The sequence below is a fragment of the Gastrolobium bilobum genome, unplaced genomic scaffold, assembly GCF_033153095.1.
Source record: "Gastrolobium bilobum isolate Gb01-03AN ecotype WA unplaced genomic scaffold, APGP_CSIRO_Gbil_v1 utg762, whole genome shotgun sequence".
Taxonomy (NCBI): Eukaryota; Viridiplantae; Streptophyta; class Magnoliopsida; order Fabales; family Fabaceae; genus Gastrolobium; species Gastrolobium bilobum.
The window spans coordinates 792,741-864,829 of NW_026899802.1; the positions used below are offsets into that span (position 1 = coordinate 792,741).

Genomic DNA, 72,089 nt, shown 5'->3' on the forward strand with positions numbered 1-72,089 from the left:
TTTGGCGAGAAATGGACAGGCACATAGTCCATCAGCATTAATACAATCTAACACAGCTTTATGCTAGTTTAATATAGAGTAAACTCTTACTTGATACTGTAAAAATTAGTACATCATCAAGTTAATTTCGTAAAATTCTTATTATTAAATTACTCCTTCAAAAATTAAGTTATATTAGTCTTCTAAACATTTAGGATTAATATAATGACACTTAATTTAGGGAAAAAAAAGTTCTTTAAAAAAACTAATAAAACGACACCTTAATATTTAAATGACCAATTAGATGAATTTGGTTTACTCTGATATAATATCATCCAGCTCTAGCTAGACTGGTGAAGCACCCGATCCAAGAGCATTTATAGGTGTAGGAAAAAGAAGCTTTTGTTTTATCGTTTGAGCACCAAACGTGTCACCTAAACTGACAGGAATGAAGATTTAACAATCCAACTTCAGCTGGTATGAAGCTTCTTCAACCACTGTCTGGCAACGACGCAAGAGTTGCAGCAAGTTGGCCTGTCATCAATCAATCTCTAGCTGACAAATGAAGTTGTACTTACTTTGAACTAATAAAAAAATTTAAAAAATGTCAACTGAAGATAAGATTCAATCAAATGCTTCTTCAGTCACTTCGAATGCAAGAGTTACTGGCACATCAAAGCGAGCAATGTATAATTTGGAAAATCAAAGCGAATCATGCAGCTCCTACTCAACTAACTCATCTCTAGGCTGCTACTCCTGTCGAGTTACTCGCACATTCACTATACAAAAACTTTGTGGGAGTTAAGCAGTCTTCATGTATGATAAAAAGCGCAAACCGGTGAAAAGGCTCTCCAACTTTGTTAAGGACAGGGGTCAGATTAATTATTAACAATCTTACCTTTGCATTGCATTTTTATAATGAAACTAATTTTTGTACTTGAACTCGTGATCTTCTTATCATAAGGGTGCTCTTTAAAACTGAGAGCATATAAAAAACTTTCCTTGATAAGATTGAGGCTGAGAGGCTCTAATTCACACAGGATCTGATCTAAATGCGTTCATGGTTTTAGCCACTCTTGATCATTCATAACAACACCAAACTCCCAGCAAAGCTAAAAGAAACTGGCAAATTTCTAGAAAGCATTTTATTCAAATTAATCGTCCTTGAATATCATTGCAACCCTCATATCTATGCTGTCATACATGACCAAGTACATATTTATCATTTTAGCTCTGTTCAAGTACCATTTCATAACAATAATCATTTGTTAATTACTCAGTCATCAAACCAAAGTTAGTGCCACCAAACGGCATAAATATGTGAAAAAACCAAGTGAAACTATAAAACCAAACAGCATTCGGAATGACAGAAACTTACTAAGTATTTACTACTGATATTTTACAATGAAAGTTCCACCAATGTCACCATTGGCATGACTCATAAGCCACTAAAATAGGTCTGTACCTGCACATTTGCAAGTTTTAGCACTCTCATCTAACATCCGTAATCCAGACCAAACAAATCCATAGCCAAAAGAATTCCAATTCAACAAGACTGATCTCTAAGAGAATCAACTTAGCAACAGTATTAGCATTACATGCGGGAAGCAGGCAATTCATCCCCAAATGACAAGCTAGTTTAAACCAAAAACACAGCAAAACGAGTCCATTAGCACAATTTCAAATTAATAGGCAAAGGAACACTTTAGGATGCAAATGTTTTGAACTGAAAACATACAAGAAAATTAAAAAACCGTGCACAAACAAGTAACATCAACTTGAACTCTCAAGTCTCAATTGAAGAATGTACAATGAATAACCTAAAAGGCATACAATTGAATATGAAAGTGAAGCAAAATTACAAAGAAGAAAAAAAGAGGGACAATGATGCCTAGTTCTTCCCTAATCCCTAAATACAACTGTAAACCAGCAATCAATTATAAGCAACTTCAAACCGATACTCTGCAAAAAAATGGTGAATTAGTCACAAATAGGGGGAAGGGAAGGACATAAAAGAATCACCAAGCACTCCTCTTGTTAGACCCAGAATAAAATTCAAGGTACCACTTCACAAATTTCCTGAGCCCTGTCTCCAAATCAGTGGTAGGTCTGTAACCAAGGTCCTTGTGAGCCAAACTAATATTTGCATGGGTGAACTTAACATCTCCATTTCTCGGCATAGGAAGCATCTTCTTCTTCGCCTTGGTTTTCAGAAGCTTCTCCAATATGGTGACAAGCTCACTCACCGGCACCGGTGAAGTATTCCCCAAATTAAAAACCCTCAATTGCGCAGGACCCTTCTTCTTGCCACCACTACCAGTACTCTTCTTGGCCGTATCCAAAGCCCCCAAACAACCCTTAACAACATCATCAATGTAGGTAAAATCCCTAGCCACGGTTCCACCATCAGGTGCCTCAAAGATCGTAATCTGCTTCCCCTTCAGAATATCCTTCGTGAAGAAGAAATACGCCATGTCAGGTCTTCCCCACGGGCCATAAACCGTGAAGAATCTCAACCCAGTGATCGAAAGACCATAGATATGGTTATAGGTATGAGCGATTTCCTCACCAGCTTTTTTCGTCGCCGCGTACAGGCTCGCCGGTTGATCCGTTCGGTCTTTCTCCGAGAACGGCACCTTCGAATTGAGCCCGTAAACTGAGCTCGACGAAGCCCAAACAATGGCGGGTTGTGGGTTCGCCGATTTGCACGCTTCGAGAAGGCTCACGAACCCTGCGATGTTGCTGTGCACATAGGATCCAGGGTTCTGCATAGCGTAGCGGACCCCAGCCTGCGCCGCGAGGTGCATCACGTGGGTGAACGGCACCACGTCGAAGAGCTTCCGGAGGAGCGCGGCGTCGTTGATGTCGCCGTCGACGACGAAGACGCCGGCGCGTTCGAGGAGCTTCTGGCGAGCGCGCTTGAGGTTAGGGTCGTAGTACCTGTTGAAGTTGTCGAGGCCGAGGACGCCATCGCCGCGGCGCTTCAAGGCGAGGGAGACGTGCGTGCCGACGAATCCGGAGGCGCCGGTGACGAGGACGGTGAGTCCGGAGGCGGAGTTCCTCCGCGCCGATTTAGTGACGCGCTTTTCCCAATAAGAGCCGCCCCATGAGTCACCGAGGGCGCGGCGGGGAGAGGCGGAGGGGGCGGCGGTGGGAGGGGAAAGGATGAAAAAGAAGAGAATGATAGCGAGGAAGAGTGAGGACCAGAGAGTGAGCTTGGAGAGAGAAGAATGGACTCTGAAGCGATTGTGAATGTAGTGAGATTTTTCAGGCTTCAGCTTCCCTGGCGTTGAGGGTGTTTGGTCAATCATTTGTGACATTTCATTAACTGTTTCTGTGAGTATCAACAATTGAGTCTGAACCCTTCACTTCAACAATGGAGGGTGTAAAGGGGGTTTTTGATTGAAGAAGAGAGAAAGAAAAGGGTTTGATGAATCTTTTCTCTTCCTACCACCAAACTGTGAAGGTGGATGTGTTTTATTTATGGGAAAAGTATCTATGCTTTTGAAGGATGTAACACTACATCATTTTAAATAAAACGCAGCGTTTCGTTTGAAAAATCAATTTATTTCTTTGTTCCAAATGTATTGTCCCTTCTCATCTCTCTGCAACCAAGTGGTATTCTTTCCCCTCAAACTTGTTTTTCCCTCATTCTCTTTTCCATTCTCATAGTTGGTTTTTCTTCGATTTCGTTCTCACCTAAACACTTTGATAAAACCATCGATTCAGATTTATCTTGAAGGCGGAAAGAGATGCTGCGATAAACATCAAGCAAAGGAAACACAAAAATAGAAGATTAGCAAATACCACCAATGCAACCAATAGATGAAAAGGTAAAATCAAAAACCCTATTTCTATTTCATGACACTTGACGGACTTTCTTTTTTGGACTTTGATTCATGTTATGCGTATATCTGATTGTGCTTACTTCCCAATTTTTTTTTTCTCTTCTTCTTTTTTCCCCATTTTTAGAGCTGTGAAAATACTTGATGGAGGATATAGGAGTTGTGAGGCAAGTTGAGGTGTCTGAATTTTTACAGGTTTGATTTTTGTCCCTCTATTTAATTTTTTTTTTTTTGGGGGTCTTCCTTAGCTCCTATTTTGATAGCATTAAACTTTGCAGCTTTGGCATGGTTTTTTTCTATTTTTTATTTTCAGCTTCTCATTAATCAATTAACGCACCATGTTTAATTTGGCAAATGAAATAGAATTGTATATGTGTCTATGGTTTCCCCTTTGCTGCTGTATTAACATATTTTGATGGCTTTCAAGTTTGCAACTATTTCATGAGCTTGTTTTTAGTTTTCATATTACATCAACAAAACCCAAGTGCAATTATTTCAACTATGGGTGTGATATTTTTTTTAATCAAATATGACTCATTAATTAAATAATTCTTTTACTGATGATATCCTCTACATCAAATATGATTTATTTCAACTAAGGTGTTTTATTTTTTGGTCTTGTGAATATAGGTTGTGTGCAAAACTATCAATTTTATCTGATTTTACAAATGTCTAAGAAGTTTGAAAAGATATTAAGGCATCACATTAGAATTACTAGAGTGTTTCAGTGCATCAAAATTCAATTGAGAAAGACAATCATGAGTTTGTTATAATGGATCACTCCCAAATAATAACTATTGAAGACATTGACGTGAGTGGGAGTTTAGCACGTTATGATGATGTTGTTGATTTGGAGAAAGACACTGATGAGTTTGTTGATGATGATGAGTGTGAAATTATGGAAGATGAAGATGGTGATCATGTGCAAAATGTTGTACTTGAAATTGTGGGAGATGATATCAATGAATTTAGTGAGACTAGTTTTTTATGTAGGGTCTTTGGGACATCAGAAGAAGCTTATGTTTTTTATAATGATCATGCAAAAGGTAAGGGGTTTGGAATACGTAAGCAATTTTTTAACAAGAGTGCAAGAACACAGCAAATATATAGGTGGAGGTATGTGTGTTCGAAAGAAGGCATCAAGAAAGTGAATGATAAAGTAGTTAAAAGGCGAAGGGATACAAGGACTAATTGTTTGGCGATGTTACAAATAAAGTTGGTGGATGGAGTATGGAAAGTGGAGAAGTTCAATGATACACACAATCATTCATTGATTAACACTCCATCAAAGGTGAAGAAGTTTTCTTCTCAGAATGAATTACGACGCTCAAAGTTTACTAAATCTCTTGTTTCTATGCTTTCTGAGGAGGGTTTAACTTCTTCAAAAATCTCAAAGGTGGTGAATGCTATGGACAAAGAAGTTAATATTACTCCAGTGCAAATCTCCACTATTATATCAAGCCAACGAAAGAATAATGTGGGGCGAGAATGTCAAGGCATCATTAAACACTTTCAAAGGAAGTCTGTTCTTGATGGATCTTTTTATTTTGATATGCATTTAGCCGAAGATGGAACATTAAGAAGCGTATTCTGGGCGGATGGTAGGTCAAGAGCAGCATATGTTCAATTTGGTGATGTTCTTGTGTTTGATGTGACTTACCAAACAAATAAGTTCAAGTTTCCCTTTGCCCCTTTCGTTGGGGTTAATCACCATGGGCAATCAATTTTATTTGCAGCCGCTTTGTTAGAAGATGAAACAGAGGCAACATTTACATGGTTGTTTGAACAATTTCTGGAATGTATGTTTGATAAGTCTCCTATTGCTATTATCACTGATCAAGACAAAGCTATTGGAAAAGCAATTGCCAAAATATTTCCAAAAGCACGACATCGTTTTTGTGCGTGGCACATGAAAAAACATGTTATGGAACACACTCAAGCACTACGCTCACAATTTAAGGAGAGTTTTGATGTTGACTTTCGTGCATGGTATAAAAGTCGAAGCATTGATGAGTTTGAAGGCAGCTGGGAATCATTGAAGACTAAATATGATATTAAAGAAGGAACTTGGTTGGCTAACATGTATGTTTCACGTCATCATTGGGCAAAGGTATATTTGAAAGATACTTTTTGGGCTGGAATGACCACAAGTGGCCGAAGTGAGAGCATCAATGCTTTTTTTGATGGATACGTCAACTCCAACACAATGTTAAATGACTTTGTTACTCAATATGACAAAGCAATTAAGAGTAGGAGGGATGCTGAAGAAGATGAAGATTTTAAAACTAGAAATACAAAAGCAATTTTGGAGACTACTCATCAAATTGAAGCAATAGCTGGTGAGCGTTACACAAGAAAAATATTTAATATATTTAAAAAGGAGTGGATGGAAGCTGTTCTTCATTATGAGCATGAAAAGATTTTAATGAATGAAGATCTAATCAGGTACAATTAGGAGTATATGTTAAATTGATGCAAAAGATTTCAAATGGTTTTCTTTGATCTCCTTTTCTTTTAGGTACAAGGTGGGGTCTCACGAAGTTGATAAAGAGTGGTGGGCAATTGTTGACTATCATTTGACAGAAACCTTCACAGCTGATTGTTCTTGTGGAAAATTTCAGACTATGGGAATTTTGTGCAAACATATTCTATATATTATGAGGAGGAAAAAATTAAAAACCCTTCCTGAAAAATATATTTTGTCTAGATGGACCATGAATGCAAGCTATAAGGTTGAAAATCTTGTAGGTGATCATGCTGATACACCCACTAAGGAAGTTAGTGCATTGTTCTTGTGGTCGCTTCACTCCAAGTGCAATATGGCTATTTCCGAAGCAAGAGATTGTATGTCTGAAATTAGAAAGTTTGATGATTTTCTTGCTGACTTTATTAGACAGCAACTGGAAAGAAAGAGAAATATAATTGAAGATGAAGCAATTCCCCAAGTTGTTCCTTCACTAACTCCCGAAATTCTTTCACAAGTTTCACTCATTAACTATGTGCGTGATCCCATGCATCCAGTCAAAACTAAAGGGCGTCCAAAGGTTGCTTCACGATTGAAATCAAGCATTGAGTTGATTTCAAAACAACATAAGACTTGTAGTTATTGTGGAGGAAAGGGTCACAATAAAACCAGTTGTGAGAAGCGCAAGGTATTTCTTTATAGATGTGTTTTCAATCTTAAACTTGATAATGAGTTTATTCTAATTCATTTGTAGATGGATATTGCAAGAGAGAAGCAAAAGGAGTAGTTTTATTGCACATATATTAGCTATTGTATTTTGGTAAGCACCAATTTATTACGAACAGTTTTTAGATATTCTAATTTCAAATTATGAGTTCAAAGCTGCTTATATTTTTACTTATTGTGATTTTTCAGGTACAAAGATAACTATTTGTCAGGTTGGTGACATTTTTTGTAGAAGATTTTTGGATGGGATATTTTTTGTAATGTAGTTTTGTCTATAAATTAGTAGTGATCCTATAAATTAATAGTGATCCCCATTTTGTATAAGATTTTTGGATGGGATATTTTTTGTAGGATCACTTTTGTCTATAAATTAATACATTGATCCTATAAATTAATAGTGATCCCCATTTTGTAGAAGATTTTTCAGGGGATTTTTTTTGTAAAGTAGTACATTGATCCTATCAACCATGAAAATATCCTTTGTTGAGGAACCAATAGTTGCTGGAACTCAATCGATTATGGAGCCATGGTGTAGGAACCAATAGTATATAAGTCAAAAGAAAATGTCCCCAAGACAATAATTGTACTAAAATAAACCAAAGCAATATAAAGGAGGTAATCAAACTCGAGCAAATAGTATTTTTGCTGATAGTATATAACTCTGGTAATTCTAATGAAATGGTTTAAAGGAGTGATGCTTCAATAATGATACACACTCTTCACATTTAAGCGGAAAGGGGGATTAGGGATGGTTGATAGGAGAAGCAAAACCTATTGTCCACGTTTTGTGAGAAGATCAATTTGACTCTTGTAATCATTATCATCGTACCACACTATAACTTCAAATCTACCAAAAATAATCTGATATCAAGTTCAATATAGAATGACCATCAATTTTATATTTGAGGTGCAATTTCTCAGAACAAAGAGACATGGAATCTGTTTTTAATAATGGAGACTTATAATCTATATAAAAACGTATATTATATGATGCTAATTCAAATAAAGGGACAAAAATCAAATCTGTAAAAATTCAGACACCTCGACTTATCCTCCATCAAGTATTTTCACAGCTCTAAAAATGGGGAAAAAAGAAGAAGAGAAAAAATAAATTTGGGAAGTAAGCACAATCAGATATACGCATAACATGAATCAAAGTCCAAAAAACAAAAAAAAAGTTTGTCAAGTGTCATGAAATAGAAATAATGGAGTTCTAATCCAGAAAATCATTCAGAGTATCAATTTGAATATGTGGAAGTCCTATCTGATTTTGATGAAGATGTTGGCATTAAAGTTGCTTATGTTGGCAAAGTGAAAGGGTTTGTTAGTCTCTTTCTGCAAAATGTGCAGAATGGAGTTCGCTTATTTTGTGTTCCACCTAATGAGTTATATAGGTTCTCGCATCGGATTCCTTCATATAAGATGGCTGGTGATGAAAGGGAAGAAAAACCAACTATGAGAATGGAAAAGTGAATGAGGGAAAAGCAAGTTTGAGTGAGGGAAAAGAATACCGCTTGGTTGCAGAGAGATGAAAAGGGACAATAGATTTGGAACAAAGAAATGAACTGATTTTTCAAACGAAACGCTGCGTTTTATTTAAAATGATGTAGTGTTACATCCTTCAAAAGCATAGATACTTTTCCCTTTATTTATATCACGTTTCCTGTGGGCAAATTTGGATGCTTCTAAAATACGCACATGCCATAATTTTTTACTATGTGAGTCAAGATTTGAGTGATTCGCTTACTGTACATAAAAAGGCCAAAATCACAAACTACTCTCTGCCATTAAAATGTCCATTAGGTTAATGCTGTCATTTATCAAATCAATAAATATATTATTGCAAGTTCGTATTTGATTGTAATTCACATTAAATTAGCATTTCTTGCTAGTAATCAATGGATAATTACATTAACTGTTTTTAGCTGTAATTATTAATTCGGGAGCCCATGAGTAAAGTAACCAAATAATTTGTTGTTGGTATATCTCGTCAACAGCTAATGTACACAAAGTTCCACAGTAGCTTGACATAAAATGGCAATAACTTAATTTGGGTACGAAAATTGTGCACTGGCCTCTAAGATCTTGATGAATGATTCACTGTATTATGTAGCTGGTGCTGAAGTATGAACAAAACTTCTGAATTTTAAAATTCTCCTTGAGTTTAATTATGACGCTTTATTTTATTTTTTTTTATACATATGACGCTTTATTATTATTATTAATAATATTAATGTTGTATTGATAAGTTATTTAATAATTTTAACGATAGCAACTATAAAAATTTCTAAACGTGATAGTATTTTTTTTTAAAACACGTAACACATTAAAAATAATCTCTAAAAATAAAGAAAAATCTTTAACATTAGAAAGATTTGTTAAAATACCAAAAATAACATGATAACTTTTAAATAACTTAATAATCCTAAATAACATTACAATTTTATAAATCAACATGCTTTTCTACTCCTCATCTTTAGTATTGTAAACCTCAAAAATAAATAAATAAATAAAATATTTATTAGTATAACTATAAACACTACAAACTCCTAGAGAGTAGATAGCAAAAGTAGAAAGGTTGCAGACTAATTTTTGCTAATGAGTTATTAGACCTTCCAAGTTATTAACAGCATTGGAAAATAGTTAAGTCAGTCTTTATTTTATATGAGTCTAACAAGTTTTTAAAATGATATAGAATATCGTGCCTATATTTTTTTCATGTTTATTTTATTTCATTATTTTTAATACCGTTATATTATAATTTTAATAGAAAAAGTAAAAGTCAGTTGAAATTGTGATTTAACTGATGCACTCGAGCTGATTGACTTGAATTGAGCTCAAATTTGGATAGCCAACTCCAAACGGGTTTCTGAGTAAAACTCATCGCGTTACTATGAGCATCAACAACTTTGGACTTTTTTTCCATAATTTAGGACTTTTCAATAATTGTTAGTTATTTACATTTTTTGTTATTTCTTAGATTATATTTGAGTGTGCGTTGATTGTGCGTTATCTTCTTTGATTGTGCTTGATACTCCAAACGAGTTTCTGAGTAAAACTCGTCGCGTTACTATGAGCATCAACAACTTTGGACTTTTTTTTCATAATTTAGGACTTTTCAATAATTGTTAGTTATTTATATTTTTTGTTATTTCTTAGATTATATTTGATTGTGCGTTATCTTCTTTGATTGTGCTTGATTCTTTTTTATTATGTTTGATTTTATTTTGTTTGTTAAAAAAATATGACATAATCGTATAGAGAATTATAACCTTATTAAGATAAATCAATGGTAATAAAGAAAGAAAAAGACAAAATATTAAAATAGATAGTTACAAAATCATAACTATTCATTTACCTTTGTATGATTGTGATATTCTTATATATTCATGTTATTTTTTTTCACACGATCAATTTGCAATTTATTCTATTTGATAAAAAAGTCAAGTCGAGTACAAGTTAAATGTAAGCCATTTTAGGCGTGCAATGTTCTGCCTAGGTAGTCATGATAATTTACCTGTGCAGCTGTAACTTTTAATGTAGTAACAAACTTAGGTGAGCTACTTGAATTAAGGCTAAGGGTGAACCATTTTTCGGGCTCACAAGTCATAAGTTGCAGTTTATTTATTTATTTTTGTTTTTTCATTCTTTCATTCTGACTTAAGAAAGATACAAGGAGGCATTTTGTATGAGAAAAAAATTTTATTACTGAAAAAAAATATATTCCAGAATATGGTGGGAAATTTTTTTGTTTGGGTAAATTACAAAAAGGTATTTGATAGGCATCAATTTTTTCAAGAAAGTTGGATTATTTTTACTAATACTATGTTTGGTTGATGGTGAAATTTTAATGAGAATATGTAGTAAAATTACAAAATTACCCATTATGTTAAAATTGTACTTTTCAGACTGAGGTGTTTCAGACAAGTTGTACTCTAAATTATACTTTTTCAGGGCATTTTGGTCTTAAAATTGATAAACGGGTCTGTCCATTCATGGGATTAAAACAATACCATGGTTCAAAGTGCATTTTTTTTTCAGAGTCTAGTACAAAACGTATTTCACAGGCAAAATAATATACCGGTATTTAGGGGTGTTAAAAAAACAAGGGGCTTTTGGCTCGGCTCGTGAAGGCTGAGTTTATATATCTAAAATTGGTTGTTGGAATCAGGCTTGGACTTGTATAAAAGCTCGTTTAATAAAAAAGTCTCAGGCTCCAATTCAAAAACTCGGCCTTAGAGCCTTCCAGGCTGGTCTAGTATATTAATTTTTACTTTTATTTTATATTTTTTATACTACTTTTAGTAGCTCTCTCTCTCTCTCCTCAAACAATTTCATCCCATTTTATTGGTTAAACAGACTTTTTGAATGATTTTGTTCTATATTATGCTGTTTAGATGTACATTAAATTTATTAATATTTATGAAATTACTAGTGCTGTTGATTGTATATTCTGTTTGGATAAATTTTTGTTGTCTTATTTTTTTTAAACAGGCTAAACCAGACTTTTATTTTTTGTAAATAAGTCAGGTCACAGACCGATAATTATATTCACAACAGTTAACAAACTTGGTCAGACTGACATATTTAAACACAAGCTTAACGTTTTAAGAACAAAGCTCGGCTTGGCCCGTTAACACGCCTATCGATATTTGTTAAATTCAACACATACCAAATGTATTAAACATATTTTACCTACATCACTTTCCCAAAAATTCTATAGATTTTTCATACCAAACACCCCCTTAATAGAAAAGGGTTATAAAAGAGAGTTGCCATCGTTATTAAATTCACCAAGGTTCCAATTCCAATGGGCATATAGTTACTTTAACTTGGGCACACTAAGTTTACGTTATTAAGTGTTGGATCGGGTCGTCTCTCTCAACAGCAGAAAGATAGCAAGGAGGAAGCATTAAGACAAATGATGAGGGCATTTAGTTAAGATAAGGTACAAAACTTGGAAAAGAGGCAAGCTTTCCACATAGCAAGTAAAGGAGATATCTTGTTTTCTAATTTAAGTTACTTTGAGTATTCTTATTTATGGATTTTAAACTGATAAATCAGACACAGCGCACCCAATTTTCTTTAATGAGAATCCAGCAGAAAGATGAATGATGAAGAAGCGTGTCAGCAACAAAAGGTTATATCGTAATAATCCTCTTTCGAAGGTTAGATCTTAGAAGGTACTATAATTGGAGAAATATTTTGTACATATTACATAGAATAAAGATGATTGGTTATCATTTGGTATTCATCGTAATAGTCACTAGCAAATTATTGTTATCAAGCTTAGTCATTCGTGGCTTGCAATACTTCATATATACTGTGGAAGGTTAATAGGTAACTCAATAATGTGTATATTGACAGTTAAAACTTGATGAAACTAACAAAACTAAGCTCGTTCTTTTGGAATCAAGGTCAAGTTTCTCTGCATCTTTCTTTAAGTTGCTATGCGGCAATACAGGTCATTATCGTCAACTGATGGGGTACTTGTATCTCTAGCTTTAGTGTTAATGGCAATTAAATTATGCAGAAAGTTGAACTTGCAGATCTTACATACAATTGTTTTATAAAAAAAAAAAAAAAAAAAAAGAGAGTAAAATTTTAGGGTGGGAACTGGGAAGAGACTCACCTATTCTAAGATAAGAATAAACCATTAACATTAATGAACATTTATAATCAAATTATATATCATCTACTAATTTAAATATTTTAGTGATCAGAGCCGAAATAAATTATTTTATTCAAAACATTTGAAATAGAATGAACATGCTGGGAATACAACACAAAAACTACAAATGATTGTAGTTTTGATTATTGAATACAGATTTCCTTGATACATACATGGATATTGAACTCAATTCTATTTATAAAGATCTGGGTTGGACAATCGCGGGGTGGGGATGACAACCAGAGGTGTTTTCTTTTTTAGAACAATACCAAATTTCTCTGATACATCCAACTTTTCTCCTCGGGGTATTGTCCAATTAAATAAGTGCACAAGTGTGGCAAGGGAATACAAAACCATCCTCTCAGCCATTGCTACTCCTGCACATATTCTTCTTCCAGACCCAAATGGGAGATAATTGAAGTTACTCCCACTGTAGTCGCACTCGGCATCCAAGAACCTTGTAGGATCAAATTCTAGTGGTTTTTCCCAAATGGAAGGGTTTGTATGAATAGCCCACACATTCACAAACACCCGAGATCCCTTTGGGATTGTGTAGCCTCCTACAGTGGTTGTTTCACTCGGGCAGTGAGGGACTAGAAGTGGAAGTGCAGTGTGCAATCGAAGAGTTTCTTTCATCACAGCATGCAAGTAGGGCAGCTTATGAATGTGGGACTCTTCTACAATGTTATCTTTCCCAACTACAGCTTCCAATTCCTCTTGAGCTCTCTTCATTATCTCTGGCTTGTGCATCATTTCTGCCAATGCAAACTCAATTGTGTTGGATGATGTGTCGGATCCACCCACAACCATGTCCTGTTTGTGCTCATACAAAATTTCCATAGTATTAGTCACAAAATTCTTCAATCTGTTTCTATTATTTATTTTTTATATTTTTACTACTTATAAGGTCCCTAATCAAGGCTTGGTTAGGTTTCGAAGAAAAGAAATCATTTTTATTATTTTTTAGTAGGATCGTGGGGCCTGCCATTACAGGAGTGGGGTATAGGGATAACTCTATAGGGAGAGGGTGAATATTTACAACAAATCATGAAGGAATCAAAGTATCAAGTTCCTCATGCCTTGTACACATCCTGCCAACTGAGCTAGAGCTTACTGGCATCCTCCAACATCATTTTATAATGAGAATTCATCCGTTCTTTTATAATTAAAAATCAAAATCTCATTTAGTTTGTCCAACTGATTTTTAATCAAATATATTTTTCTTAAAATAAAAATTAGATCTAACTTATTTTTTTCCAAATAACATTAAACCAGCTTTAAAATCTTTTAAAAAACTCGAGGATTAGTTCCCTGATCGATTTAAAGAATTGAATTTTGTGAATATGCGCGACTCACCTAAAGAGATAATTTGGGTTGGCATAAAAAAAATCTTTTAAAAAACATTATTTGAGTGTATAAACTACGAAATTGCCTAATAACTTTCATATAGATTTCAATGAATTATAATAGAAAAAAGTGTTTGTCGTTTTAAATAACATAACTTATGTCATTTTACTTTCATAAAGAAGTTAGACCCACACCTTTATTTATTTATTTTTTTTGAAAATATTTCAATCGATTCATCGTTTCGCAACTCGTCCCGTCCAGGATTAAGGTTTTAAACCCCTCCCAAAGGTGGTACTGGAGAGTATCGAACACATGCTCTCACCCTCAACTGCTCAGCTCTCATGTGTCAACTGAACTACCACCATTTGGTTTTGTCCATTCTCTCTCCACATGATCTATCTCTTTCTCTTATTTAAAATGACACAAATTTACATGCTTTAGGATGAGACACATTTTTTCCATTATAATAATCACCTAAACTGAAAAAAATAAAGTAAGCGTAAAGAAGATAGATATAATATCCTATCAAATATTCTTATTGGATGTAATTCTATAAATAATTTTATTTTATTTACCAATAACCAAACAATTATAAAAGGTTGTGGCAATAATTTTGTGAAATATGAAAACATACCATGAGCGTGGCCTTAACGTGGTTGATGGTGATTGGCGTCTTGGAATCACTTTCCTCCTTTAAGTTTAACAAAAAGTGTAGTAAATACTTTCTTTCTTTCCCATCCTCCATCTTCACCCGTTCTCGTTGACCAATCATCTTTTCAAATATTCCATCGAACCGTGACAACAACGCATTCATGCGTTTCTCCACTCCTTGCAAATCGAATCGGGCTAATCCGGGAAAGAAGTCCGATAAATTCGGCATCCCGAGAAGATGCGTCAGCTCAGCCACCACTTCCCTGAACTCCGCCCCCAAACTTTCCCTCTCCGCCCCATCCACCGCCCCACCCCATAGCATGTTCGTTATCACATTAAGCACAGTCAGGAACACCTGCTCCCCCACCCTCACCGGAGACCCGACCCGACTGTACAAATACACGACCATTTTAAGGACCTCCTTGCGGCGGAGACCGTACACGGAATCCAGGGTGGTGTTGCTTAGCATCTTGAGCGTACACACTTTTCTCAGCACCCGCCACTCAGGTCCGTATGGGGACCACAATATGTCGGATCCGCCGTAGGTTGCTGCCTTGCCGGCGGCGGACACGTCACGGTTGGCGAAAACGGTGTCTTGGTCTTTGAGAACCTCACGAGCCATGGAAGGTGAACTCAACACGATGCCAAGCTTGCTCCCTAGTTGGACCTTGAAAATCGGGCCATAGGTCCGGGCCAACCCGGCGAAGTAAGTGTGAAGGTCCGGGTCGAGGGATAGAAGGTTCCCGAAGAAGGGGATGCCAGGTGGACCTGGTGGCAGCCTCTGAGTGTTGGGTTTGAGGAAGTACCAAGTAACTGCTGAAATGATTAAGAGAGCAAGAACCAAGGTTGTGCTTATGCAATCCTTTGGGTTCAGGTTCAGGTTTTGAAAGAAAGTTAAGAGTATCATGGTGCTATTATTGTATTGAGATTTCTTATGGGAAAAATAGTTGAAGGGTGTGTCACAAGATGAGGATGATATATATAAGGGGCGTTTGGTACAAGAAAAATTTTTATTTGTCCGGGAATCTTAATTTTCAAAAATATGATTTTTACGTTCAGTTTACAATAATATTCGAAAATTTAAAATTTAGAAAAATTCAGTTTTCCGAGAATCCGGCCAAATGCCGCGTACCAAACGCCCCCTTGGGGAAGAAATTTTAAACAAAGCTATGAAATGCAATGGAAAGCTAGAATCAGACAAACATGACTCTGCACGTAGGAAGGTATCTTTCAGATTTTCACCACATTGATTCTTTCTTGCTGGGGATAATTTGATATTTTTAAGAGATTAATTTAGTGAAAAAAATTAAAGAATTAAGATGATAACAATTTAATTTTAAGTAATAATTTTTTAAATAAAATAAGATGACACCCGAATTGGCATTGTTTAACTGACTATATTATTGCTTGCTTCTTTAGAATTATTTCTTTTGATAAACAAAATGAACTAAGCCCAAGATACAAAAAAGAAAACAATAAAAAAACAGAGCATGCGGTGGTCTGCTGGCAAGGATTAAGAACCTACTACCCAAAAAGATATTAAGTGATTTGGTCTCTATTTCTTTTTCCTTATCTCATCTCTCCTCACATTTTCTTTCTTTCTTTTCTTTTGAGCACATGGGTCGGGATCACTGAATATTAAAAATACATATTTCTAATATCTCACTTCTATCCAAAGGAAGATTAGCATGTCAATCGGTATAAAATTGCACTAATTGAGTAGGTTATTATGGTACCATGTCTAGTATGATAGCAAGGTGAGTTGTTGAACATTAATTAAATGTTGATTTTATAATAAAATATTTAAGATTCTACTAAAAACCTATTTGGCATATTTTTTTTTTTTTAAGTTATAAGTTATTTTCTTCACCAAAAAAAAATGTTATAAGTTATTTTTAAGTTAAAATTAAGAAATACAGCTTAAAAAATAAAATTAAAATCTATTTGGTGATTATGTAAAAGTTGTTCTAAGAGTTTTAAAGTAGAAAAAAATAAAATAATCTGTTATTATGATGAATTATTAAGATAAAGAGTAAAATTGAAATACAAATTTAAAATAAGGATAAATCTTGAAAATAAATATGACAACTTAAAAAGCTAATACATATCTTAAAAAAAAAAAAAACCTTCTCTTAAGAGCTTTAGTTTTTAGCTTTTGCTTTTTTTATTCATTATAACAAAAAATTTATAATAAAAGTTTTTGGATAAAAAGTATCATTGGATAAGCTTTTATGTATAAAGAGAAGGAAAAAAGTACCGTAATAATACAAACGGTATATAAAAAATGGAAAAAATATATGTCATTTTAAAGAGGTAAAATTGTGTCATTTTAAAAGAGAGAAAGAAATAGATAAAGGAAGAGAGAGTTGACAAAAAAAAATAAAAGTGTAGGTCCCACTTCTTTGTAAGAGTGAAATGATATAAGTTATGTCATTTAAAAAGATAAACACTTTTCCCTTAAAAAAATTATTGCATCATGACTCATACATGTATTCAGATTATGTTTGGTTTCATTTTGTATGTCTCGTTTATCACATTTTTGGCTGTAAATGGCTCATCTTCTAGCTATGTAGACAAATAAAAGCATACTCCTCTCCAAACTTTTTGTTTCTTCATAGTAGCTTAAGGTATAAGACTAGAAACTCGGTAACTCATAATTAGTGACGGGTTGGCTAGATTAAGTTAGGCTTTAGTTTAAATGTGTTATTAGGTTTATATAAAATATTTTGAGTATAATTTGACTTGTTAATCTTATAGAGGCTAAATTATAAGCTTGAAATGACCTGTTTCATTAAAAAAAAGGTTTGGCCTAACCTTTTAGACTTACTATAATCTCAATTATAGTAAATCAAATATCCTTACCTAAAATAAAAATAAAAATCAAACATGTATTGCTTAAAATATTAGAATACGAGAATAAATAAAAACAACTCTTGTGACTATTGATTAATTTTTTTCAAAATACTTTGAGGTCAATGAAATATAAAACTAAACCTGTAAATTTGAATATTTAATCTAAAACATCATACATCACTTTAAATAATAAAAACACTATCATATAGTCTAGAAATTTATCCTAAAACATAGGCCGCAAGCTTTGAGAAAAAAAAAAATACTTTTTAAAATAATCTTACGACATAATTGTTGAATATTCAAAGATGCTCTATTTTACTAATTAGGTTATGATGGCCCCCTAATATGAGATTATTTATTGTGGTCGGGGACTACCATTTTTTAAGTGGTCCCTTAGTGTAAATGAAGAGGTAAAATTGAAAAAGAGAAAAAATAGTAAGGGTAAAAAAGAAAGAAAAAATTAATGATGTGAGAGGGAGCACCAGATCATTAGGTGGTCCTGGACCATAATAAATATTTCCCCTAATATGCCCCTAACCTAAATGTAAGTTTTCTTTTCGTTTTTGTCTCCGCTTATATTTTGCAAATTAAGCAGCATTTGAGATGTTTTCGTTATCTCAATGCATTAAACAGAACTGAAATAAATTCTTTTATTCCAAACATTTGATACAGAATACATGCTGGGAATAGGGCAAATAAATTCATTTGTTATGTCTCGTTTATGTCATTTTTGGCTGTACTGGCTCATCTTCTAACTATGCACACAAATAAAAACATATTTCTCTCCCAACTCTTTGGTTCTTTATGGAGCATAAGGGTTTAAAACTAGAACATCAGCAAACGTTTACTAAATGTAAGTTTTCTTTTCGATTTTCTCCCAGCGTAATTTTTGCATGCTAAGCAGAATTGAGCTATTTTGGTTATCTCAATGCATCCAATAGGACTAAGATAAATTCTTTTATGCAAAACATTTGAAATAGAATGATGGGAATATACGATACATAAACTAACTGCAAATCATTGTTGTTTTGGGTATTGAATACAGATTTTCTTGATGAGTACATGAATATTGTACTCAATTCTATTTATAAAGATCTGACTTGGACAATCGTGGGGTAGGGATGGCAACCAGAGGTATTTTCTTTTTGAGAACAATACCAAATTTCTCTGATATATCCAAATTTTCTCCTTGGGGTATTGTCCAATCAAATAAGTGCACAAGGGTGGCAAGAGAATACAAAACCGTCCTCTCAGCCATTGCTATTCCTGCACATATTCTTCTTCCAGACCCAAATGGGAGATAATTGAAGTTACTCCCACTGTAGTCGCACTCGGCATCCAAGAACCTTGTAGGATCAAATTCTAGTGGTTTTTCCCAAATGGAAGGGTTTGTATGAATAGCCCACACATTCACAAACACCCGAGATCCCTTTGGGATTGTGTAGCCTCCTACAGTGGTTGTTTCACTCGGGCAGTGAGGGACTAGAAGTGGAAGTGCAGTGTGCAATCGAAGAGTTTCTTTCATCACAGCATGCAAGTAGGGTAGCTTATGAATGTGAGACTCTTCTACAATGTTATCTTTCCCAACTACAACTTCCAATTCCTCTTGGACTCTCTTCATTACCTCTGGCTTGTGCATCATTTCTGCCATTGCAAACTCAATTGTGTGGGATGATGTGTCAGATCCACCGACAACCATGTCCTGTTTGTGATCATTCAAATTTTCGACAATATTAGTCACAAAAATTTTCGATCTCCTTCTATAATAATAATAATAATAATTTTTCCTTTTAAGGTCCCTAGTCAAGGTTTGGTTAGGTTTCTAAGAAAGAAAAAATTCATTAAAATTCTCAATGTACGAGGAATGAATCAACTCCTCACGGCTTGCACTCATCCTGCCAACTGAGCTAGAGCTCACTGGCGTCATCCAACATCGTTTTACATTGAGATTTGAAGCGTGTTAAGAAACTTGAGATACATCATCTCAAAAGCTAGCTCAAGGGGTGGGAGTGCCCAAGGCCTTATAAAGGCCATATTAGTTGTCCATCTAATCAATGTGGAACTATATATCTCAACAAGCCTTCTCACGCAAGAGCTCTTTAGGCTAGAAGTGTGGAAATTGCACAGGCCCATTTTTGGTTTACCTTTTTGTGCTTTTTTTTTATTTTAATTCCACTTTTTAAAGCGGGGGACGGTGAGGCTCTGTTACCATGTTAAGAACCTTGGGATACACCACCCCAAAAGCTAGCTCAAGGGGTGGGAGTGCCCAAGGCCTTATAAAGGCCATATTAATTGCTCATCCAATCAATGTGGGACTATATATCTCAACAATACGTTAGTTTATAATTAAAAAGCGAAATCATAATTTAGTTTGGTCCGGTTAATTTTGGTCGATCACATTTTTCTTAAAATAAAAAAAGAATAACATTTAAATTTATTTTTTTATTTAACATTAAATTAGCTTTAAAATCTTTACAAAAAAGTTATTCAATTCATATAAACTACAAAATTGCCTAAAAACTTTCATATAGATATCAATAAATTAATTATAATCATCTATAAAGTGGTGTTTGGTTGAGGGGGGTTTTCAAACTTTCCTATGCAAATGAAGGAACGAATCCAGAAATCACTTGTTTGGTTGAACAGATTCAGTCTAAATACCCAGCTATCTTATTTGCATTGCATTTTCAATTTGCTAGTCGAATGATAGGTTCCGTCACTGTTGAGAAAGAATAGTTGGAGGTGGTTTTTATGTGAAAACCGACTAAATCACTGTGTAGACAAATTCTTGGAGACCATTATACCCTCTCAAAAAAGGATATTATCTTCTTGTGTGGTCAGCAGCTGGCGTGAGTAGACCATTGCATTTCTTCTTGCAGACCATTATATGTCGGACTTGAGTGTCACTTGATCTTCAATTTAGAAGTTTAGCTAACTACTCTGCGAGTGAGTTCACACCAGCTGTTCGGTGTTTTGCTTCTGTGAGCATTCTTTATATTTTGAGTTGCATAATTATCTTGAAAACGTGGGCATCTACTTCTTGTTATTGCTTCTGTATGGTCTCGTCAGGTTCAACTTCCAGCTGCGTGGACCGGCCCTCGTGCTCAATCACCACTTTATACGACCTCACTATGAGTGATGATGGGCGTGAACCAAGACGTGCCCGAGCGTTGAACTGAGAAGCAGAAGCAGAGGAGACTTTGGTGATGGGGTGGTGCTTTTGTTTAAAAACAAGGATATTTTCGTAATTGCCACTTATTTCTCCATCTATATTTTACCTCAAACTAAACATAGGCTTTATAAATCTTACCAAATTTGTCCGATAAAATTTTTTCTAACCAAACAAAATTTTTTTTTTATATTTTTCTACCAAATTCACTTTTCAACTATTTCCATATCAATTACATTTCCCTAGTATTCAAAAAAAACCATTGCATTTCTTCTTGCAGACCATTATATGTCGGACTTGAGTGTCACTTGATCTTCAATTTAGAAGTTTAGCTAACTACTCTGCGAGTGAGTGCACACCAGCTGTTCGGTGTTTTGCTTCTGTGAGCATTCTTTATATTTTGAGTTGCATAATTATCTTGAAAACGTGGGCATCTACTTCTTGTTATTGCTTCTGTATGGTCTCGTCAGGTTCAACTTCCAGCTGCGTGGACCGACCCTCGTGCTCAATCACCACTTTATACGACCTCACTATGAGTGATGATGGGCGTGAACCAAGACGTGCCCGAGCGTTGAACTGAGAAGCAGAGGAGACTTTGGTGATGGGGTGGTGCTTTTGTTTAAAAACAAGGATATTTTCGTAATTGCCACTTATTTCTCCATTTATATTTTACCTCAAACTAAACATAGGCTTTATAAATCTTACCAAATTTGTCCGGTAAATTTTTTTCTAACCAAACAATTTTTTTTATATTTTTCTACCAAATTTACTTTTCAACTATTTCCCTATCAATTACATTTCCCTAGTATTAAAAAAAAATTTGTAAGGTGAAGCGTCTCCTATATGTCAAAATCGTAAAAGCTACATAGGTGATTGAAAATAGTTCAGTTTGATTTGATTTAATTATATTTTGAAAGTGAAAATAAAAATACAAATCAAATCAATCAAAATCAAAATTAATTTTTATCTATTTTTTAATTTTCTTCTTTTGGATTCAAATTGACGTTGTTCAATTTTTTATTTTTATATTTTCCTTTTTCAAGCACAACTAACAATGACTTGTAGGTGGTATCAAAATAAACCAAGAACTGCCGGCTCATATAACTCCAAAAAATGTGTAAGCTATAACAAAGTCAAAGCTTAAATATATTATGACATGATTTGACGTGGTATGTAAGTTAAAAAAGAAGTGGAATTTAATCAATTATTAAATCTTTTTAATTTTCTTAAATAAAATTTTAAATAAATATTCATATATGTAATAATTAATTTTAAAATTTTAATATAAATTAGTATAAGTCTTTTTATTAATACAATTTAATACAATATATGACTAGTCAAACTTAATGTAATTTATAAATTTGTAAATAAATTTTGTAATTTTTTTTTGTTAATATAACATTTTTCATATCAAAAAATAGAGAAAAGTTATAGTTACTACTTTTTTTTTTTACTATTTGTTACTATTAAATCTTAACTGTTGATTTTCGTTAATTTAACGATTATAATTTATTAGGTCACATTTATTAATTAATTAATTATTAATTTTGATAAATTATAACCGTTAGATTGACAGAAATCAGCGGTTAAAATTTAGTAGTAACAAATAATAAAAAAAAATAGTAAAAAAAAGAGTAATAACTCTAACTTCTTCCCAAAAAATATCAAAATTACGAACCAATGTATCGCTGCAAATAGTTCACGATCTATGTAAGGGAAATTTCTACAATATTACATATGGATTCAATTTTCTATAAATTCTTCCGATTAAAATCAAATAACAAATAGTAACACTGACATGTAATAGAGAAAAGTCTATTTCAAAAAAGAAAAGAAAAGAAAAGTGAAATCTCAAATAAATAATATATATTACTGATACACCAAAGATCAGCTCCTACGTAAGTTTGGTACAAAACATGATAACAATAGAGATAGATAAATTGGAAAGTAGAATTTCTGAAATGAACATACCATGAGGAGTGACTTAATGTGGGTCATGGTCATTGGTGTCTTGGAATCTCCTTCATCTTTCAAATTTAACAGAAACTGCAGAAAATCCTTGCTTTCTTTCTCCATCTTCACCCGCTGTCGTTGACCAATCATCTTTTCGAATATCCTATCGAACCGCGGGACCAACGCATTCATCTGTTTCTCCACACCTTGCAAATCGAATCGGGCCAACCCGGGAAAGAAATCCGACAAGTTCGGTTTCCCAAGAAGATCCGTCATCTCAGCCACCGCTTCCCTGAACTCCACCCCCAAGCTTTCCCTCTCTGCCCCATCCACCGCGCCACCCCACATCATGTTCGTTATCACATTCAGCATCGTCAGGAACACCTGCTCCCCCACGTTCACCGGAGACCCGATCCGACTGTACAAATACCCGACCGTTTTCCTTACCTCCTTGCGGCGGAGATCGTACACGGAATCCAGGGTGGTGTTGCTTAGCATCTTGAGCACGCACACTTTCCTCAGCATCCTCCATTCGGGTCCGTACGGGGTCCATACTATGTCGGATCCGCCGTAGGTGGCTGCTCTGACGGCGGCGGGCACGTCACGGTTGGCGAAAACGGTGTCGTGGTCTTTGAGAACCTCACGAGCGGTGGAAGGTGAACTCAACACGATGGCAAGCTTGCTCCCGAGTCGGAGCCTGAAAATCGGGCCATGGGTCCTGGCTAACCCGGCGAAGTAAGAGTGAAGGTCCGGGTCGAGGGATAGAAGGTTCCCGAAAAAGGGGATGCCAGGTGGACCTGGTGGCAGCCTCTGAGTATTGGGTTTGAGGAAGTACCAAGTAACCGCTGAAATGACTAAGAAAGTAAGAACCAAGGTTGTACTTATGCAATCCTTAAGGTTTAGGTTCAGATTTTGAAAGAAAGTTAAGAGTATCATGGTGCTATTATTGTATTGAGATTTCTGAAGGGAAAAATAGTTGAAGGGTACATCACAAGATGAGGATGATATATATATAACGGAAGAAAGTTTAAACAGAGCTATGCAGTGCAATGGAAAGCTAGAATCAGACAAACATGACTCTGCACGTAGGAAGGTATCTTTCAGATTTTCACCACATTGATTCTTTCTTGCTGGGGATAGCTTGATATTTTTAAGAGATTAATTTAGTGAAAAAAATTAAAGAATTAAGATGATAATAATTTAATTTTAAGTAATAATTTTTTAAATAAAATAAGATGATACCCGAATTGGCATTGTTTAACTGACAATATTATTGTTTCTTTAGAATTATTTCTTTTAATAAACAAAATGAACTAAGCTCAAGAAACAAAAAAGAAAACAATAAAAAAACAGAGCATGCGGTGGTCTGCTGGCAAGAATTAACGCTCCGATTGTATTAGTTTTTGGGAGAAGAAGTTTTTATGTTTGGCTTATTTTAGAAGTATTTTTAAAAAAGGTAAAATTATTTAAATTTAAAAAAAAAATATTTGATTTTTGATTTCTATTTATTTTAGAAACTAAAATTTTTAACTTAAAAAAAAAAAAAATTTACTTCTCTTTTTTTAAAGTAGATATCCAAATAATAATTTATAATGAAAACTATTTTTTTCTAAAAAAAAATATAGTTTTTGAAGAAAACTTTTTCATTCAAACAGGCTCTAGGAACCCGAGCGAGGGGAAATAAAAGTACATAATTCTTCTATCTCATTTTTATCCAAAGGAAAGCATGCGGTTCATTACAAAATTACACTAATTAAGTAGGTTATTTGTGATCAAATAACATAACCACATGACTACTTTTTCACGTGAGAATATTCACTCTCCATGTCAAGTATCATAGCAATGTGAATTGTAGAACATTAATTCAATGTTAATTTTATAATAAAATATTTGAGATTCTCTAAAAGCCTGTTTGACATATTTATTTTAAGGTAAAAAGTTACTTTTAAGTTAAAGATAAAAAGTAAAGTTAAAAATTATTTGATGATTATTTAAAAGGAAAATATACTTATATGTTGTAGGAAAATATTTTTTTTATTCTACACGTACATCAATTTTCTTATTTTTTTTATAACTGGATAGTCCTACAGATGATTGTCTCTACAGTATATAAGAGATTCTCTCCTATTGCGTGATATTAATAAAGCCCTTATTTAGAGTAGGAAAAATAAAATAATTTGTTATTACGATGATTACTAAGGTAAAGAGTAAAATTGGTAAATATAAATTTAAAATATGGGTACATCTTGAAAATAAATATGAGAACTCTAAAAAAAACTAATATATATATTAAAAAAAATTTCTCGTGAGCTTCTGCTTTTTTTATTTATTATAAGAATTTTTTTTATAATAATATTTTTTGGAAAAACATTTCCACAAAAAATAACACTTCTCAAACACTTACTAAAGACAACCGGCACTAACAAAACATTTGATAACATATCTTGAATACCAATACTAAGAGCCAAGAGGAAAAAAAAAGTACCGTAATAATACAAACTAAGTATATAAAAAATTACTGTATCATGATTCATGCATGTATTCAGATTATGTTTGCCTGTTTGGTTTCATTTTTTATGTCTGGTTTATAACATTTTTGGCTGTAATGGGCTCATCTTCTAGCTATGTAGACAAATAAAAGCATATTTCTCTCCAAACATCCTGTGTCTTTATAGTAGCTTAAGGGTGTAAGACTAGAACCTCGGTAACTCATAATTAGTGATATGAACTGGTTAGGTTAGACTAAGTTAGGCTTTAATTTAAATATGTTAGATATATCAAATATTTTGAGTATAATTTGACTTGTTAATGTTATAGAGGCTAAATTATAAGCTTGAAATGACCTGTTTTGTTAAAAATAAAAGATTTGGCCTGAACTTTTAGACTTACTATAATCTCAATTATAGTAAATCAAATATGTTTTGCCTAAAAAAAAAAACATGTATTGCTTAAAAAATTAGAACCTAAATGTAAGTTTTCTTTTCGTTTTGGTCTCCGCTTATATTTTGCAGATTAAGCAGCATTTGAGCTACTTTCGTTATCTCAATGCATTAAACAGAACTGAAATAAATTATTTTATTCCAGACATTTGAAATAGAATGAATATGCTGGGAATACGGTAAATAAATTCATTTGTGATGTCTCGTTTATGTCATTTTTGGCTGTACTGGCTCATCTTCTAACAATGTAGACAAACAAAAACATATTTCTCTTTCAACTCTTTGGTTCTTTTTTTTTTTTTGGTAAACAACTCTTTGGTTCTTTATAGGAGCTCAATGGATCGAATATAACTAAAATAAATTCTTTTTATACAAAACATTTGAAATAGAATGACTATGACGGGAATAAACGATACATAAACCAACTGCAAATCATTGTTGTTTTTAGTATTGAATACAGATTTTCTTGATGAGTACATGAATATTGTACTCAATTCTATTTATAAAGATCTGAATTGGACAATCGTGGGGTAGGGATGGCAACCAGAGGTATTTTCTTTTTGAGAACAATACCAAATTTCTCTGATATATCCAACTTTTCTCTTTGGGGTATTGTCCAATCAAATAAGTGCACTAGTGTGGCAAGAGAATACAAAACCGTCCTCTCAGCCATTGCTATTCCTGCACATATTCTTCTTCCAGACCCAAAGGGGAAATAATTGAAGTCACTCCCACTATAATCCCATTTAGAATCCAAGAACCTTGTAGGATCAAATTCAAGTGGTCTTTCCCAAATGGAAGGGTCTCTATGAATAGCCCACACGTTCACAAACACCCGAGATCCCTTTGGGATTGTGTAGCCTCCTATAATGGTGGTTTCACTGGGACAGTGAGGGACTAAAAGAGGAAGTGTAGAGTGCAATCGTAGAGTTTCTTTCATCACAGCATGCAAGTAGGGTAGCTTATGAATGTGAGACTCTTCTACAGTGTTATCTTTCCCAACTACAACTTCCAATTCCTCTTGGACTCTCTTCATTACCTCTGGCTTGTGCATCATTTCTGCCATTGCAAACTCAATTGTGTTGGATGATGTGTCAGATCCACCTACAACCATGTCCTGTTTGTGATCATATAAAATTTCGACAGTATTAGTCACAAAATTCTTTGATCTCCTTCTATAATTACTATTATTATTATTTTTTCCTTATAAGGTCGTCAATGTTTGGTTAGGTTTCTAAGGAAAAAAAACTCATTAAAATTCTCAATGTACGAGGAATTAACAAACTCTCAAGGCTTAAACATCCTGCTAACTGAGCTAGAGCTCCCTGGCGTCATCCAACGTCATTTTATATTGAGAATTATGCGTTAGCTCATAATTAAAAAGCGAAATCATAATTTAGTTTGGTCCGATTGATTTTTAGTCAATCACATTTTCTTAAAATAAAAAATTAAGATTTAACTTTTTATTTAACATTAAATTAGCTTAAAAATCTTTACAAAAAAGTTGTCCAATTCATTTAAGCTCCAAAGTTGCCTAAAAGCTTTCATATAGACATTAATAAATTAATTATAATCATGTATAAACGTAAAAAACTTAAAAGCTACAGTGATTGAAAATAGTTCAGTTTGGTTTGATTTAATTATATTTTGAAAATGGAAATAAAAAATCAAATCAATCAAAATTGATTTTTATCTATTTTTTAGTTTTCTTCTTTTGGATATACGAGAGCCGGGTCGCCAGTGAATCACTATATTCATGAGAATCTCACAACTAAGCAAGTCTACTTATTTCTTGGGGTTTGCAATTATGCAAGAGACCTAGTCCCAAAGTTTATTCAAATAACCTCACCTCTCAAGGCTATGTTAAAAAATAATCAATCACAATGGTCTCAAAGTAAATCGCTACAGTAAAAGAACTGAACCAACTTTGTTAGAATCTCCCTCCAGTCAAGATTCCCACTGATGGAAATCGTATTGTACAGATTGACGCTAGTGATAGCTTTTGGGGAGCAATCTTTACAGAGGAAAAAAGACAACAAGAAGCATGTGTGTGCATATGCAAGTGTCAAGTTTCAAGAGGCTGAAAGCCATTATCACTCCACATATAAAGAAATCTTAGCTGTTAAATATCGAATTAAGAAATTTGAATTCCATCGTATCGGTCACAAGTTCATAGTGGTACTGGATAATTCATCCTTCCCAATGATCATGGACTTTAAAAGAAAATTATTTCCTACTCCTCAATTACTCAAACCGAAAGATTGGTTTAGCAGATATGAGTTCACAAAAGAGCATATAAAAGGAGATAAGAATCTGGTCCCTGTCTTACTTTCAAGACCATCGACAATCCACTTCCTCACTCACCAGAAACCAATACCTTTAATAGCCACTATGCAGTCCTTAACTTTGCCCCATCTCTCCCAAACCACTATTACCTTCCTGAAGTTTACCTTCCTGAAGTCGAAGAAGACAAAACCACTAAAGTACTGATGAACTGCTCTAGGAACAAAATCTTTAAATATCTTTCAAAGATAATTAGAGCATATGGCCTAGATAACATCTTATCATATGGCCTCATCCATCCTGAATACCTCTACCATTTCTTCAAACTAAATCCTTCAAAAGCCTTTAGCAATGACATCTGGAAATTCCTGTGGCATATGTGTAACTTATACTATATTGCCATAGAAATCCCAGTCCAATCTATCTACAATAAAATGCTGAAAGAAGATCCTTTTCATGGATACTTCTTTCTTTCCTTTCTTTACCAATTCTGTGGAAAAGAACTATGGCTCTGACATTTGGGAAAATAATATTATTCTAACAAGCTTAACCAAGTGATTGTCTTTTATCTCCATAAAAGTTGGAATTGTGATGATGGATTTCTTCATCCTATCACAATCTATTGTCAAAAAGGTCCCCTCTGTGGTTTCTCTCTTGAACCCTTTAAGCTAGACTGCGGTCCTTTTATGAAAAATATTTAGAAACGTCTTGCAGAACTCAATGGAGTGATCTTTAGAGACCTCTGACCTAAATGGGAAGATGATGCCCCGTGGGAAGTTTTTCCTATTTGGTGCAGAGATCGATTTAAAGCAAATGTAGAAATATATCACGAACATCTTAATGAAGCACTAAAGACTCCTCATTCTCAAGGAGAGCGTTCCTATGTAAAGCCTGTCATGAAAGACAAAGGACCAGGCCTTGAAATCTTTAAAGATTCTCAAGACCCTTATAATGTGAAAATTCCAAGTTCCCCAATTAATGAAGAAAATTTTGAAGAGTATCTTCTGTACCTTGAATTTGAGAAATAAGAAAAAGGAGAAGCAAAGGAGCTAGTGAAAGAATGGACCTAGATGGGCAATAGCCCATTATTAAGACAGATTGGGCAAGAATTATCTAGTTTTGGGCCTAAGAAGATTATTAGCCCAATATTAGTGTGTTGGTTGTGATGTATGCATGATGTAAGCGCTTTGGTAATCAAGTTTGTCTCGTAATGTTTGTGTTGATGTACTTTTCTAGAGTGTTGTATTATAGAGTGGGATGTAGGCGGTGATGTAATGTTATTTGGCTTGTTATGCTTTCCTCACCGATGAACAGGTGACCTTGTGAACTTGTAATGGCAAGAGCTTGCCTACCCATCAATAAGAAGTGTGTTGTTCTTCAATGGCTTTCTAAAAAATTCTTTCTTAGCCCTCTAGTTTAATCTATTATCAATGCTCTAGCATATTCATACTGAGCAATGCTCTGCACTCGCCATGGATATGGATCTTGTGCATCAAAAAGGTCATGACATGAAGATTGATCATTTGCTACGGACCTATGATCATTATATTTGTGAGATGAGTCTAGTAAGCTCTCCCATTAACATAGAAGAAAAAGCTATGGGCAATAGGCTATGGTTTGCCACCGTAAGTCCTAACTTGGCCTATAAGCAATCTGATGAGTTTAAAGGAGACTTTAACATGGATAGTCTCAGTTGTGAGATTCTCGTGAATATAGTGATTCAAAGGCAACGCAGCCGTATATAGGACAAGAACTAATGAAGTTTCTTGATGAGAATCTTATAGCTAAGCAAGTCCACTCATTTCTTGGGGTATGCAATTATGCTAGAGACTTCATCCCGAAGTTTACTCAAATAACCTCACCCCTCATGGCTATGTTAAAAAACAATCCAACATAGTGGTCTCAAAAGAAAATAGCTACAGGAAAAAAAAGTGAAGCAACTTTGTCAGAATCTCCCTCCAATCAAGATTCCCACTGATGACGCTAGTGATAGCTTCCAGGAAGCAATCTTTTTAGAGGAAAAAGAATACTAGCCAGGTCGCCTGTGAATCACTTTATTTATGAGAATCTCACAGCTGAGACTGTCCCTGTTGGAGTATCCTTTGAATTCATCAGAGCACTTACATGCCAAGTTAGGACGTACGACATAGCCAATTGCCCATAACCTTTTCCTCTATGTTAATGGGAGACCTTACCAGACTCATCACACAAATATAATGATCATAGGTCCATAGCAAAAGATCAATCTTCATGTCATGACCTTTCTGATGCACAAGATCCATATCATGGCAAGTGCAGAGCATACTCAGTATTGACTATGGTAGAGAGATAATCATAAATTAAACTAGAAGGCTAAGAAAGAGAAGAGATAATTTTTTTGAAAGCTGTTGGAGAGCAACACACTTCTTATTGATCGGTCGGCAAGCTCTTACAATTACAAGTTCACAAGGTCACCTATTTATAGGTGAGGAAAGCATAACAAGCCAAATTACATTACATCACACTCCAGAATACAACACTCTAGAAAAGTACATCAAGATAAACATTACAAGACAAATTATGCAGATGGGTATAACCATATTTTTGCCATTCTAGAACAAATTATGGTGGGATTTCTAGAGTTATGTATTGTTTTGTAGAGAAATATGGTAAGGTATGATGGGAGACTGAGGAGTCTTGGATATATTCCTTGATGACTTTTTTTTTTTGGAGAAATAAGGGTTCTAATGGATGAGGTCCAAGTGGTTTTATGTTTCTTGAAGGCATAATAAAGGTTTATCAGAACTGGGACTTTTTAAGTTATAGCAGTTGTATATGGGATTTGAGTATTTTCATACAGATAATCTATTTTGGAAGCTGAACGCTTATTACAGGATTGGAGGTGGAGACATAAGTATTTGAGCAGAGGATGAGATAGAGCGACAAGAGGGTGTGATATCAATATCTTGGGTATCTATGTATGTCGAGATATCTCTTTCATTCATCACTACTAATTTAATTCGTGATATACTCTCAATTTTAAATCCATATAAGGATTTGATACCAACATTAGCCAGGTTGCCTATGAATTTTTTTTTCAAGTACAACTAACAATGGCTTGTAGATGGTATCAAAATAAAACAAAAACTGCTCGGTCATATAACTCCAAAAAATATGCAAGCTATTAATAAAGTCAAAGCTTAAAATTATTATGACATGATTTGACGTGGTAATTAGGGTTGACAAAACGGACCAACCCGGCTCGACCCAGCCTAACCCGCATGCAACTCGAAAAAAATGAGTCGGGTTAGGGTTACCTCGAAAAAAAAATGAGCCAGAAAACCTAACCCAACCCAACCCGAGTCGAGTTAGGGTTGGCTCGCAGGTTGGCTCAAAAGTATGGCTCGTGGGTTGGTTTGAAAAAATAGCTCGCGAGTTGGCTCGAAAATTGGTTCGCGGTTGGCTCGAAAATTGCTCGCGGGTTGGCTCGTTTTCAGCCTATTTAAATGAATTTGTAATATTAATGCACCAACTATGTGGCTTCCATAAGCTTAAACAAGAAGGTTACAAAATGAGAAATAAAAGCAAAATATTCTAGTTTCGAATTTTCTTCACAACAAATTTGCACCAACATCAAGAAATAATTAGAACCACTTGCTACCAAGTGGGTAAGATTTTTGAACCAAACAGAGCCAGCACAGCCTAACAATATAAAAATGACAGGGATGTGAGAAGATTAGAGACTTAGGTTTAGAGAAGGAACAAAGACGACGACAGCATGTGTGGGTTTTGTCTATTTTTTGTATATTATATGTTGTATTTAAAAAAAAAACCTCAACCCGCAAGCTGGCCCGTTTGACCCGCGGATTAGGTCGTTTTTTTCTGAGCTGGCTCGAGTCGGGTTGGCAGCTCATTTTTGCCAACCCTAATGCTAATGTAAGTTAAAAAGGAGAAGAAGTTAATCATTTATTAATATTTTTAAATAATATTTTAAAATAAATATTCATATATTTTTCTATAATAATTAATTTTAAAATTTTAATATAAACTAGTATAAGTCTTTTAATTTAATATAAGTAAATTAAATAAAATTCAAAATTATCATTTTAAAGCTCTATTATATGAATAATATCAAAATAACGAACCAATGTATCGTTGCAAATAGTTCACAATCTATGTAAGTTTGGACTAATAATTTACTAATCAAAACTATACATACTTTCTATTTTTAGCTTCTTATGTTAATAAGTTGGTACAATACGACAACTAACATGATAACGATAAAGATAGATAACTAAAAAAGTGACACGAAATTTAATTTGAAAGTGGAATTTCTGAAATGAACATACCATGAGGAGTGCCTTAATGTGGGTCATGGTCATTGGTGTCTTGGAATCTCCTTCATCTTTCAAATTTAACAGAAACTGCAGAAAATCCTTGCTTTCTTTCTCCATCTTAACCCGTTGTCGTTGACTAATCATCTTTTCGAATATCCTATCGAACCGCGGGACCAACGCATTCATCTGTTTCTCAACGCCTTGCAAATCGAATCGGGCCAACCCGGGAAAGAAATCCGACAAGTTCGGTTTCCCAAGAAGATGAGTCATCTCAGCCACCGCTTCCCTGAACTCCGCCCCCAAGCTTTCCCTCTCCGCCCCATCCACCGCGCCACCCCACATCATGTTCGTTATCACATTCAGCATCGTCAGGAACACCTGCTCCCCCACGTTCACCGGAGACCCGATCCGACTGTACAAATACCCGACCGTTTTCCTTACCTCCTTGCGGCGGAGATAGTACACGGAATCCAGGGTGGTGTTGCTTAGCATCTTGAGCACGCACACTTTCCTCAGCATCCTCCATTCGGGACCGTACGGGGTCCATACTATGTCGGATCCGCCGTAGGTGGCGGCTCTGCCGGCGGCGGGCACGTCACGGTTGGCGAAAACGGTGTCGTGGTCTTTGAGAACCTCACGAGCGGTGGAAGGTGAACTCAACACGATGCCAAGCTTGCTCCCGAGTCGGAGCTTGAAAATCGGGCCATGGGTCCGGGCCAACCCGGCGAAGTAAGAGTGAAGTTCCGGGTCGAGGGATAGAAGGTTCCCGAAGAAGGGGATGCCAGGTGGACCAGGTGGCAGCCTGTGGTGGGTGTTGGGTTTGAGGAAGTACCAAGTAACCGCTGAAATGATTAAGAGAGCAAGAACCAAGGTTGTGCTTATGCAATCCTTAAAATTCAGGTTCAGGTTTTGAAAGAAAGTTGAGAGTATCATTGTGCTATTGTTGTATTGAGATTTCAGAAGGGAAAAATAGCTGAAGCATATGTTACAAGTTATGGATGATATATATGTGAATTAAAATTAAATAGAGAGCTAAGCCATGCAATAAAATGGATAAATAGGGAAAAGACAAATATGAAATCACTTTGTGGACGACGTCGCCCTATGGCCAGGAGCAAATGACTTCTTGTGCTTGTTTGTTTCACCACCACAATAATTCTTTATTGATAGATTTAGGGCTAATTTCATATTTTTAAAAGATTAATTTATTTTAAAACTAAATAATTAATAGAATAATATTTTATAATATTTTTTTAAAAAAAATAAGATGAAAAATTAATTTTTAAATATTAAATGAAGAGTTTATTTTATTTCTAGAGATAAATTAATTTTTAACATTATTCATTTTAATATCAATTTGTTTGAAATTAATCTAAACGGAATATTAACCTAATCTGTAAAGAAAAAAGCAAGAATATTAAAACGTTTTCTAAAATGAGTTAATTGGGAAAAAATCTAAAAAGAATCAGAAATGGAAAGATTAACAACCATAAATACTCAATCTTTCAGGCATCTTAATACGATACACAAAATGACAAAAGTAACCGAGTCAATGCTTTAAATTCAGTTTTATAACATGACGTAAATATCAAAGTGTCGTTCTAATAAATTTTTAATCTATGATTTAGCCATATATAGTAAATTAGAGTATATTTTTTAAAGAGTTATTATATATTTTAATATATTCTCCCTTAAGTAATAACACATTTAAGTCAACTCTAAGCTTGCTACTGCATCATCATGGCTTCTCCACGGTCCAAGATGGTATTGGGTTTTATCATAGCCATTGAATCTTATTAATCGGTGGATGCTAATAGAATTTTCACTCGACCGATTGTTTTTGTCATTGATTGAATCTTCCCATAAGTACAAACGAAAAGCTGTACATAAATGAATAAGACAACTATACAAAATTACAAAATACAAAATACAAATATAATAACGTTACTATTCCAATTTAAACATAAATACAAATAGTTGCATGATGATTCAAAACTAAACATAAATGTAAATAGTAACATCATCCTATATTTCAAAAGCAAATATGATTCTATCATAACACTTCTCTTCAAGTTGGAGTATGAAGACATCAAGTGCCCAACTTGTTAGGTATGAAACAAAATTGCTTCTTGCCAAGTGTCTTGGTAAAAATATTGATCAACTGGAATTCACTAAGAACATGCGAACAAGCAATATTTTTAGCTAAAAGATACTCTCTTATAAAATGACAGTCGAGCTCTATGTGCTTTGTTTGTTCATGGAACACTGGGGTAGAAGCTATGTGAATTGCGGCTTGATTATCGCAATAGAGCTTCATAGGCTGCTTGTGTGAGACACCAAGAGAGAACATAAATAATTTTAACCAGATGAGCTCTGTAGTAGTAGGAGACATGGCTCAATATTCTGCTTATGCGAATGACCGTGATACTGTTACCTGCTTTTTAGTTTTCCAGGAGATAGGGAAAGATCCAAGCGTGATAAAATACCATGTGGTTGAGTGATGAGTAATAGGACAGCTAGCCCAATCAGAATGACAGTAAGCATGCAATTGAAATTAATATATGACCTGAGAAACAACCCTTGGCCTGGACTGGATTTTATGTAGCGCAGTAAACAAAGGACAACATTATAGTGTTCAGCCTTTGGCTATTGCATGAACTGGGACAAAGTATGCACAACATAGCTAATATCAGGCCGAGTAATAGTGAGGTATACCAATTTGCCAATTAAGCGAAGATAACGAGAAAGGTCATCACAATCAGAACCGGAGGCTAAGGCTAAGCAGATATTTTGTTCAATAGGAAGTTCAAATGAGCAACATCCAAGGAGACCAACTTCTATCAGAACATCCATAGCGTATTTACATTGGCTTAAAAACAAGCCAGTGGGCGCCCTTACAATTTCTATGCCAATGAAATATTTAAAAGCACCAAGATCCTTTATTTTGAAACAAGAGTTAAGATAAGCTTTGAGCTGGGCACATGCAGCAGAGTCATTGCCAGCCAAAATGATATCGTCCATATACACCAACAAAGCCAAAAAAATGTTTTCTTGTTTTCAGAGTGAACAATGTATAGTTTGCCTTGGACTGGATGAAACCATAACTAAGGAGAGAAGAGGACAACTTTGCGAACCAATTTTATGGTGATTGGCGAAGACTATATAGGGACTTGCGTAATCTACAAACCTTCAATACTGAAGGGGAAAAACCTGGTGGCAGACGCATGAAAACCTCTTCTTGAAGATCTCTACGCAAGAAGGCATTATTAACGTCAAGTTGGTGTAATTTCCAACGGTTGACAATAGCAATAGCTTGAAAAGATCTGACACTAACCATTTTGGTGACTGGAGCAAAAGTTTCAGTGTAATCCTCACCTTCAACTTGGTTATTTCCATCGATAACCAAGCGAGCTTTGTAATGCTCCACCATGCCATATGTGTTAAAGAATAACATAAATCATTAAAAAGACCATCACACAATAACTTAAGGTTTTGGGTTGAAGTGATTCTTTACATGGTATTAGAGTTTCAATGACCACAAAGTCACGAGTTCGATTCATACCGCGCCTCCCACTTGTGGAATTAAATAAGCATAAGGTAAATCAAAAATTGGACCTATGCAATAATCAACACTTCAAACTCAAAGAGCTCTTACGTGAGGGGATGTGTTAGAGAATAATATAAACCATTGAAAAAATCCTTACTCAATACTTTAAGATTTTGGGTTGAAGTAATTCTTTACGATATGAGCTGTAATTAACCCGGTACACCCGTTTACACGGTATAACACGTCTGCCAGGTGGTAAATCCGAGAGATCCATGATTTATTTGCTTCGAGGGCATCAACTTCACTTATCATAGCAGCATGCTATCTTGGGTCAACCATAGCATCCTTTCAAGAATTTTCTTCTTTACTGTGCTAACAACAACAACAAAAAACAAACGAGGTTTTGGAGAAATTTTTAGTAACTGACATAATTAGTGATTGGATACCTACTGCCGGAAGTGCAGATTGAAAAGGATGATTGTGGAGAATAGGGTTGTGTACCAATAAGGTTACACTCATAGTCGCGGAGGTAAGTGGGTGCCTTGTGATCACGTTGAGATCGCCTCGTGACGGGATCAGGATTGGGGGCACAAGGAGCAGGATCTGAACTTTGGCTGTAGTTAAATCAGAAGTGCTCCCCTTACTACAATGGTTGTTTCGGGTGCAACAATAGCATCAGTGGTGATGTGAGATGGATCTGTGTCGTCGCATGAATCACCAGGCTGCGCATCAGAGACTGGGTAAGAAGAAGGCAAAGTTAGTGCAAGACAGTTGGTCGAGCTTCGATCATCTGCGTGTGGAAAAATTGTTTCATGGAATTTGACATCTCGTGAAACAAAGGTAACTTTAGTCTCCAAATCAAAAACTTTCCAACTCTTTTTCCCAAAAGGATAACCAATGAAGATGCATTTCCTTGAGCGGGCAACAAACTTATCACGTGGTTTTGGGATCGTTTGTGCATTACATATAAGCCACTGAAAACTTTGAGATGATGATAATTTGGGGGTGTGCCAAAGAGAATCTCATTTGGTGTTTTGCCACGCAAGAGGGAGGTGGAGCTCCTATTGATCAAATATGTCGCTGTGAGTACGCAATCACCCTTGAATTCAATGGGCAGGTTGCTTTGAAAACGTAATGCACGAGCAATGTTGAGAATGTGGCTATGTTTGCGTTCAACAAGACCAATTTGTTGAGATGAACCAACACAAGACGTTTGTTGGAGAATTTCATGTTGTTTTAGAGTTTCCCAAAGTGAATGAGAAAGGAATTTAGATCCATTATCAGTACGAAAAGATTTTATTTGCTTGCCAAACTGAGTTCTTATCATGGTGATGAAATTTTTAATGAGACGAATAGTTTCACTATTCTCAGACATTAAGAAAACCCACGCCCACGACTAAAGTCATCAACAATGGTGTGAAAATAATGTGCCCCAGATAAGTGTGCAGTCTTATATGGCCCCCATATATTACAATGGAGTAGATCAAAACAAGCATTGTTCACAGTAGAACTAAAAGGAAATTCATTTTGAGTTTGCTTAGCATGACGACATACATCACATAAAGCAAATTTATTTGTCTTAACATTAAGAGAATCCACAACATGAATTAAAAAGAGACTCTTGGTAGATGGATGGCCCAGACGTTGATGCCACAAATGATCTTCATCAGAAATCTGCATTGCATAAACCTGAGAGCATTGTTGGTGGTACGTACACATAAACCCCATTAGTCCAATCGGCTTCTTCAAGGTGAGTTCCTGCAAATCCCACAATTGCTTGGCGGTGTCAAAGTATTGAATAAATGGTTGAATAGCTGCGGATCAATGGTTTTGTCTATCCATCCAGTGATCATAGAATTGCAGACAATCCAAGCATAGGACTGGTGTGGTGATAGAGCTGGTAATAAATCCCAGCTTATTTTTAGCCTTCAATGCATTTTTCATGGACTTGCTCCAATTGTCATAGTTGGACACTTGGACTCCTCTTGTAACAGAACATTTGTTAATAGGATCCCTGGGTTGTTAGAGGACGCAACATAGAAAGGTGAACGTGGATCTGTAACTTTGAGATTTCTGTTATGTAAGGCATCGAGAGCCATGTTGAGGGACAAAAGGAAAATAAATGAAGGATAAAAAGGTTGCGCGTTGGAAAAAGGAAAAAAAAAATGTTAAAGGAAGATCAGGCCCTGGTCACTGGTCAGTCTCCTGATACCATAATAGAATTTTCACTGAACCGGTTGCTTTTGTCATTGATTGAATCTTCCTATAAATACAAACGAGAAGCCGTACAAAAATGAATAAGACAACTATACAAAATTACAAAATACAAATAGTAAGGTCATGATTCAAATCTAAACTTAAATGTAAATAATAACCTAATAATTCAAATCTAAACATAAATGCAAATAATACTATCATCCAACAATTCAAATGCAAATATGATCCTATCCTAACAGTTGCTAGAAAGTTGGTCAGTTAAGTGAAATTTATTTGCATATCTTATAGCCATCATTAAATCGACGCTCGAGCATGAATTAATTTCACATTTTAAAGTGTGAAAAATTTCGTCACCATGATAAGAAAATTAATTTTTATAATATAAAAGTTTTTATTTATCGGCTTTTAACTAATATATATTTGGATAGAATATTGTAACAACCAATTAGTGTTACAATGTTACTATGAATCTATTTTACCGTTAAATCGATTATGTTGATCCAACGGTTATATTTATTTTCATCTTTGTATGGTTATGAATCCTTATATTTAATGTGAAAGCATTAAATATGAGAAATCATAACCATATAAAGGTTCCTATATAAAGGTGAAAATAAATATAAAGTATTAAATATGGAGAATCATAACCGTACAAAGATGAAAATAAATATAACTGTTGGATTAACATAATCAATTTAATGATAAAATTGATTGGTAGTAACTGTAGTAGTAATATTAGTTTGGTTGTTACAATATCTTTCCCCGTAGATATTATTGTTTGGATGATCACAACAAAGATAAACTTTAACGGCAATATTAACCACTGGCTGTTGCAAGCCAAGTTTTGGAGTGCATATGTATAATTTGTCTAATGAGAATTTTCCACACGCTTTAGGTGTGAAATTAATGTTCATTTACTGCTTGAGCCAAACCCTATGCATGAAAATAAGCCTATTTTCAAGGCTATTTTGTGGTGAGCAGTCCCCAAAGAGAGAGGACCTTTCTCTGTCTTGTGGCTAAGGAATCTCTTCTTACCAATTTTCAGAGGAAAATTGGTCATCTCAAGTTTGTGTGACACGCAGTTTTAGAATTTCAATTTTAAAACTAAGATTTTTAATTTAGAATGATTTTGTTGGTATGATCTTGTGGCGGCGTTGTATGAACTTGAAGGTTTTAAAAACCAGAAACACAATGACCATGAAATTTGACATATGATTAGGTTTCACATAATGGAGTGTGAATTAACCTTTAAGGTGCCTAACGAGTCGTTCGAAGCCTTTGGTATTAGCGAGGTTCGCAAAGTTAGCTGGAGTCAGTGAGAGATCATGGTTCTCAGGCAGCTTGTGGTTGAATTTTAGTAGTGCTAACTGCTAAGGGTGGATCATTCTATGTAATAATGGGAGTGGATTCTGGTGTTTAAAAATATATGATATGATCATATAAAATATTATAACTATATAAAGATAGATTAATAAAGATAAAAAAAAAGAGAAAAAACATTAAAATAAATTATAAAATCATAACCGTTAATTCACTCTTATATCACTCTTATATGATTGTGATTTTTCTACATAATCATATTTATTTTTAACGCGAGAAAATCCATTTCCATGTAATAATACTTATGAATTGTGATTCTAATCATCCGTTCTTCTCTATATGCAAGGACATAATGCAGAAGGTTGTTGCTTTGAGTCTGTTGATTGGAAGCACGTTTACCGTAAGCCAATTTCGGTGTTGGCTTCTGCCTTCATATTTTTAGTCAAGCGCTTCCAGTTCTTATTTCTTACCTTTACTCAGTAAGAACAGCTTTTGAGTCTTTGACCCAGTTATCTCACCAAATAAATAGATACAAAAATAAAAGTTTCCAAATTTAATCTCTATTTTTCGAATTAGATGTTTATATATATGACTGACAAACTTGGAACATACTTCCCTTGATAGCATTCCGTGCACAAACAAGCACAGCATGTGGGGGCACACAAATAACTGAAAATCTTCAAATTCCAAACAAAGAATGTCACCTGTTGTGAGCTTCAAAACATAGTTTAATGTTGGGAACGAAAGATTCAACAAAATTGGCAGTAACAAAATGAGTATTTGTCAGTCTGTAGTTTACTAGATTATTTGCATTTCATTGATACGAATTTCCTTCTAAACCATTTCTCAGTGTAACTTGTCACCTAAACGGCCAAACCTTCGCAAGCAATCTGCAAAACTGGTAACAAGATTAGCACACTTCAAAGGGTCCTTGATATGTTCCTTGTAACATGCTAAGGAAGCAAGCTTCTCAGCCATGCAAGGCTTAGGCTTTGGGTTTGGAAGCTTATACTCTTTATCATGGAGATCCTTTGCCTTTTGGGTTACTTCCTGCAACATGTTCTCCTCCTGCTTCTGCAATCTTTCCAAAACCTTCTCACTTTCCTGAAGCACAGACTGAATGCCTTCTAACTCTGAATGGGCAGGTTGTACAGGTAATGTTGCAGGTAGAAACAGAGGGGGCTGCACTGGCCACCCTGGAGCAGCTGCACTCTCGGGCTTTCCAGTTACATTTGATTGGGGCTTATCAGTCCCTCTTGGCCCCTTACGTCTAATCCTTCTAGTTTTCTTCTTTACCACCGCATCATCAACAAGCTGATTAACAAGGTCATTGCCTATCTGAATTGTAAACTCACCCATACTACTACGGTAACTCCTGCAGAATGTTCCAGAAAGATATCATTAACTTTGATAATGCTGAAAAAAGATTGATGTAAGAGCAGTAGAAAAGAAATTAAATAAAATTAGGGTTTTCTTATAATTTCAAGAAATATTAGTTGATTTTTGTGGCTTCTGTTTATGGTAGCATTTTAAGTCAGATTTATCTTAATTAAGTGTCTTATTTGTAAGGTCCTTAATGGGCTTGCGTAAGTAGTAAGAGTCCGGAATTATGTTAGGGGAGTGTTTTCTTGCAATTTGATTTCTAGTAAGTTGTATGTAATAACTGTAATTTGGAATTTGTAACAGGTAATGGTTGGAGGTCATGTAATTTGAAGCTCTAAGCTTGAACTATAAAAGCTAAACCTCAACCTTTGTATAGAGATCCTTACTTGAATATTAAACCCAGAAGAATCTAGAAGAATTTTCTTCTTTCCTAGTTTTTATACCAGAAGAACAAGCCGTTGGCTTTGTTTGATTCTTTCTGCTTTGAAACCTCCTCTATTTCTTAGTAGAAACATATTCGACTCTTTGCTCTACATCAAAGGTTACAAATTATGATGCATTGACACTGATGTTTGATGTTTCTTGCAGTGTCGAAGTGTCAGACACAACATTGACACTGGTTTGACAGTCATATGACACATGCCAGACACAATTTAAACCCTCAGCTGACACCTAAATATGACTTTCCACTTCAAAGGACAGGGCTAATGGAAAAAAAAAAATTTGCTCTTTTTTTGAAAAAAAATTAACTTTCAGAAAACAGCTTAAAATATAAACAATTCTTTAAAAGATACAAAATATTAGAGAACCTTCTCCAAGGAAAATGTAAGCCGATGCTTACATCATAAAATGATGTCCCTTAGTATTTTTTATATTGCTCGCATTTAATTTCATTTGACTTGTGCACACACACACATATATAGTTCCATGTCTTGGTTTCTTATATTTTGGACATTGTGTGTGCCCGTGTGTTCATGTTGTGTCCATGTCAATGTCCATGCTTCATAGCAAATTATGTTTATGCTCTATGAATTAGTTACTAATTCCTCCATTAGGTTCCTAAATCAAGAGAATTAAACTGAAAGTGAAAAACAAAAACATAAATTTCACAAACTGAGGGTTCCCTAATGGAAACTAACAAATCTTGCCACTGTGACGACAGCCTTAGCTTAGAAAGGGGAATATATTATCCAGTGTGACCCATCACTTCCAGTCCAGTAAGTTTCTCTTAGCCCTCACAAAATACTATGGGTGTTTGGTAAACTAGAAATTGGTTCTTAATGTTCAAATTTAAACAAGTTACTTAAATCAATATAAAATTGAACTAGCTCCAAAATATATTTAGTTTTCTTAATATTTGGTTATGAATCAGTTTAACACTAACTATTTTTCGTTATATCATGGTCTATCATTTTTTTAGGGGAAAAATGTTGAAGTAAGAAGCCACCAAAGGGAGAGGAATTAGTAAAATATAGATTCAATTACAAAATGGGTAGTTTAAAATCAACTTTACAAAGGAATTCTTTTGAACTGTTTTGACTTTAAAAAATCAAATAAAAACTAATTTTTCAAATATGAAGTGACTACAAACACATATTACTTTGAAACCTGCCCAAGTGTACCTAGTTATTTGGGTTTTTGACATTAGCAAACTCCCACTAGGATTTAGTGATGAACCATTCATCGAAAATATAAGCAACAACTCAAACCCAACAATAAGAGTTTTGTCATGCATTTCTTTCATGGAGATCCTCTGACAACATCGTGATGTTTCCCCATGGTGTCAAACTATAAATAAAATACTCAAAAAAGAAAAATGTGCATCTTGGCATGTGTCTCAAATTAAGGTGTCAGTGCATACTTATCCTGATTAATTTTATCTTAAAGAACTATTGGAACCTAAAACTGATACAGGTACGTGATGCCATAGGCCCATAGACTAATACGCACATACAAAAATAAATGCAATTGGGAAAAAAAATCCACTTTCAACGCTAACACTTGAAAAATTGCCAGAACAGAGTCCATACATTAAACTTAACCCCCACCAAACATGCTTAAGTCCTTTATCAACTACACATAATTAAGCATCGGAAATCTACAGCAATGAATACAAACGGTTGCTGTTATGAAAAATCTTTCATGTGCATGTAAATTGTCAGCTAACACAAAACACTTTGAACCACGGGCTACGTTCTCAAAAGAAGTTCTCCAAAAGCAGAAAAAATTATATAGTCAAAAAGTTTTGTGGCATCACATATTATTGTCAGTACTCAACAGCAAGCTCTGCAGATCTGTATGTGCGCTTTATCCAAATTTTCTGTAGAAAAGGATAACATTCCAGACTAAATGCCATTCAAATGGTTGTTTTTTCCCCTAAAGACAAGTGCCAAACGCACAACTTGCTCTTTCTACCTTACTAAATTGAAAGCTCTCATAGTTAACCATAAAATACATGTATAAAATTGATTATATACAACCTCAAAGCGAACATTAAGTTGATCTGGAATTAAAAAACAAAAAAACGAGATAAACCCTAACAATTGGTCAGAATACCCGAATCCAGGTAAGTAATTCAACAAATATAATCATCACCAAGAACAGCTAGACCATCAAATAAATGGGAGAAAAAAAAAAAAGCAATCAGAATCAACATTCACAGGAGAACATGAAAGTAGAATAACGTACCGAATCGCACGATAATGACGATAATTTTCGATTCCACGAGTTATCGCACTAAACTAAGGAGGAATAACGCTATTGTGAGGTCCTCGGTAACGGAGGCAGGTTGCATCTCTGCAAGTGCAAACCCTAATACGATGGCCCAGACTCCAGCTAAAGCGACCTCACTCTCATTCACACAATTGGTCTGAATACTCGAAAGTCTTATATTATATAATAATAATTTCTAATATGATTTTTATTTGTTTCATTAAACATCTTTTTCTTTATAAATTCAACCATAAAAAAATGTTTATGCAGTTAATGCAGATAAGTATTTATCCTCAAAACAACGTTGTTTAGTATTGAAATCTTAAAAAATTATAAATATAAAAACTATTATAACCCTGAAATAAATTAAAATTACAAAAATAACATAATTTTTGCCTCAAAACAACGTTGTATTAACTTATTCCAGATAGAACGAGCGAACCTATTCAACAATTAACATGAAATACCTTTTTAACCACCAAAAATTTATTACTTGAACTTGTCATGCCTTGTCGATATATTCAAAAATATTTGTTCAAATTTAAAATTAATATTAATACCATAAATATCTTATCTAACTACAATTTTATAAATTTTATACCTTTTGTAATTTACGTTGCACTAACATCGACTCGGAACATAAACACTACATGACATTCCAATATGATAATTCTAGTTAGATTTCGATATATCGGAAACGTTTTGATATTAAATAATATTTTAATTTATATAGTATATATTTTATTTAATACTCAATAATTTAATAAAAAGATGAAATTAAACTTATAATACCCATTAATTTTGTAAAGAAATATAAGATATCACAGATATTTACATTAAATTCAATAAAATGATAATCGTAATTCAACTTTGAACCCTTTTTGAGTCTTTGCAACGTATGTTGGAATGTCGAAAAGTGTCGGACACGACACGTCAGATTTTTTGATGTGTCGGTGTTTATGTAATAACCTCTTTTTTTTTGCTGTTTTTTATTTATTTTCTTTTTATTTTATGTCAATATTATATTTTTTTCAATTCTTATCCTAATATTTAAATTCATTTTATTAAAAACTATTAAAAACAAAAATAATTTATGATGGGTTCCATTTATTAAGAAAAAAAATTATTTAAAAAAAAATCCTATTTTTTTATTTCAAACTTAAAAATAATTTATAAACCAATTCAAATCTTATTTTAATGGAATATCAATGTAAGACATGCTTTTTTAATCAAATCAAATTGAATTTTAGTGATAGTAAAGACAACCTTTTAGGCTTACCAAAAAAAAGACAACCTTTTAGAAAGTTAATTTTATTAAAAAAAAAAACAACACACCATTGAAAAGTCACTAATTATTAGAGTAAATATTAAGTTTGGTCCTTTAAGTCTAGGTTGATTCCCTATCTATTTTTTTGGTAAACGATTGATTTCCTATTTAATAAAAAGGTTTAATATTTTTTATATAAGAGATAAATTTATTTCTTATACACATGTATAAAAGAGTATGAGACCCATGTGAGGCCACCTGAGAAGAACATAGATAAAGAAAAAATATGAATTCTATATATTTTTATATGTATAAGAGTAAATTTATCTCCTATATCATGATAAGTATTAAATCGCTAATAAAAATATCAAATTCTTCACTTAGTAATATTTAAATGATTAGGTTAGGTTAAATTAAATTAATTCAAAAAGGACGGTTAAATTAAAAAAGAAAGAGAGTAAAGATACAGGAGAATGTTCCGGTTAAACGAGGCTTTAAAGTTTGGAGTCCCCTTTGTACTAAAAAAAAAAAAGTTGGAGTCCCCTCACAAAGTCTAGAACTCAACATGGCTAGTTCATGTGGTCCAACTTGGACTATCGGGGGGGTTAGACTTGGACTGTTTGTAACATTTCAGAGTTCTATGAGAAGAACACCCTATTAACTATTTGGGCCTGGACTTGGAGGATTGCCTCTCCACATTCTCTCATTATAGAAATTTCAAAGGGGAGAAAAAAAAAATTATCAGAAAAATATAATTAGTAGAGATGTGGTGGTAAATGAAGTTTGGTAGGAAAATTAAAAAAAATTGTTTGGTTGGCCAAAATTTTACCGGAAAAATTGGGTAGAATTTTATAAGTCTATGTTTGGTTGAAGGTAAAATATAGGTGGAAAAATTTGGTTAAATTACCACAACAACCCTTGACTAAAATAAAATGGAAAAATATGATTTTAGTTTGCTGTAATTTTCTCAAACATCAGGATCATTTTGGTCTCCTTGCTTACAATCCTTTTTGAATTTCTCCATCTATCAGCAAATACCACCTTGTATGTGATATTATTCAACAGTATTTATTACACACAAAAAGCAAATACTAGGCAAATGAGTTTCCTAGCAAATTTTTTTAAAACTTGATACCAAACATGAACATCCAAAAATACCACTTCCATTTGCACATCTATCTTTAACAAAATCTTCTACCAAACACATCCTAAAGCTTTTCATGTTTTAGAGGGAAGGAAATAAATTAGCTAATTGTTGCTTTTAACAATTCAAATTGTGTTCGAATTGAAGAAGCCATGATATAATTTGTAACTTAGTCATATTGGACATATTGAGTCCCGCTTAGTCAGAGTAAACATGTCTTTTTTTTTCTCTTTTTCTTTTTTTATAGATATCAATTGGTGTATGAAGCTCTAAAAGCCCAACTAATCTGATTTTGAGTTTTTTCTCACTCTTTTCAAAAATTATGATTCTCAAAAATCAAACTCATTATCATTTCTACATGTCGTTTAGATTAGTTGCCATTGGCTTATATGTATGGCTTTTCAAAAACCATAAATTTTTGGGTTCTTTTCATCTCAAAACGCGTCGTTTTGGGTTCAATATAGATAAATTATCTACATTGATTGTAGAAAAAGCGAACACTATATATATGAATACAGATAAACCATTTATTCCTTTCTTTCTCCTTACTACCTCCCACACTCTTTCTCTCTCCTCCCCTTGCGTAATTTACAATCTGAATTTATATTTGAATCTAAATCCAATCAATGATTAATGGCATGATAACTCTGCTGGATGAATATAATTTTTGAAATTTATTGAATCTGATATAATTGAACACGGCAGAAACCACAAAATTACAAAAAAAATAAAATGAAAACCACGAAGAATCCCTTCCTTTGAATTAATCCACGATTATCGTAACGTTTTTATTTTGCTGTTAAAATTTAAAATCGAATCAACTTATCTCCTTCTTTTTTTTATCTTGTTTTTCACCTTGAAGTAGGAAAATGATCTAAGTTCTCTCTATGTTACGCCCAACAACATCCATACCTGAAGTGGAGAAATGATTTCTGTTCTCTCTATGTTGCTCCTTCTCTTTCACGGGCAGAAATCACCAGTGACATTTTTATCAATCAAGCCAAAATAATAATAATAATAATAATAACCGCAGTGATACACATGCTAAATTGATGATGTGATGAAAGAATTTCAAGTGGAGCAACAATGCAGTTTGTGGAGGATGTGTAATGATTAAATTCTTAAATTTGGAGACCCATTACATCACCCTTAGATGTTATGTGCACATCTAAAAATGATGGGCACTTTTTATTCAAAATCTATCTATTATATAATTGGTTATTTCTAATATCAATCAAATGCAAAGCAGGATTATCCCCAAAATCAGCGTATACTTCCAAAACACAATAATTATATGGTCCAATATTCCACTTCACATGAGGTACATGTAACGAGTGTGTGTTAAATTCTCATAAAATATTCTACCATTTTCTTTATTACTTTCTTTCCCCCCCTTTCTTGGCAGGGTTTTATATAAGCTTTCTTTAATACCCTTTTCCCTCTATTTAAAAAGAAAAGAAATTCAACGCAATCAATGTTTTTAAAAGGATTGGGATTTTTTGCTTTTCAGGTCTTAAAGAACAGCAGAAAATCCCAATCACAAAAATTGTACATTTTATTATAAAAAATGAATAAAAAAGCAGCACCTTTTTAGATTCATGAGCTATATACCGCACAGGTGCAGTTATTTTCAAACTGTTGGTGATCGTAATCGAAGCCAGCTTTGCTCGTATGGATTTGAATATTTTAGAGTGTTCTCCCAATTACCCTGTTTTTCTTTTGATAATAAAATTCTATTTGCCACTTCAAATTTGGAAGGTCAATCTAGCTCAGCTTTTCTTTCCTTTAATCATCTGATTCAGCTTCGATGCGGATATGGTATACGTGTAACATCGCTGAGGGTATACAGATGAGTGGTGGCCCATGGCCTAAGTATAAAATTATCACCAAATCATCAAGATAATAAATTTGCTTATCTTTTAATATTTTATTTGTGTATTAAGACATTGATTGGTGTTGCCACTTGTTTAACGTGGTGAATAATCTAGATTTTGCAATGTCTGTCAACTTGTGCCGCAAGAAAATCCGTGGTGACATAAACCTATAATATCATCATATGCGATCTAGCTAGTAGACATTGTTTTAGATAAATGACAAGGGACAATGTTAAGCTAGCTCAACTGAGTACTCAAAACTTGGAGTGCGTAACACTTCAGCACAAGAGAAGACACAGCCGTTCAATTTTCAATAGCTTTGCAACATTCTCGCTGATAACCCACTGGAACGAAAAATGCAATCCTTGTAGGTGTTATGCCTTGGGGTGAGTTGGCTAATCGTGTTGTTTTCTTTTTGGGGTGCTATCATGAGCCCCACTGAGTACTCAAACTAATGGGGACATATCGAGTCAAAGAAATATCATAATTCAGAAAGTTCCTTGAATCGCAATTTGTTTAGTGGGTGCGGACACCCTGCTTTAAGTGCACTTTTTTATAGTTTAAGTCGATTGTGTAAAGGGTATGTGAGCTAAATCGGTCACACGGCTCTATTTATTGGGCTAGACTTTAAAGTCCGTAAATGGATTACATCCTTAAAGTGAAACAATTACAATTTTTATTGCATCAAGTGATGATAGTTGTCTCACACTTCTGAGGTTCAGAATATCAAAATAGTTACGGCTCACTCTTTCATTTATTATTAGAGAATTTTTTCACCTATATATATTTCTCTTTTGTAATTAAAGTGACACCTTTGACACAGTGGCGGAGCCAGGCTCCAATTTGAGCACGAGCCAAAAATTATATATGTATTTTTTTTAATTTTAGTTAATTTATATTATAATATAGTTAAATTATATTAAATACAAAGCACCTGAGCAGATAGCATTAAGAAGAGTTATAATTTTATTAAATATTTTTTAATTTTACTAATTTTTTTTATATATAAATGAAAATTGAACATATAACCTAATATAACTTACCCAAATCTTTCAACAACAATATTTTAAGTTTTCAATAGGGTCAAATTATAAATTGTAGCTCGGTATAAATTATAATTTTGACCCAGGACAAAATATAATTAATTATATAATTATATATATAATAAATATAATTTATTAAAATTTAGAGTCGAAGCCAGAACCAATTAGTACCTTACACTTCCCTGTGATTCTTAGCTCTTCTAATAAGCTTAGGTTCATATGCCTATCTCATAAAATCACTATTATATTATGGATATATTTTGTCCCTTTGGGGAAAACAGATCTACTACCATCACAGAAATAGTTTAGGATGTAATTTTATACTCTCTAATATTGTATTATTAGTTTTGTGCATTACATGAATATTTAAAATTAAGGTTAAGTTTAAAAGTATAAATAATTAAAATTTGAGAAAAAATAAAAAGCATTTCACTCTTAAATGAGCACTTTATTTCTGTCACGCGGGTCCAGGGTTTATGACTCCGGGTTCATGGGTCCTTCCACTTATATATTCTTCACTTAGCCCGTTACCAATCAATGTGGGACTCATCACACTCAACCCGGCTCTGATACCAATGTCAGGCGGGTCCACGGAAAGCAGCCGTGGCGGGGGGCCACCACCAATGAGCTAAGACTACGCCAACCATAGCAAGTGGATCCGATATCATGTCTCAACCCAAAACTTTAAGGTATTGGATTTATGGGTCCCTTCCACTTATATACTCTTCACCTAGCCCATTACCAACCAATGTGGGACTCATCACACTTAAATATCCCAACAATTTGATTATATAAGGATTGACCGGCAAATAAGTATATGTACATGGCCTCCTGGCTTCTGCTGCTGAAATACATTCATATTGGATTGAATGTCTTTTAAGGTAAAACGATTCCAGTTAGTTGACGTGAAAAGCTTATCATAGTTTGTTTTCTAAGTTCGAGTACAAAAATAGTAACTTCCAAGGCTATCCTTTAATTCATTGATATCCAACTTGATTTGGGAAAGACAGGAGGTTGATTGAATTTTTTCCCTTGGATGCATTCGATGAGATGTATCTATTGTTAGGATTCTCCCTAATATCACATGCTGAAAATCATTACCACAAATTCCTATATACTCATCGAATAAACTTAAAGAATTGAAGCATACTTGATTATATCTCAACAATAGTAGTTTCTTGATATCTTTGAATTTTGGAATTGATGGTTTTCCTCGTTAAAATTAGGGAAATCATTGTCTCATTTTACATGAGATAACTATCTCATGTTTCTCTCACATAAAAAGTTATGACATCATTTTTTTTCCCTTTTTTTAATGGATGGTGGGCTCCACCATATTATGTATCTATAGTAGGAGATACTTATCTCCTACAACATGAGAAAAATAGAACCCTTAAAATTATCGGTGCAAATCTTTACGCGGAAGTTACATCTTAATGAAAAAAGAAAACTATCTAATTGATTTGACATATTAGGAATTTCTTGATGAAAAAAAAAAATTGTCTAACTAATTTGATAAATTGGAGATCATAACCTTTTTTTCCGGATTCTTTATCATTGTGCCCACCAAAGCTCTTATTATACCATATTAGGCCAATATGTGTATCTACTCATTTAACCGATACTCATTGTGAAATCTAATTGTATTTCTTAATAGATTACTTAATTTGTCCAATAATTAAATAACATGATATAATTGATAATTAAATACTGAAAATAATTTTCTAACATCTATGAGATTTTTTTATAGCATTTTCTTAATTGAAAGTTACAGCATAGAAGTTTGTCTATTCCATCTTATATTTTTCATTCTGTATGTTTTACAAATACAAACCTGATATTTCTAAATTAAAATGCATAATAGCTTTTTTTGGGCCATCAAATATACAATCCATATATTATATCCCCTTAAGAACAAGTTGATAGCTTTCTTACATGATTTTAGAAAGGAAAATGATAATGGAGTTGAACTAACAAAAAGGTAGGGAGTGGTGGACACAGCAAAAGGAAGGGAGAGTTATTGTGCATACAATAAACAGCAAAGCACTATATTGTGCTTCATTAGCATGTCAAGATGCTATTCTGCCATCAGCACATGTGCCCCACCTGCAAGCTCAAAATTCATGGTTATTAATGATCTTTGTCCTCTACGTATTTGTCTATGTATCTCTAATGTGAGTATGTGACAGAAAACAGGAAATGAAGAGAATACAGCAGAATTTATAACCACAAAAGATTTTACCATTTATTTTCAAAGTAAACATCTTTGTACAATAGGTTTTAGAACCCACTATTACTTGTGACATTTCCCATTTGTTGTGTACCTACCGTACACATAAATTTACAACATTTTGAAGAAAATACTGAATGTGGAATTTTGATGATTTGGTTTGGTTTGCTATCACTTTTGTGATTTGGTTGGCGAGGAACCTCATAAGAGGAAAGGTTCACCTTCCACCGTCCAAGAACATTCTGTAAAACACTAGCTAGATAAAATTTAACACCAGGAACCTGAATTTGAGCCCATGGTATTTTGTCACATATACAGATTTTGATATCTTACTCTGATTTCTTAAGACAATTCCCTTCATCAGATGTATTGCATGTTAATGCTTCTCTCCCTTCATTTCTATAGTTTGCAGTGAATTTGTCTCAATCTCGTTGAAACAATTAAACCCAAAATCATGAATACCAAAGTCCTGACAGTCCAATAGCCAAGCACAATTATCCTCCCAAGATGGCAGCAAGCCCATGTCATTATTAGGATTCTCTGCTTTAGGTGTGGTGTCCCATAATGCTTCCACCAATGGAGTTTCATCTAGCCACATGCTATTCATTAGAGAGTCATCACTGCAAATGCTATCTAACAAAAGGGATTCTTCCCCAGAAGAATTTTCAGCTAGTGATGAGCTTGAATTCTCATCTGAGTTGAGAACTCCATCAGTTTCCTTGACCTTATGGTTATTGCCAGGTTGTGGCAAATGCTCTGTAGGGGATGAACTATCCTGGGATGCAGCTTGTTTATTGAGAGGTTCATGAGTAACAGGATCAATACCCATCTTAAGGAGTTTTTTCTTGATATGGGTATTCCAATGATTCTTAATCTCATTGTCTGTCCTTCCTGGTAATCTGGCAGCAATCTTGGACCACCTGAGAAAGCAATCCCATATATCAAAACCGATTAGGTAGGTTAGGTTGCTGCATTCACAGATAAGCTTGATGTAGAAGTCTTTATTTGTGGCAAAGATATGCACAGATCAAATTAAACATATAATTGCTTTAGGTAATACCTTCAATTGAATTAATATTATTATTTATCTTGTACCTAATGACAATTTATTAACATTTTTGCATTGAACATTAATTAAGCGGGCCAATGAACTTCTGATTTCAAATTTATATATACCATATGTTATTAAGAATAGATGCTATTACTATCTTGAAATTTATAAAATATGTTCACATATCTACTTAGTAAACCAAGCGAAGTATTCAATTGCTTCTGCCATAAGTAAGCCTAGTTTAAAAACATGATTTTAAATGCACACCACCTTTCTTCAACATTATTAATGGTACAGACTTGTGGGTAACAGCAATTAAGGACCTGTGAGTTATTTAAAACATGTTCAAAGGAAAAACCAAACTAACGAACGGGGTTTCATTGTTGAACATGCAATGCATGAGGCTCAGCTAGTGAAAAATAAATAACCTGTTTCCAAGACGGGCATGGAGATCAATAACAAGCTGTTCCTCTGCTTCTGTGAGGAGCCCTCTTTTTAAGTCTGGTCGAAGATAATTAGTCCAACGAAGCCTGCAACTCTTGCCACAACGCTTAAGGCCAGCAAGCTTTGGCACAGCACGCCAACAACACTGGCCATTGGTGAGAATGAATTTTATGAGCTTCTTGTCTTCTTCAGCAGTCCATGGACCTTTCTTCACCCCAAGTTTGTCACAACAAGGTTGCCTCCCCATAGCACTAACACAACAACACTAACTAGCTACAATTGCAAACTTCCAAACTAATGCAAAAGTCTCACCAACACTAGCTTGTAATGACCCCAAAAGCCCCACCCACCTTTATATAAAGCCCTCTCCTTTTCTAGCCTGATTAATATATATATTTATATATATATGCAATAAAATAATGCATAAAAGAAAAAACTCTCAGGAGGCAGAGAGAAACAGGAGAAGGTTGGTGGCTCCACCATGGGTTGAAAGCTATGTGGGAACTAATATGGGGTGTTCTGGTGTTTCCAGCTGCATAAAATGGTTGATGCTGAAAGATTGGTGACCCAAGGGCAGAGCTACATATAAGCATCCAAAAAAGTATAAAAATAATATGAAAAATGATTACACTTTTCAACATTTTTCATTACAAATCCGTTGCCCTGATTTCACTCTTACTCACCCATTTCGTCATCACCAAGTTTACGTGTCCTTTACCTACAGGTTATGATACAGTGAGGGCGATTGCTACAAGTCTTTACTTCTAATGAGCAAGATAACCATCTGATGTGATGAAACTATTGCTTCCCTTAGTTCAAAGAGTTTAATGAGATACTACCAATTACGTTGATCAATTAGTCGAGTTATTCATTTTTAGTTTGCATTTGTGTTAAAAACTTAGTAGACACTGTTAGAAATTGACATCACACAAATCTCAAACGAACTGAGAAAAAAGAAAAAAGAGAGAATAGACTGAGTGATTTACTTTTTTCACCCAATTTAGACTATCATGTCTGTACTATGTTCACTTCGCTCACTCGATTTACAAAGAGAATATAAATAAATTAGAAAAAAATTCTAATAGCAGCAATTCATGAGTCCAAGCTCAAACTACACAGAAAAGGAAAATTTACAATAATTTAGATGTCTACAAAGTACCTAACCTCTATGGACCAGGGAGCACCGCCTCTCGAACCGTCGCCCGCTCACCTGGGAGCGGGACCTAATTGTCTTTCTGCTAACATCGACAACTAAGAACTCTCATCAACATGCGAAGTATGAATCATATCCAACAAACAAAACTTTATTGCCCACGTGATTCTATCCGATTTGAATCAGATTAATTGGGTGATCAATAAACATATGAATAATAATAATAATAATAATAAATTACTGAGATATTATCTATTTGACATTCCTGATATGCAGGAATGGACAACGATCTCAAGAGATTCCAAAACCACAACTTTGTTTTTCCTCTATTTTTCCACCTTACAAATTATAACTCCCAGCTCAGTTGTGTCCATGAAACTGGCTATCATTAATGCAAATTGTGGAAATTTACTGAGATAAACGTATGTGTATATAACCACATATAGAAGAAACCAAATAAGCCACGACTTCAGCATATTTGGAAGGATAACTAAATGTGCTAAAGAATAAATGGTTTAGATTACTTTATTGGTCAGAGCTACAAAGAAAATAGATCATACAGATATGTTAAACTTAAAAGGGATAGATATTGACGTTACACGGGTAAAACATCTATGTATTTAACTAAGGACTTTACTTATCTCTTTTCTCACGTAATAGGAGACAAATTATCTTATGTTACGAAATAAATAAAATAGAGCCACCAATTTTTTTTTTTTAAAAAGACATATTTTTTATGTAAATATAACTTAAAAGATGAATCTCATGTAATATAAGAGGTTAATGTTCTGTGGAAGCACTGTGCTAATTAAAGCAAAATGCAAACAACATTGGATTTATCACCAGCAAAATCTTACATGAATCAATTTCAGTGTTCTTAACGCATTACCCCTTGAATTTATAACGATTATTACTATTGGAGACTTAGTGTGGGTTTTAAGTAAATATGTAAATTTAAAACGTCCAACAATAAGAAAAATGGATAAAATAATGACTCCGGAAGTCCCTGATGTTTTTGGGCTCTTCCAAACCTAACAATATAATGTTTGGCTTAATTTTCTGGTGTATCAGAACTCTTTTTCTTTCAAATATTCTCATTAATTAGATAGTGTCCGACTCAACTACTTTCGTCTGCCTTGTCTATTTTCACTTCACATCGATAGTGGGCGCTTTAGAGTCAGTCATATATGGAAAAACGTCAAATATGAACAAACAGAAGTCAGTCAGGAAGGAAGTAAAACATGTTTGGTACTTTGTGAAAACTGAACCACGGAAGAAATTGGCATTCCTTAAAGAGCAAAGCACAAGCTCATACGGTCAAGAAAATCCCTCTAATTAAACTAACACTTCATCATGAAGATTCTGATATCATTTTAAAAACTAATTCACCCAAAGATATAAATTATTATGTAAAAAACTTATAAGTTATTTTATATCTAACATAATTGGTATGGGAGGGTCAATTGTTAACTCTGGATTAGTTTTTTATTTATATTAAACATGTTATTCTCACAAGCTAGATATGATTACAGCTGGATATCTAATGTTTAGTATCCAAAAGGCATTATATATAGGGTTTAATATATCTCCAATCAATAGAGATAACTTATTTCCAGCCCAAAACGTTGACGTTATTTTTATGTTGAATAAAAGTTATTTTTATAATTCCAATTTATTCTAGGAATATGTTAGTTTTTATTATTAAAATTTTTAATCTTCTAAACATTATTATTGAATAAAAGCTAGATATTATTAAATTTATTCTAATTTAATCTTCTAACCCCAAAACGATATCGTTTTGGGTTAAGTGAAGATAACTTTATCTTACACCCTTATGTGTGTGTGTGTATATATATATATATATGAGACTAATAAATCTTATACTCAATCTTAGCCGTTGATTTCCATCTATCAAACGACTGCAATTGATTATGTTATTTTTATTTATTAATTATTAATTCTTAATAAGTTATAACCATTAAATATACGAAAATCAACAGTTAATATTAAGTATAAGATTTATTATTCTTATTCCGTGTAAGAAGATCATGTCTTATATATGTAAAAAAAAAAAAAAGGCTGACGCATAAACCAATGGGTCCGTAGATACTCGTTTTTTTCCATATATATATATATATATGGTAAAATCATTTCTGCAGCTGCTTTACGTACAACAACGACATGTTATATATGGTAAAATCATTTCTGCAGTCGCTTTACGTACAACAACGACAGGTGTGTGGTTATGATTTCTCACATTTAATGCTTTCATCCTTTGTATGGTTATGATTCCCTGCATTTAATGCTTTCAAGTATATATATGACAAGTATTTGATTGCTGCACGTACAACAATTGCAGAAATGTAAACCTATATATATATATATATATATATATATATGGTTTTATTAATATCATGTTAAAGGAGATAAATTATCTCATGTCATAGAGACAAACTTGTGGGCTCCACCATCTGGAAAAAAAAGTGACACAGTTATCGGAGGGTGTGTAGAAGAAATTTTGTATCTCATGTAGCATAAGAATAGTTTTTCCCATATATATATGAGTTCGCTTTTTCTGCAGTTACTGCAGATAAGTTATCTGCAGTAAGCCCAATACGACGTCGTTTTGGGTGATAATCATGGTGTTTTTATAATTTTAATTTATTTCAGGGTTATAATAGTTTTTATATTTATAATTTTTTAAGATTTCAATACCAAAACGACGTCGTTTTAGGAAAAATGCACTTCGTTTCGAAAAAAATGCAGATAACTTATCTGCTGTAACTGCAGAAATATATATATATATATATATATATATATATATATCAGAAAAATATTTCTGCAGTTACTGCAGATAAGTTTTCTGCATTTACTCTCGAAACGACGTCATTTTGGGATTGAAATATTAAAAAATTATAATTATAAAGGCTATAATAACCTTGAAATAAATTAAGATTATAAAAGATTTTCGTCCCAAAACGATGTCATATTGAATTTAGTGCAGATAACTTATATAAGGATCCGTGCATGCCTTCCTAAAATTAGACCACAAACTTGGTTTAGTATCTAAGACACGGACCGGAAATGAACTTGTTGATTATATACGCTTAATTAATTAATTAATTCTAGATCGTTCCATTCTCAGATCGGCTTCGTTAGCAGATTAGTTTATTGATTAAGCATTGAAATACGTTTCCTGATTTTATATATATATATATATATATATATATATATATATATATATATATACATATAAAAGAGTAGGTCCAGAGTGCTTTCTAACCTATACTTAACCATTAAAGAAAAAGAATAACATATTTACTAACAAATAAGAAAAAAAAGGCATAGTTATGAAGAAGGCCAATATCACCAACCATGCACGCTAATTAAGAAAATAAAAAATGGTCAATATATTGTAGATTATGTGCTAAAAAAATGATCATGGTAGGGAGAGATCTTTGTGTACACCAAGTACATATATATACATGTTGTGAGCATTAAATCACTCAAAAAAACTTAAATATCATAACTTTAAGGGGGAAATGTGTGTCATTTTAAAAGATGTAAAGTTATATCATTTTAAGAGAAAGAAAAAGATAGATAAAGAAGGAGAGAGAGTTGACAAAAAAAAGTAAAGGTGTGAATCTCACCTCTTTGTGAGTAAACATTTTTTCCTAACTTCAAATATAAAACATATTTATTTGACATAAAGATTTATGCACGACTTGTTCTACATTAATTGTATAGACAACAATTTCTTCTGAATAAAACCTTTTATCAAACAACTTGACCTCGTGATGTATACATTTCCTCTTGACGGACTGATAACAATTTATTAGATGACACACACAGCATAGGTGGGGGTAGTTACCAACCCAAATTTTCGGTCTTTTGACTTATATCCATGGTATTTGTTGGAATGCGTGGACCCTTCTCCTCGTCTAAGCTTCAGAGTCACACTTCATTACTTACGTATTATCGTAAAGAAAAATGACCTCACTCTTATTATCACAAACTTCTTCATAAAATCACGAAGGATTGAAATAGTAAAGAAAGCGAGTGTGTAATTTTTACTTTAGCATAAATTTAAGAAGAAAATTATACCTATCATCGATCAATTAAGTTTATTATTAAATTTTAATCATTAAATTTTGTTAATTTAATGATTATAATTTATTGGATAATATTTATTAATTAATTATTAATTTCCACAATTTCTAAAGTTTAAAGTCAAATTTGCTCCATACCAAAAAAAGAAGTCAAATTTGCTAACTTTTGAGTTTGTAAACCAATTATTTCTTAGTAATTCTTTTATCTTACCCACTTAAAATCATTTTACTGCACAATTCAATCATTGCACTGCATCGTACTGCAATGAAATAATATATATATATATATATGAAAAATTAAAAATTCAGTCACAGTCCAGTACACTAAGTTCTTCCGCGAGAATTTAGTGCAATAAATATTATAATGATGTTCTTCAGGTGTTCTTCCGGAAGAACATAGTATAAATTTTACTATAACTGTGTTCTCGCAGAAGAACATAATGCACTTGACCGATTTTTATATCCAGTTACTGTGCACTTACTGAACCCATATATATATATATATATATATATATATATATATATATAACCATTGTACTACATAATTTATTCATTAAAATCAAGTAACCTGTCTTACCTTATCCAAATGTCCAACTTAAAACGCTATCCACAATCGTATTCAAATACTATATTGACTTCGAAGGCACTACTACACGACATACGCGAGATATCATGATTTGTAAGAGCTATGTACGTATAATGTACTTCTTGGATGTCTTGTTACAGGATATTTTATAATTTATTTATAATTATGTATTTTTAGAATATATAATTATAAAATTAAAACTATTTTTTTAATTATATATTTCCTAAAATATATAGTTTAAAAAATAAATAGTATTATTCTTACAACATAATTATTATATTTCCGGTATTTTTATTCTGTGATCTTAATTATTTTTTTTAGCCAGATCCTTATGTACCCGGTACGAAAGAGAACTCCAAGTGTACGAGATTAATTCAAATCAAGCGGAATAAATATTTAGCTGTGTGTCAAAATACTCTTCGAGATTCGAACACGTACTCTTTTAACTAGGAGAAGGCAAATAGAATAATTAAACTTCAATCACTATCGTACAATGTTATGGGGCTAAGTTAATATTCCATACTTCACTTTATCCAAAAAAAAATATATATTCCATACTTCATCGCGCAATGTGTTGCCCTCATAATCCGCCAACAGATCTTGTTGAGCTGATCAAATCAATACAATGCACGTACAAGTTCCCAACTTTAAACAATTAATATTAGCCAGCAAATTGTTGAGACAACATTCAGTTACACGGATTATCTCTAAATACTCATTATGGGAGTTAGGTACAAAGACGTAGAGTGATATGAAGCAATGATGTATAAGCTAATTAAGGGTGGCATTGCTTGTAAGTTGGAGCTGTCCCTTACTGCAGCAGTTGAGTTCATTTTCAGATTCACAACAATGACGGTTGCCCAAACAACCCCACATCACAGTTCTACTTGAAATTCCTTTGGTATACTAGTCTAAATAGTTTTTTTGTTGCACAAAGAATTACCAGATATGAACTAGTTGGAGCGAGGGAAGGATCGCAACCAAACAATGTCACTGTTCATTGGGTTTATTTATTTTTTTGGTATACAATTCAAAAGGTATAAGATGTTCAACCATAAAAGGTTGGTCAAGTAGATGTCAAAGTTTCAACGCCGTCGGTATTTAACCATTAAACATTAATTAGTACTTCTTAAAGTCTAGCTAGTAAACCAATTATTACTTAAGTTTTGAATACAGGTGTCCAGTCTATGCAGCCGAGACCATTTTAAGTCATTCACACCATCCAAAAAGAACTAGTTCATGAATATAGTAGAATCAATTTCCACCAAAAATAAAAAATATAAATATAAACTATATAGTGGAATAACTTATCAATAGCGGTGGCTAGGGATGTTCGTGGTCTGGATCAAATCGATTTTGGAAGCAAAAATCATCTAATCTAATCCCTTCGGTTTAATCATGTAATCATCCATTTGGTTTGGATTTTTTTTCAAATCCGATCCAATCCAATCCAATTTTTTTCGGTTTGGATTGGATCATTTTTCGATTTTTTGAAAATCCTAAAATCTATTTCATGATTATTGTCACATAACATCTTTTGTATGTATTAGCTTTGTAATTTTTTTTTAAATACAAAAGTATCCGTAAACGATAATATAATTTTTTTGGGCAATGAGATATGAAGCTCTACACAGATGAAATTTTGTTGATGAGAGGTGACTAGATTTTTTTTGGGTTTAATTTATGGGTTAATAGATCTTGGATTTAGAAATATTTGGGCTATAATTAGGGAAAAGACCCAAGTAGGTAGAGAGAAATTATTATATTGGATCAGTTTGGATTGGATCGGTTTTCATCAACCAATCCAAAAACCGATCCAATCCAATTAAAATTTGTAGTTTTTTTTTCAATTTTTGATTTTTCAATTTTCAATTTTTCGGTTCGGTCACCACGGTTAAAATCGGTTTAGATCAGTTGATAAACACCACCCCTAGCGGTGACAATTCAGGTCAACACGATTAGGGGTGGTAAATAAACCAGAGGCCTTTCAAGGGCCTTTGACCCAGCTCGTGAAGGCCTGAGCTTACTTGTCTAAAATTGATTATTGGAACAAGGCTTGAACTTGTATAAAAGCACATTTAATAAAAAGGCCTCAGATTTCAATTCAAAAGTCAAGCTTTAAAGCCTCTCAGGCTGACCTAATATATTAACTTTTAGTTTTATTTTATATTTTTTATACTACTCATAATAGTCATTTCTCTCCTCAATCCATTTAGGGGTGTGCAAAAAAACTGGTTCACTTGCCCTGCCCTTGATCTGACCTTGACATGACCAATAAATACCTATTTTTTTGAATTGGGTTTATATATTGACCCACTTTTATTTGGGTCAGTTTTAGACCTGACTTGTTTGAATAATGACCCATTGACCCAAAACTTTACCCATACCTATTATGTGAAAAAAAAAGAAAAAAAAATCACAATTACGTTAAAAGAAAAGTTTTAACGTAAAACAATTACGTCAAAATTTTTTACGAAAATATTTCCAACAAAATCTTTGACAAAAAATATTTTAATGAAAATTTGTGACTAAAAATATTTATGTAAAAAAAAATTAACAGGAATTTTTTTTTGTCAAATATTTTTACGGAATCTAAATTTCGTCAAAATATTTCACAAAAAAACATATTCATCAAAAATTTCGACGAAACACAATTCCATCGAAATTTTTTGACGAAAAAAAGTTTCATCAAAATTCATTACAAAATTCAAATTTCGGCGAAAGTCTTCGACGGAAACATTTTCGTTAAACTTTTTGACAAAAATAAATTTTCATCAAAAAATTTAGCGAAACACATTTCCATCAAAAAATTTTGACTAAATATTTTCGTCAAGTTTTTTGATAAAAAACATTTCCATCAAAATTTTCAATGGAACACATTTCTGTCAAAAAATTTCGTAAAAAATTTTGGCAAAAAAATATTCTGTCAAAATTCTTTAGAGAATCTAAATTTCGTCAAAAGTTTCGAAAGAAACATTTTTCTCAAAACAATTTCTGTCGAAATTTTCGTCATAACACATTCTCATCGAAATTTTGAACGAAAAACATTCCGTCAAAACTTTTGACGGAATTCTTTTTTCGTTTAAAACATTTGATGGAGGAAATCATTTTCGTCAAAACTTTTGACGAAAACTAAATTTCATCGAAAATTTCGATAGAAAATTTATTTTTGTAAAATTTTCATTAGAGAAAAAATTTCGTCACTTTTCGACAAAAAGTATTCCGACGAAAAAATAATTTTGTGACGAAATTTTCGTTGTTTGGAACGTAGAAATTTCATCGAAAATATAATCTTTTTTAGTATTATGAAAAGTACATAAATAATTTATTAGAAATTTTAAATTTAATTTAATTCATAAAATATAATAATTATATTAATTTTAAAAAAAAAAGGATAAAATGGTAAAAAAAAATCTCATTAACCTTCCATTGCTCTCTCTTACCATTTTTTTAAATCCCAAATAAGGGAAGATAATACCCTTCGATTTTCTTCCCTTCCTTCCCCCCTTGGATCCTCTTCTTTTCCTTCCCCTCCAAACTCCCAAACAAAGCCTTAAATTTTCTATTTTCTTTGTAGTTGATAACTAAAATTATATATGTACAATCATATTAGCCAAGAGTTGCCTTAAACTAATTGATCATTTCCTAATAATAATTGTATAATTTGGGTTTGAATTTATGAATTTCCTATCAGTAGACATTATGTAATTTTATAATATATCATTGTTAAAATTAGTGATTTGTCATCTTAAGATGGGAAAAGCGTTCTCTCATCCTTTACTTTTCATTAATTTTCACTAATTTTGCTTCACATGTGCAGAGCTTAAAATTACATTCCTTTATTTATTCAACAAATATCAAATTTATTATAAAATTTATATATTTTAAAACAAACAAACAATTAAATTACATGAGTTTAAAAAATGTATCAATAACTATAAAAAACCAAATTAAAAACATGTTTGGAAACCAAGTCAAAAACGGGTCAGGTCAGATTTGACCCACTTCAGAAACCAAGTCAGACCCACTTCAGAAACCAAATCAGGTCAGATCCTGACCCGGTCTGAACTAGTTCAAAAAAATCCAAACCATGTTGGGTCGAGTCGGCACCTGACCCATGCACACCCCTAAATCCATTTCACCTCATTTTATTGGTTAAATAGACTTTTTGAATGATTTTTTCTATTCTGTTTGGATTTATATTGAATTTGTGAATCCTTAGGAAATTATTAGTGCTGTTGATTGTATATTTTGTTTGTCTAAATTTTTGTTGTCTTATTTGTTTTTAACAGACTAACAAGCTAAACCAGGCATTTATTTTTTGTAAATAAGTCAGGCCACAAGCTGATAATTATATTCATCACAGGTAACAAGATAGATCAAACTGACACATTTAAACATAGGCTTAGCCTTTTAAAACCAAAGCTCGGCCCGTTAACACCCCTAGACACGACACGAATTCAATAACACGAATTTTAAATAGAGTTAAAACTTTCAACACAAATATGATCCATTTATTTTACGAGTTGATATGACACGATACGACACAAATAACCAGTCAAACTCAAACTGTGTTACTTATTATACAAGTTCACACAATATGATAAGATACGAATAACTTATTTTTGATACAACACGACACGAATAATCTATATGAAGATTTATGCTGGCTAATTGCGGGTTCGCTGGTTAACACGCAACATAAGACGAATTTTTTGGATCAGTTTTTGCCAATACGAATTTGAAAATGGGTAGAACCGAACATAAATTTTTTCATGTCGTGTCAGCGGATTGTGTGAAAAATTATCATCCATAATTAACAAGCAATAATCGGTGTCGGCACATTTTGTGAAGATATGTTATTCTACCTACTCTTAATTTGTCTACCTTTGTTTATCCCTTTTAACACCATTAAATTATAATTTCATCCAACGTTGGAGATTTGTAGTATAAAATAAACCTTTTTACTCCTTTCATTCTCCTTAGTGCTTCCCACACTCTTTCTCTCTCCTCTCCTTTCTCCATAATTCGTTTTACTGTAAAACTAGTAATTCTAAAATCCTAAATCAGGTTTAAGGCAGAGATAGCAAAAGTGTGCAACCTCATCCCCACAATTCCAATCATCGACAAAATGAAGAAAATCCAATAAATAAAAAGGGAAATTTTCGGTTCAGGGACCTCTAAATTGTTGAATGGTGCGAACGAGGGTGGAGACCTCCATGGTTGAGAAAGAAAACAAAAATGTTGATTGATTTATCTACAATACAATGAGTTGCGGGCTCAAATTCATTAATCGATTTTTTTGTTTTGCTGATTCAATTACTACAATTCTACAATACAATAAGTTGTATCATCATATGTTATTATTTAAAAAAGAAATGCTGAATAAAATTCTACAATACAATGAGTTGTCTTTGTCTCGGTCAATAGAGAGAAGGAGGATGAGAGAGAAAGGGTGAGAGGCATAAAGAAGAATGAAAGGAGTGAAATGGTTTATTTTATACTACAAATCTTCACCGTTGGATGAGATTATAATTTAATGGTAATGAAAGTGATAGGCAAATATAGTCAAATTAAGAGTAGACAGAATAATCTATCTCAATTTTGTGTTATTTGGCAATTTACAAATATATATAGGTTCAATTAACAAGCTGGTTGATTTCTTAAATAGTATTATAAACAAGGAGCATTCCAAGAAATAATAGTGTTTGTTGGGGCTCACATTGTATGGTCATTAATTCTAGCGTAGCATTTTGATAAATGAGAGAATAATGATTAATCACCCCATCTTATCAAAGAATTCTTATATTATACTATTAAAGGTTACATCAGAAAGCAATTAGCATATAAATTTGATAAAGTAACTGCGTAATTAGTGAGTAATGCAGTCGTCATTGAGACAAACACTACGCAATATATACTAACCACATGAACGGATTGTCATGGAACTGCCATGACTATTTAAAGTTATTAAACAAAAAAGTTGGACTCTTGTATGTTTGAATTTTTTTATTTTTAGCTTCTTTTATTCTTATAAGTAAAAATTATGTCAAATATGTTATCAAAAAAAAAAAAAAATTTATGTCAAATAAGCTTTGAAAAAAGTTCTTATAATAAAATTTATTTCTTATAATAAAGAAAAAAAACTTCCAAGGAGCTTTTTTTTTTTTAACTCTTATCAGTTTTTCTTGAATTATATATATATATATTGAAATGAAGAGCCATAAATATAAAAAAAAAAGTTTTATTTGAACTGACATAACTTAAGAGAAAGAGTTATATAATTATTAAATAATTTTTGATTTTTTTAAAATTCTTTTTTAATTTTAGCTTAAAAATAAGCTGCAGTTTAAAAAAAGGATCCAAATATGCTTATATTAGCTATTAGTTTTAAGTGTATCGATGCAACCTCGTATTGTGTGGTCCTGTGCGGGCCTAGGTGTGATAATAAGGCCACGGGCCTATCAGGGGCCTTAGGCCCGGCCCATTTCGGTTTGACTCAGTTTGTGATTTTTTATTATTAAGCTCAGACTTATACTCATGTAAAAGTCTTTTTATTTAAAAGGTCTCAGGCTTTCATAGCCAAGCCCGGTCTTGAAGCCTTGGAGGCTGGTCCGTATACATTAAATTTATTTATTTTTTATATTTTTATATTAATCATTTCAACATCCTTTTCTCAGTTTTATGTCTCTGCTCTATCTCTTCTCTCCGATCTAAGTCATTGTCCCACCAACAGGTAAATGAAGTCATGTTCATCATCTATTTTTATAAGCCACGCGGATTCCACAGCTTATAATGATGCTTATGGCGGCGACCGTGGAAGAAAATTTAATGTAAAATGTGGAAGAAAATTTATTGATGGGGTTCAAATCTAGTGTAAAAAATCTAGAATATTAAGGAATGTGGAAGAAAATTTAATGTAAAAAATCTAGAATGTGGAAGAAAATTAAAAAAAGCAACGTAAAATAAAGTAAATGTGCTGTTGTTATTTTGATTTTTTAATATTAATGTTTTTTTATTATAAAAGAAACAACTATTATTTTCTTACAAAAAAATACAGATCAGTGCATGATTAATTGGCTAAATACCGCTACAAATTGGAAGGTAAGGTTTTTATTTTTAATAAATAAACAAGCCACAGGCTTGAGACAGACTTTTATTTTTTGTAAACGAATCAGGCCACATGCTAATATTATATTCGTAACAGGTAACGGGCTAAGGCCAGTCTGATACGTTTAAATACAGGCCCTGACCCGTTAAGATTAAAGCTCGGCTCGGCTCGACCAGTTAACACCCCTGTGTGCGGGCTACATAGTTTTTTTAATTATTTTTTTCAACTCATTGAAAGAGCAGAGCATTCGATTGGAGTTCAGACGAAAAATTCCAATATTTCAACAACGTAATCGGTGGTCAGACGACGAGGGAAATTACAAGACAAAGCATTCATGACACAAGGAATTTTGTAGCTCACAATTGGGACTAAAAAATTTTAAAGGACAAGCTACAAAGGACAATCGAGTCAAACGTGAACTAAGAAACCAACTTGTGTACACATATGGAATTGGGTGAAATGCTTTCAAAGTTCAATCATAAGTCGAATCCAATGAACGATGCGTCTGCGTCACAAAAGTTATTCATTTGCATATACATTACTGAACTTAGGCGGTGAAACCCCGATACTATATTATTTTGGTGGACTTGGAGAAAGGTGACATTACCAAAGCATGAGTTTGAGTTTGAGTTAGACGGCTTACCTAGATATTCCATGAGCCAACTTTAAACTGATTCATCATGTGAAAATTACATTCTACGCAATGTTCACAAGTCCTGTGCAGTGTTTTATATGTGCAACACCCAAGGTTGACGACCCATTTTCCCTGTATAAGTCTGACTTGGGAGTTGGGAATGGAAAGGTACAGTCCGGTACCGGACATATACAGCTTCAGAAAGCAAACATGTTGACATCTTCCTATTCTTGAGAAACCTAATTTTTCTTCTAATTGATGCTTCTATTTCATGGGTTTTGGATTTCTTCAGCAACTGACGATCACTGTTTTTTTCTGCGGAGTATAGACAAATTGGGCTCCACCAGATTTTATAAAGAATAAAATAAAAAATATTTGGCACATTTTTTCGAAGTACGAGTGACAGAAAATTAACAAATTCATGTTACATAAGAATTAATTTTGCCATATTTCATACTTATCTTTTGAGGCAATTAAAATTTACAGCATCAATGTTTCAATTTTCTCCTTTTATATAAACTTTGAACTTTATTTTTATCTTTGATATAATATTTAGATTGACAATGATCAAATTTATGACACGTACACACTTTATCTTTGATTTATTAGAAATTAATACTCTATTTTTGTCTTGTAATTCGTCATTATTGGCTCTGAAATTATCATAGATATCTTTATTTTTGGGATCTCTTCTTCTTCTACATTTATCTCTACCTTTACCATGACTCTTTTTTCAAAAATTGTTGGAACAAGTATTGATATAAGCCTATAATGCTTGTCTGTATGCATCTTCTTGTATGAACTTCTATTCATGCATTAACAATGAACTCTACCATTCATGAAGTGATAAATCATTTATATCTTTAGCTTTTTTTATAATACAAACAACAAAATTAAATTTTGGTATTAAGGATCAAAGAATTTTTTCAACAACCGTTATTTCTTTTGTCTTGTACGTCTCATTGAATTCGTATATTATTAACAATGGTCATCACACAAGAGAAATAATCTACAATGATTCTCCTTACATCATTCTAAGTGTTTCAAATTCTGAGCGTAAAATTTAAAATTGTTGTCTTCTTACTCTTGCAGAGCCTTTATGAAGTCCTAAATATTCCTGAATTTTTTTTTTACAAAATCTAATATATTTTCAAGATTGGATGATCAATGGACTGAAAGAAATAAGTACAAAAATAGACAAATGACATTTTCAATAATTTTGGACTAGACTCTTTGTCCCTCGTAAGTCATCATTATCCTTTCATTTTGTAAAATAAACATCTTGTTTGTGAAATTTGTCATTTTTTCAAAAAAAAAAAAAAAAACATTTCCCATTTAATGGTCAATATTAATAGAGCTTCAAGAGTATTTGAATTAATTCATCTTGATGCTTTCCCTTTTTATATATATATATATATATATATATACACACACCAGTATAAGAATAAGAAGTCTTATATTAAATTTTGTTTATTAATTTGTTTGCATCTAACGGCTCAAATATCTAATAAACTAGAATATTTAGATAAAAATGGGATCAATGTTAAGTGCCAAACATGTTACGTTTTCAAGGTAAAATATAGGATGAATATCATTGTAACTGGTCAAAAACGTAATATATTTTCAAATGCAAAAGAATATTGAGTTTTTATGATTTGATGTGATACTAACTTACAAGTATATCAATTTCAGGTTTATATTGATAATCAATGCATTGATGGATTGAGAAAATCGAGAGAAAACAAAACTCAAGCCAAGTAAAAATCGGATGAGCATTATTTCATGTTACATCTCGCTAGCTTGCTTGCTTCAACGAGCAAGTCTAGTAAGCAACACACCAGAAAGGAGTTATTGAAGCCTTCTCCTCATTAGCTTGCTCACTTCAGCGAGCAATCACAAATCCTTGCTTCAGTGAGCAACTTAGCGAGCAACGTCGTAAACAAAGGCCCATGGGTCTTATTGTTAAAAAGGGTAGGAATTAGGGTTTTAGAGATCATTCTTCGACGATAAAGAAGAGAGGGGAGGTAGAGGAGCTCTGTTCTACACCTGAGCAGGTAGAAGAACGGTTAAAGCTTCACCGTGGAGACTAATTTTTGAGTTTTTTTTATGTTTTTCATTAGTTTCTTATCTGTTTTTTTTTTTTTTTTACTTTCCTTGGCTATGTCAGGCTAGGTTTCTTATTGTAGTTAGGGTTAGATGAAACCAATGGATTCTAGTGTTATTTACTCCTTTCCTGTAATTTGATATTCAATTTTATGTTATGTAATTAATCTATTTTTCATTCCTAGCTTTGTTAATAAATTGATCACTTATAGATGAACACATAAATCTTGCATGACAATATGGATGTTGGTGTATGATTCTGATGGTTAATTGCTAGGTTTTGCTTGATCTAGGGATAAACTTGTGAAATCTATGACCTTGAATTCTTGTTCGTAATGCTTGCCTTAAGAGAGATCACTATGAGATTATGTTTTTAATAGTGTAAATGATTGAATCACCAGGGGATTGAGGTTTAATCAAGAGTAAATATCTTTTTTGGTCCATAACAAAAAACACGGTCCCCATCTTAGTCCCTTACAAAAATAAATTAGTCAGTTAGTCCCTAACAAATTCAAAGTGAACACATTTAGTTAAAATCGTGGTCCCTCACAAATTCAAAAAAAACCCATATTAGTCCCTCAAAAGGACTAAAATGGGTCCACTTTGAATTTGTTAGGGACTAACTGACTAATTTATTTTTGTAAGGGACTAAAGTGGGGACCGTGTTTTTTATTAGGGACCCAAAAGGGTATTTTCTCTTTAATCAATCTTTAAAAAATTATCAATAACATGAATTGAACATTAGTTACAGGAAATGGAAGATTCCTTAGGAAGACATTGCAAAATCAACACCCTAGCTACGCTTGCATTTTGATTTCTAACCGTTCTTGATTCTTGGTCTTGATTATTGTTATTGTTAGTTTAAAATTCTGTTTTATAATTTGAATCATTATTCTCAAAAATCCTTAAGACCGATACAATTTTGATCGCGTAGATAAGTTAGTGCTTGATACATCAATTCTCGTGAGAGCGATAATCCTACTTTATCACTTTATTAATTGTACGACCGGTATACTTGCCATGATCGCAACAATCAACAATCAAAATTAAGAATGTAACTTATACTTATATAAAATGATCATGACCCATATATATATATATATATATATATATATATATATATATATATATATGGGTCAGGATCATTTTATATAAGTGTAAGTTACACTCTCAATCTTATCCATTGATCTCACTTATATCTAAAGGCTCTAATTTTTTAGTAATGTGAGCCATTTGACACAAGTGGATCAATGATCAAGATTGAGTCTAAGACTTCTAACTCTTACATCATTGTAAGAATATCCTGCCCATATATATGTGTGTGTGTGTGTGAGATAGGATCCTTTGAGTGTCAAATTTAAAGTTTGACATCTCATCTGAGAGTCGTTAAATAAAAATAGATCAACGATTCTAATTTGTAAGCATATGACACCACTGATCTTTTTTGATACAACGGCTCTCAGATGAGGTGTCAAATTTAAATTTAACACTAGTGTCAAAGAATCCTACCCCTATATATATATATATATATATATATATATATATATATATATATATATATATATATGGGGAGAGATCATTTGACTCCAGAGTAAGATTTAAAAATCTTACTCCTCATCCTAACCCTTGATTTCCGTTCATCCAACGGTTAGCATTTATTTAAAATTAATAATTAATTAATTGTTGTAACTTATTAAATGTTAACCGTTGGATGAACGGAAATCAAGGGTTAGGATGAGGAGTAAGAATTTTAAATCTTACTCTGGAGTCAAATGATCCCTCCCCTATATATATATATATATATATATATATATATATATATATATATATATATATATATTCATCGCCATCGTTCCCATTTGGATAATTTTAGTTAATTAGATTGGATGAATCAACTGTATTGAAAGTATGGCTAAATAATAAAAATCTTCATTGTAAATATTACTTAAAAATAAATATTATTTTTCCAGCACATAATAAAAAGTGAGAACTTCAATGTTTTTAATATACAGCCAATTATTCAAGGACTATTAGGAAAATAATTAAAATATTACTTACATTTTAATTATATATTTATGTGCAAATATCATTTCATTAAAAAAATAAATTATGAAAAATAAATATTTTGTGTAAAATATTTTAAAAAAGTATTATAAGTTTATTTACTAAAATAATTTCAAACGCATTAAATCCAATAAAAGATGAATTTTTTTAAATTGTAACTTTAATAGCCCTAGCGGGCCTAGCCGATGGAGCTTTGCAAGTTTTTTTTTTTTTTTGCCTAAACGGGCTCACCCATTTTGACTGAGCTACCCACTTGCGAGACTCTTCTTCAAGTGTCTTGCATCTCATCTTTTCTTAGTTATTTTAATCTCTCTTCTTCTCGTTGTGGTTTTGCCTTATTCCTTTCTTCTACAACTGAACTTGCTTTCTACACCGAAGCTAGTAGATCTGAATGTTGGCACGAAGTTACGAAAGCTGAGATCACAGCTCTTGAGTCAAATGGAATGTAAGTTTGCTGGATTTACCCAATAAAGTCGGGCCAATTAGGAATAAATGAATTTACAAGATAAAGTGGTGTGCTGATGGATACAAAGCCCAGCTTGTAAGCAACGGCTAGAATTACTTGGTCCTTCTCTCCCAGTCCCTATACTAATCTCACCACAGCTTGCTTAATTCTTGCTCGGCCCTCCATTCACAATTGGTTTCTCCATTAGTTAGACTCAACAACACGTTTCAGCATAGGGACCTCCATTAAGACGCAAACATGATAGTGCCCCCTGGCGTGGTATGTTTTAAGCCTAATCAACTCTGTATATTGCTCCAGTCACTATGGACTCAAGCAAGCTAGCAGGACGTGATAGTAGAAACTCTTTGTTGCTCCTCATATATTGTTACACCCCAAGCTTACACAAACCATTTCCCTGTTCACCATGGTCACTGGCACAACCTTCACTGCATGCATTACTTATTTATATAGATGACATTATTCTTGCAGGAAATTCCTGGGTTGTATTCACCTCCATCAAAGTGGTTACTTCACTCCTCGTATAACACTAAAAGACCTTGGTATTTCTCAAATATTTCCTGGGCCTTCAAGTGGGACATTCAGCTCGTATGTTCTTTTTATGCCAATGCGCATAGCTTGGATTCATTTAGATTCTGGTTTCTTGGGTTGTGAAGCGTGAACCAACTTCCGTGCCTCTTGATCCAGCTCTTCACCTGCATAAAGACAATGGTAATGTACCTTACTACTGCTCACCGTGACATTATTACCTTTACCACTCAACAGCATGGTCAATCTGACCCAACCATGATTCACCATCGCGCTGCTATGCATGTCTTACACAAAGAGGATGTTTCATAAGGGGATTATTTTTTGAAAGCCCAGGTGGGGATGGGATTCTAACAAGTCCATATTTAGTAGCCAATATTGGAAAATTTTCCCAGAAAATTGATTTTTCCGAAATTTCATTTTGTGTATTTTTTAAGTCAAAATACCACATAATGAGAAAATCTCTCAAATATTTTCAGACCAAAATGTCTCTCCTCTCTCTCTGCCCCTTCTTCTTCAACCTCTCCTCTCTCTCTCTCTCTATATATACCCCTTCTTCCATAATGGGAGTGTTGGTGGGTCCCCAAGTTGGCGTTTGAGGGCGAGTAGGATTGTTTGTTTGGTGCCTGTGGGTTGAGAAATTACTTGGGAGGGTACTGCGACGATGAGCAAGAGGAACAAATGAACTGGGAATTTCAGAATAAGGAGAGGGTATTTTGCTTTTGCAAACACCACTTCTGTCGGTTGCTTATGGTTCGATGGTGGTGGAGGAAGATGGACAGCCCGTGAAGAGGAAAATGATGACCTGAATGTGGGATCCTAATGGTTGGGGTGTCTGGATAAACCGACGAAGGTGAAATTATTTTTGTAAAATTATTTCACTATCTCATCAATATTTTAAAATCAACCA

The 72,089-nt window shown here is 33.3% G+C and overlaps 8 protein-coding genes across 8 annotated transcripts; 1 reads left to right on the forward strand and 7 right to left on the reverse strand.

Moving 5' to 3' along the window:
- Window positions 1–1,718: 1,718 nt before the first annotated feature.
- LOC133293636 (UDP-glucuronate 4-epimerase 5) lies at window positions 1,719–3,414 on the reverse strand. The gene has a single exon (XM_061492224.1). The coding sequence runs from the start codon at window positions 3,297–3,299 to the stop codon at window positions 1,998–2,000; it is 1,302 nt and encodes a 433-aa protein (XP_061348208.1). The 5' UTR covers window positions 3,300–3,414; the 3' UTR covers window positions 1,719–1,997.
- Window positions 3,415–4,596: 1,182 nt separating this feature from the next.
- LOC133293653 (protein FAR1-RELATED SEQUENCE 5-like) lies at window positions 4,597–8,487 on the forward strand. Its single transcript, XM_061492242.1, has 5 exons — window positions 4,597–6,269; window positions 6,343–6,976; window positions 7,043–7,071; window positions 7,204–7,226; window positions 8,237–8,487. The coding sequence occupies exons 1-5, from the start codon at window positions 4,597–4,599 to the stop codon at window positions 8,485–8,487; spliced, it is 2,610 nt and encodes an 869-aa protein (XP_061348226.1).
- Window positions 8,488–12,827: 4,340 nt separating this feature from the next.
- On the reverse strand, window positions 12,828–15,590 carry LOC133293654 (flavonoid 3'-monooxygenase CYP75B137-like). Its single transcript, XM_061492243.1, has 2 exons — window positions 14,667–15,590; window positions 12,828–13,498 (listed from the first exon to the last, which is right to left on the reverse strand). Exons 1-2 carry the CDS (start codon window positions 15,588–15,590, stop codon window positions 12,878–12,880), a joined length of 1,545 nt encoding a protein of 514 aa, XP_061348227.1. The 3' UTR covers window positions 12,828–12,877.
- Window positions 15,591–18,528: 2,938 nt separating this feature from the next.
- On the reverse strand, window positions 18,529–23,718 carry LOC133293675 (geraniol 8-hydroxylase-like). The gene is made up of 2 exons (XM_061492277.1): window positions 22,677–23,718; window positions 18,529–19,238 (listed from the first exon to the last, which is right to left on the reverse strand). The coding sequence occupies exons 1-2, from the start codon at window positions 23,592–23,594 to the stop codon at window positions 18,618–18,620; spliced, it is 1,539 nt and encodes a 512-aa protein (XP_061348261.1). The 5' UTR covers window positions 23,595–23,718; the 3' UTR covers window positions 18,529–18,617.
- Window positions 23,719–25,951: 2,233 nt separating this feature from the next.
- LOC133293662 (geraniol 8-hydroxylase-like) lies at window positions 25,952–33,161 on the reverse strand. The gene is made up of 2 exons (XM_061492254.1): window positions 32,209–33,161; window positions 25,952–26,714 (listed from the first exon to the last, which is right to left on the reverse strand). The coding sequence occupies exons 1-2, from the start codon at window positions 33,127–33,129 to the stop codon at window positions 26,094–26,096; spliced, it is 1,542 nt and encodes a 513-aa protein (XP_061348238.1). The 5' UTR covers window positions 33,130–33,161; the 3' UTR covers window positions 25,952–26,093.
- A 1,681-nt stretch (window positions 33,162–34,842) lies between these two features.
- On the reverse strand, window positions 34,843–35,217 carry LOC133293655 (uncharacterized mitochondrial protein AtMg00810-like). Its single transcript, XM_061492244.1, has one exon. It carries the CDS (start codon window positions 35,215–35,217, stop codon window positions 34,843–34,845), a length of 375 nt encoding a protein of 124 aa, XP_061348228.1.
- A 4,641-nt stretch (window positions 35,218–39,858) lies between these two features.
- On the reverse strand, window positions 39,859–43,514 carry LOC133293689 (uncharacterized). Its single transcript, XM_061492293.1, has 2 exons — window positions 43,352–43,514; window positions 39,859–40,655 (listed from the first exon to the last, which is right to left on the reverse strand). The coding sequence occupies exon 2, from the start codon at window positions 40,637–40,639 to the stop codon at window positions 40,127–40,129; it is 513 nt and encodes a 170-aa protein (XP_061348277.1). The 5' UTR covers window positions 40,640–40,655; window positions 43,352–43,514; the 3' UTR covers window positions 39,859–40,126.
- Window positions 43,515–50,995: 7,481 nt separating this feature from the next.
- On the reverse strand, window positions 50,996–52,680 carry LOC133293632 (MYB-like transcription factor ODO1). The gene is made up of 2 exons (XM_061492220.1): window positions 52,413–52,680; window positions 50,996–51,853 (listed from the first exon to the last, which is right to left on the reverse strand). Exons 1-2 carry the CDS (start codon window positions 52,673–52,675, stop codon window positions 51,310–51,312), a joined length of 807 nt encoding a protein of 268 aa, XP_061348204.1. The 5' UTR covers window positions 52,676–52,680; the 3' UTR covers window positions 50,996–51,309.
- Between the last annotated feature and the right edge of the window lie 19,409 nt (window positions 52,681–72,089).

Bases quoted from the DNA above. Each gene is read 5' to 3' on its own strand.
- LOC133293636 (XM_061492224.1), bottom strand. From the start codon at position 3,299: ATGTCACAAATGATTGACCAAACACCCTCAACGCCAGGGAAGCTGAAG.
- LOC133293653 (XM_061492242.1), top strand. From the start codon at position 4,597: ATGGATCACTCCCAAATAATAACTATTGAAGACATTGACGTGAGTGGG. The intron at 6,977-7,042 runs GTATTTCTTTAT...ATTCATTTGTAG, and splicing joins CCAGTTGTGAGAAGCGCAAG to ATGGATATTGCAAGAGAGAA. The intron at 7,227-8,236 runs GTTGGTGACATT...GTTCTAATCCAG, and splicing joins CAAAGATAACTATTTGTCAG to AAAATCATTCAGAGTATCAA.
- LOC133293654 (XM_061492243.1), bottom strand. From the start codon at position 15,590: ATGATACTCTTAACTTTCTTTCAAAACCTGAACCTGAACCCAAAGGAT. The intron at 13,499-14,666 runs GTATGTTTTCAT...GAGCACAAACAG, and splicing joins ACGTTAAGGCCACGCTCATG to GACATGGTTGTGGGTGGATC.
- LOC133293675 (XM_061492277.1), bottom strand. From the start codon at position 23,594: ATGATACTCTTAACTTTCTTTCAAAATCTGAACCTAAACCTTAAGGAT. The intron at 19,239-22,676 runs GTATGTTCATTT...GATCACAAACAG, and splicing joins ACATTAAGTCACTCCTCATG to GACATGGTTGTCGGTGGATC.
- LOC133293662 (XM_061492254.1), bottom strand. From the start codon at position 33,129: ATGATACTCTCAACTTTCTTTCAAAACCTGAACCTGAATTTTAAGGAT. The intron at 26,715-32,208 runs GTATGTTCATTT...GATCACAAACAG, and splicing joins ACATTAAGGCACTCCTCATG to GACATGGTTGTAGGTGGATC.
- LOC133293655 (XM_061492244.1), bottom strand. From the start codon at position 35,217: ATGGACGATATCATTTTGGCTGGCAATGACTCTGCTGCATGTGCCCAG.
- LOC133293689 (XM_061492293.1), bottom strand. From the start codon at position 40,639: ATGGGTGAGTTTACAATTCAGATAGGCAATGACCTTGTTAATCAGCTT.
- LOC133293632 (XM_061492220.1), bottom strand. From the start codon at position 52,675: ATGGGGAGGCAACCTTGTTGTGACAAACTTGGGGTGAAGAAAGGTCCA. The intron at 51,854-52,412 runs GTTATTTATTTT...TTGCTTTCTCAG, and splicing joins CATGCCCGTCTTGGAAACAG to GTGGTCCAAGATTGCTGCCA.